The following is a 50,566-nucleotide window of genomic DNA, read 5'->3' as shown; positions in this document are numbered from 1 at the left end:
AAATGATCCAAACACATTACACTGAGGGACTGTGAATGAGGATCAGTTGGCAGGATGCTTGTCTTTCACACAAGAGGCCCTGGGCACAATCCATAACGTAACACAAAGTAAACTGGATAGAGTACACCTAGAGTCCGGAGGATCGAAAACTGAAGGTCATCCTGGGCTGCATAGTAAGTTCCAGGCTAGTCTGGGATACCTGGTTAAGTGCATTGGCTGTTCTTCCAGAGGGTCCAGGTCCCATTCCCAAAACCCACAGGAAAACGCAACAACTGTCTGTAACTTCAGTCCCAGGGGATCTGACACCCTCACACAGACATACATGCAGGCAAAAGACTAATAATGTACATAAAGTAAATAAAGTCATTTTTTTAAAATAAGTCAGTCAATGGTGGCATAGGCCTTTAAACCCAGCACTCAGGAGGCAGAGGCAGGTGGATCATATTATTCACAGCATACAGAAGGACATCCCACATCAAAAGTGTTACCGAGAATTCTCAACAGAGGAATTTCAAATGTCTGAGAGACACTTAAAGAAACGTTCAATATCCTTATCCATCAGTAATGCAGATAAAAACTACTTTGAGAGCCTATCTCACTTGTCAAAATGGCCAAGGTCAATAAAACAAGTGACGGTTCATACTGGCGAGGAGGCTAAGCAAGGAGAACACTCCTCCATTGCTGGTGGGTGCTGTGGGATAACCTTGTACACTGTGAAGATGTGTCGTTCTGATTGCTTTCATAAAAAAGATGAACATCCAATAGCTAGGCAGGGTTTTCAGGACACTGGGGAGAAGGGGAGATTCTCTAGCCAGACGTAAAGGAAACAGAATGGATAGTACAGAGTGAAGGTAATAAAGCCACAAGAAAAAAGTAGACTGATTTAAAAAAAAAAAAGGGGGGGGGGTAATTTTAAGTTGTAACAGCTGGCTAGTAACAAGCCTAAGCTCTAGGCCAGTCTTTTATAATCAATGTAGAGTGAAGGTAATAAAGCCACAAGACAAAAAGTAGACTGATTTAAAAAAAAAAGGGGGGGGCGGTGTGGGGTAATTTTAAGTTGTAACAGCTGGCTAGTAACAAGCCTAAGCTCTAGGCCAGTCTTCTTTTATAATTAATAATATAATCCCAGTGTCGTTATCGGGGAGCCGGTGGTCCTGACGAAAAGGTCAGATTACAAGTGGGAATGCAAACTTGTACAACCACTGTGGAAATCAATATGGCAGTTCCTCAGAAAACTAGAACTCAATCCACCTCAAGGCAGGAGGGCATGGCCCACATAATCAACGGAGCCACCTTCTCTGGTGAGCCCGCAGTGTCCTTTAGATATCGGCTGGTGTCCAGCAGTGGTGGCAGTTTCCGCAGAAGATGCCTGCCAGAAGGACATGAATTTTCTTCTTTCCAGTACTGGATGTTGAATCTGGAGCCTGTAAAGCACTCTACCACACGGCGCTGCACTAACAATCCAGGAGGACATGGATCTGTTCATCATTCAGCAACCATTAAGGGCCTGTGTAAGGAGTATGGTTTTTCCTCCCGCCGCATGGTCTTGTCCCACCGCCACGCCAGCCCCAAATAATACACTGAGACTATGTATTAGATATAATTCTGTTGGTCCGGTTACTTGTTTCTTATCTGCTAGCTCTGTCGTAATTATTAGCCCATTTCTATGTATTTCCACCTGGTGTTACCAGGGAGAGGCAGCTGGCGGTTCTTCTCCAGACTCTCCATCTTGGCTCTCCTTACCTTCCTCTTTCCTCCTTGTCTCCTAGTCCCTCCTATCTTCCTTTCCTATTGGCCAACAGTGCTTTATTCATTAACCAGTATGAGAAGCATATATACATAATGGCATCTCCCATCAGGCCTGCCTTAGAAAGATGAGTAGTATAAAGTGATAACAAAAGATACTTGATTTCTACTCATTGAATGTTTAGTTTATAGGGGGGTGGTTTTTCTTTTCCTCTATTTTTTTTTAAAGATTTATTTGTTATGTATATGGTGTTCTGCCTGCAAGCCAGAAAAAGGCACCAGATCTCATTACAGATGGTCGTGAGTCACCATGTGGTTGCTGGGAATTGAACTCGGGACCTCTGGAAGAGCAGCCAATGCTCTTAAACCCTGAATCAGCTCTCCAGCCCTATATTTAGTTTTTCAAGACAGGGTTTCTCTGTGTAACACTCCTGGTTGTCCTGGAACTCACTTTGTAGCCCAGGCTGGCCTCTAACTCACAGAGATCTTCCTGCCTCTGCCTCCTGAGAGTGGTATTAAAGGCATGTACCCAGTTTGGGAGAAATATTTTAAGTAAATGTACATACAAATTAAATGATATTAATATTATAAATATGTGGTAAATATTTTGAAGGAAAGTAAAGAGAAAACATAAGTGAGGCCTATTTTATTTTTATTTTTGAGTCTTGCTATGTAGCCCAGGTTGGCCTCAGACTTCCATCAATACTCCTGCCTAAGCCTCCTGAGACTCCAGGCACACACTGCCATAACGAGCTATAGTTTAGTTCTTTAAGGACCATTTCCAATTTTTTTAGTGATAATATACTGGGGAGAAGTCTCTTGCTTCAGCAGAACGACTGTATTCTGTAAACAATTGCTCAGGTGTGTTCCAACAACCTAGTAAAATTTATCTTCCCTCAAGTGTCATTTAATGAGAGCTAATAATAATTAACTTTAAGTATAGGAGTTATATTTAATGAGCACCTTAATGCCACAGGTATTATTACCTCATTTAATCTTCACAGTAATCCTGTGAAGTATGTTTTGTTATCTCTTTATTTAAATATGTGTTTGTACATATTCATAGGTATAAATAAATCTTTTTTTATTGAAAATCGATCCTCCTGTCATACAATACTTGTTGTTTCTGTATAGAAATGCAGAAGATGAGCTGGATGTTCAGAGTTTGTAAGGTCACGCGTCAGTGCAATGGCAGATTCTGGGTAACAGAAACCCAAATGTTGAGAAAGGCTCCTGGCGGATCTTTCCACATGGAGTCATGGCACTTGAAGCTGATGTTCTGAAGTAATCACAGGTGCTTTCACCACCCCTCAGCCGTGAGTCTCTAAAAAGAGAAGCTGGGAAAAAAGAAATGTAAAAATTTGCTGGGCTCCATGGAGCAGGTTTGTAGTCCCAGCTACTTCAGAGGTTGAGTCAGAAGAGAAAGTTCAAAGCCAGCCTAGATGCCTTCATAACACTGTGTGTCAAGGTGAAAGTCAAGAATGAGGACTGGATGTACTTCAGTGGTAAGAAAGGGGGGGGGGAAAGGGAGGGTTGGGAAGGGGAGAAGGGAGGAAGAAAAGAGAGACAGGGGTGCTCATTTGAGATGGGGGTCCCACTATGTTGCCCTACTTGTTCCAGAATCTGCCTGTGTATGTATATATCAGGCTAGCCTCTGATTTGTGACAACCCTGAATCTGCTTGCCGAGTGCTGGGATTGCAGGATAGCCCTGTTCAGCTTGGAAAGGTGATTGCCTGTGAGTGTCCTGGGCTTTTTCCCAGGTGAGCCTTGCTTCTTGTAATTCAGCCTCTGTCTTAGAAGTCACAGCATCAGGAGCCATTCTGGCTCCCTCCTCAGTTGCTCTGCATTCTTGTGTTTGCGGGCAGCAGTTACTTGGTATCCTTTCCCACCGTACAGTGGAGCTTTACCTACCTTTGTGTTCAGAGAGGTGCGTCTGACATTTGGGAAACATCATGGATATAAGAGAGCCGTGTGACCCCGTCTTTCTCACCACCGATGGGAGACTGAAAGAGGAGGTGCAGTGGTGCTCTGTGGAGGAGGAGCTCTGTGGAGGAGGAGCTCTGTGGAGGAGGAGCTCTGTGGAGGAGGAGCTATGTGGAGGAGCTCTGTGGAGGAGGAGCTATGTGGAGGAGCTCTGTGGTGGTGCTCTGTGGTGGCGCTCTGTGGTGCTGGTGCATGCCTGTAATTCCAGTAGTTGGCCACTGAGATAGGAGGGGTTTCTGTGAATTCAAGGACAGCCCTGCCAGTGTAGGGAATCACAGGCCAGACTGAGTTTGTGAGACTCTATTCTGTTCCCCCACCCTCTACCCCAACACCACCACAAAAGAGAAAAACAAAAGAAAAAAGACTTCTCCTTTGTGTCCTTCAGATGCCATTAGAACAGTTCAGAAGGCCAAGGCGACTCTGTCTCTTATCAAGGGAACCATGTTTGGGGGCGTGTCCACCACAGTGAGGTTATGCTGGCAGTCTCAGTGTGCTTAGTAGGTAAAGGCACTTGCTGTCAAGTCTGTCGATAGGAATTCCGTCACTGGGGACCACATAGTGGAAGGAGAGAACCAACTCCTGCAACTTGTTCTGTGATCCCTGTTTGTGCATGCACACGCGCGCACACACACACACACACACACACACACTTAAAAACAATTTAGAAGACCAGTGAACAAGACTGATTCCGTGCTCATTGGCCATGAGAGCCCATTTTGTGACGGGGTAAAATGCAATGAGCACACATTAGATGCTTAGCACCCAGGGAAGGTGTGCCCTAAAGAGATCAAGTTGCTAACTGGCCCTGTGTTTTGTTTGTCGGGGCCCCAAAGCAGCATCAATCTGTCTTTCCTGGGTCTGCCTCAGCTGTGGATCTGAGACACCTACAAGAAAGTATGAGAAAGTCAGAAGGGTTTGGTTTTTTTTTCTTTTTTCTTTTTCCCACTCCCTGCCTTCTTGCCTTTGTGTTTTCAGAGACCGGATTTCATGTAGCCAGGCCTGGCCTTGAGCTCCTAGCCTCTAGGTTCTAGGAACTGGGATAAAGGCACACACACACACACACACACACCAAGCCAGTTCCTGAGAGCTTCGGAGAGGGGTGATTCGGAAGTAGGAGTGCAAGGAGCTGTTTGAGACCGTTCCCGACACATTAGATGAAGTCCTTAGGTTCCAGGTTTTGATTCATCCTGGGTAGCATTTCACAGTGGGATCCTTGCTGGTCCTGTTCTTCCTGAGCTCATGTGTTCAGAACCTGTTTATCAAGCCCAAGATGCTGTTGGCTGGTCTGCAGAAAACAAAGCCATTAATGATAGTTAGCGTATTAATTGCAGAAAGTGTTTCTTTAAGTTTCTGTTGGCAACATGTTACGGGCTTCCTGAGTAAGTGAAGTATATCCAGACTCAATTTACAGCCCAGTCTTGTAGGGGTTTAATCTTCCTGCTGCAGGCTTTCATTATTGTAGTTGCCAAAGTGCCAAGCTTATCATTTACAAGCCATACCCACATGCCATTTATGAAAAAAAAAAAAAAACCCAAGCCTAAAAGTAGGAATGAAACTCAGGAAAAGACCGGCCCAGATAAATAAATCTTTAAATCTTTTTTTTTTTTTTTTTTTTTAAATACAGTGTTCTGCCTGCATGTATGTCTGCAGGCCAGCAGAGGGCACTAGATCTCATTACAGATGGTTGTGAGTCACCATGTAGTTGCTGGGAATTGAACTCAAGATCTCTGGCAGAGTAGACAGTGCTCTTAACCTCTGAGCCACCCCTCCAGCATCTTGTCCTGCCCATAAAGAAATCTTATGTCCAAAGGAGAAAACTTGTAAACCTGTGCTCTGGGTAACACTACTTCAGTTACTACTGTATCCACTGGCCAGCCTGCCCAAAGGAAGCTGGCAAGGCTCATGGTTCTGAGGATGTCCTCCCTCATTGCCTACTGTCTCCTTCAGCATGCTATTCATCTTCCGGTAGCATAGTGCTCTTCCTACAGCAGCCAGGAGCATGTCCATGGGGAAAGGGCTGCACCCGAAGCATGACACCCAGGGGCTGGACTCATCAACATGTGAACGTGTAGAGCTTTGTCACTCGGCCACCCACTGCATCCGTGAGCAGCCAGGTGTTAGACACACACACACAGTTTTCAAGGCCAAGACTGAGCAACAAAGAAAATGAATAGCTGGAAAACCATTGCTTCCAAGCTTCAAAACTTTGAACATTCTTTTTTTGTTTGTTTGTTTTTCTCTGCTTCTGGCATCAGAAGATGCCATTGGGACCGTGTAAATGCTGGGAACTGAGCACTGGTCCTCTGCGAGAAGGAGAAGTGCTTTTAACCACTGAGACATCTATCTAGTGACATTAAAACACTGTGTGTATGTGTGTGTGTGTGATGTTTTGGGAAAGGGTCATCTATCCTCTCTTTTCCTCAAACGGTAAGTTCATATATCAGTTTAGCTAGGCTTTAGTACCATTTTTTGTTTGTTTGCTTTTGTTTTTTGGAACTGAGTTTCTCTGTATTGTTTTGGAGCCTGTCCTGGAACTCACTCTGTAGACCAGGCTCTCTGCCTTCCCAGTGCTGGGATTAAAGGCACTCGCCACCAACACCAGTACCATTTTTTCATAGAAGAAGGTGTTCTTGGGGAGGTATTTTGTAGACTTGCTTAACATCCACAATCAATTGACTCTAAGTACATTGTGTGTGGGTAAACCTTACCCACCCAAGTGTTTGGGTATAGGAGAGAGAAACATTTCCTCATTCTTAGATTCATTAGCTGAGATCTGTGAATGAAATTTACACATACACAAAACAAATTAATGGGGATGGTGAAGCGCCAGTTTATTTAATATCCAACAGGCATACGAAATAAGCACCTAGTGGTGAGTTACTCCAAGGGGCAGTCAGGATTCCTTTTTTCTATTGTCTGTATGTAGTCTTACTATGCTAAGATGAATGAAAGGTAGGTTACTTGGAGGAAGATTAGTGTGTTTTCAGAACAACAGGGGTAAGAACTTTTGTGATAATTTGTCAAGGTCTGTCTCACAGATTTATCTCTTGTGGTCTATAGCTCCCCAAAGGAGCCACTCGGGCAAGTTTCAGTCCTGAAGAGGACTATAAGGCAATTTCATTTCCCTCAAGAAGGCTTTTTTTCCTACAATGGTTGAATCTCAAATGTCAGCACTTAAAAAATAATATTGATATCAGCTGTAGTTTTGGGGTGGATGTCCTTGAAAGACCTATTTGTAGATGAAATAGGGAAAAAAAAACAAAACAAAACCTCAAACCCAGACTTGGTTTCTCCTCTCACTATTTAGGTCACTTCTGATACCAGCTGTGTGGGGTTTCCTGAGACACAAAGCAAGCTGGTCTGCAGTTGATCCTTTGATCCTTGCTGGGTGAGCACTAATTTTTTTTTTTTTTTTTTTTTTTTTGGATTTTAGGTAACCCACACAAGAATAGGCAAGTGCCCTACTGCTGAGCTACAGCCTATTCTGTCCCCTAACTTTTATTTTGTTTGAACCAGGGTGTCACTTTGTAGCCCCGGGTTGCTCTCTGACTCAGTATGTAAACCAGGATGTCTTTAAAGTCTCACAGAAGCTGAGTATGACCCTGAACGTCGCTCTTCATCGTTACTGTGCTGTGGAGCAGACTGGCTTGGATCTTGTGATCCAGGCTCCTGCGTCAGCCACCTGAGTGCTGAGATTACAGACATGAACCATCATGTCCAACTCCTTTCCCTAAATTTATGCAGGGCTGCAACCATCTGTTGGAGATCGTGTCAATCCCGACGGAGAGTGTTCATCACTGTTGTAATCCGGGCAAACCTGGCCCCGCCTCTCAACCCTCAGCTCCGGGCAGGAGTACTTACCCTGGCCCTTTAAGAGGAAACTCCGCCCACCCTCTCTCTTTCCAGCCATCTCTCTGAGGAGGCACACAGATCCTTGTCTGTTCTGTCTCCCCCCTCCCTTTCTCTCTCTTTCCTTTCCCTCTCCCCCAACTCCTTTCCCAATAAAACTTCCTTCCCGTGTAACTTCTGCCTGATGGCGTGTTTGTCTGCCGCAATCCTACCTCGCACCGTATTATAACAATCACCTGCCCCAGATTGTTAGATTGTTTTAACAACTATTCCGCCAGTCAGTGTTTCCAGTTTAAACTCATTTGCTTGCATGGCTCCCAGACTTCAGAGAAACATGTTTGCCGTGTAAGATTGTGGGGGATGCACAAGATGAGTGCACAGGGCACGGTGTGTGACAGTGTTTAGAGCTTCCCTGCTCTTGCAGACAAGCCCCAGTCCCAACTGCCATGTGCTCAGCCAACATGAAGCTCTCTGAACCATGTCCATTGGTCTTTATGGAAATTTCACTGAGTAGGCGTGATCAAACCTTGCGCAGCAACAATGCAATGGGATTGGACCAAAAGAAGATAATCATAAGCAAGTACTAACGGACGACTGCCAGGTAGGAAACCCAGCAAGGCCTGTCTGTTGGGATCCTTCAGTATTTCTCCTCTGCTTGGGGCAGGGCCCTCTGTGAGGCTGGTCTCAGAATCCCTGTCGGTCAAAGGGCCAAAGGAGGAGATAAGCATTTCTAAGACAAGCCTTGCGGAGTGGGGTGGGGGTGAGGGGGTGAGAGGAGAAGGAGCACGTGGAAAGGAGGGCAGAAGGTCAGGGATTTTGCTTGCTGAGGTCAGCAACATCAACTTTAGTCTCTCTCTCTCTCTCTCTCTCTCTCTCTCTCTCTCTCTCTCTCTCTCTCTCTGTCTCTGTCTCTCAAACGGTAACAAGGGCTACGGGCTATGGTGGTGGTTGCTACTTTTGAGACAGGGCGTCGTGTACTACTAAGTTAGCTTCTTATTTAATATATAGCCAAGGCCAACCTTGAACTCCTGATCCTCCTTGCCTCCAGGTTTTTAGCGCTGGAATTAATAGGCATTGACACTACACCCCGTATTTGCAGAGTTGAGGACTGAACCAGTCAGGCTTCCTGCTTGTTAGGCAAACAGCCTTCCAACAGAGTTGCTTCTGCCAGCCAGTGATGTTTAATATACAAGGTTGTTTGAGGGAAAGCAGTGAGTCAGCTCCTCTTTCGCTCTCTGTCTCTCTCTCTGTTTCTCTCTGTCTCTGTCTCTGTCTGTCTGTCTGTCTCTCTCTCTCTCTCTCTCTCTCTCACACACACACACACACACACACACACACACACACACACACACACACACACACGGGTTTTTGTTGTTATAACAGTGAATTCCTCTAAAACCGTTCCTGAGGTAAGAAAGGCCTTTACAGTGCATGTATGATCAGTTCTCTGAATCACATTCCTGCCTTGTTTTCTTTAATCCCCTTCTCCAGCCTAGATCAACTATTGCTTTTCAAAGTACAGCCAGCATGATCTAGTATTTTTGCTATCCTACAAGTTTGGAAGAGTTTAGGGAGCTGCAGAAGTTGTATGTTCTTCCATGGTCATAAACATTTTCAAACAGATAAGAGCTGGGCAAAATAAGTATTCTTCAAAGGGGAAAAAAAAAAAAAAAGACTGTTATGAAAAAGAGGCTTCTAGACTAAGCATGGCCTGAGAGCCTGTTTTCATTCTTTGTGGTGGTTTTTATGCTAACATTTCAGGTGTATTTGTACACACCTTCATCACCCTTTTAACCTGTGGTTCAGCTTGCTGTTTGTAACTTTACCCACTCCATCCTCACAGTGGCCCCTCAACTATTTGGGCATACCTTTTAGGAAAGGCAGTTTTTATTCCACGTTTGGGTTTATGGATTTTTTTTTTTTTCAATTTAAAACTTAGATTAGCTTACAAAATGATGGGTTTTATTATGACATTTTACCCCTGGACCAATGCCCTGATCCAACTGGTCCCTTTCTTTGCCCCCAGATAATCTACCTTACTATCCTCTAATCAGGTATGCCCTATTACCTTATCTTTCCTCACAAAACATTTCTTCCTTTGCTCCCATGACCCCTTATCTAGTTCCATCACACACACACACACCACCACACCAATTAAAAACATTAAAAAATTTTTTTCTTACATGTATTTGTTTAACGGGTCACGTGTGATCCCTGGACCCCTCTTGAGAGAAGGAGAGAGTAACTCCCGAGTTACCCTCTTCCTTCCACAGGTACGCAGTGGCACACACAAGCTCACACACATACATAACACATACATAATTAAATGAACCTTTAAAAATTCCACTGTGCGTGCAGACCACAGTTTCTTTATGTGCTCATTTGCTGAGGAATAGCTAGGCTGGCTCCCTTTTCTCGCTGTTGAGAACACATCCAGAAATAGGAAAGTCACACAGTAATTTTATAACAGCTTTAAGTTTTTTCTCAAGCTGGGCGGTGGTGGCTCATGGCTTTAATCCCAGCACTCAAGAGGCAGGTGGATCTCTATGAGTTCCAGGACAGCCTCCAAAGCTACAGGGAAACTCTGTCTCGAGAAAACCAAAAAAAAAAAAAAAAAAAAAGTTTTTTTTTTTTTCTCAAATTACAATTGTCTATGGGGAACAGATAATAAAGAACCGTGGGATGCTTCTTTGCCCTTCCTACCAGATCGGCTGACCCGAGAGAAAGACCACACGTAAGAGAAGCCACGGCCTCAGGATTCCCAGTTTCTGCTTCTGTTGGCCTGAAACCACACCCAAAGGGTTCACAAGCAAGACACTGCTACACGGTAGAGGCACGTCAAGGTGTGTCTGTAGAGGTCAGAGGACAACTTGTACAAATCAGTTGTCTCCTTCCACCCTGTGGATTCTGGGGGTCAAACCCAGATTGTCAGGCTTGGCAGCAAGCGCCTTTGCTAAGCAATCTTGCCAACCTCTATTTTCAGCTTTACTTATTTCCATAGTGGCTGTATGAGCTTACATTCTTTTTTATTTTTTAAAAAATTTTTATGCTTATGACTGTTTTGCCCACATGTATGTTTGTGGACTGTCATGTCCAAAGGGAACCACCCTCCATCCCTGTCTTTGTTAGGGTTTCTATTGCTGTGATTAAAAAAACAAACAAACAAACAAAAAAAGACCATGATCAAAAGCATCATGGGGGAGGAATGGGTTTATTTAGCTCACCATTCCACATCACTCTTTATCACTGAAGAAAGTCAGGACAAGAACTCAAGCAGAGCAAGAACCTGGAGGCGTTATAGTTGGACCTTTTCCTCAGGACTGCTGGCTCCCCAGTAATGACATGGAGACTTATTATTAATCATAAGAGCTTGGCCATAACTCAGGCTTGTTACTAACTAGCTCTTACTCCTTAAATGAACCCATTTCTATTAATCTGTGTGTTGCCACATGGCTCATGGCTTTACCAGCCCTCCAGCGTGTCCTGCCCCCTCTGTCTCCTGGTGACTTCAGCCCTTTTCCTCTCTGCCCTGAAAATCCTGCCTAGCTATTGGCCATTCAACTTTTTATTAAACCAATCACAGTGATATATCTTTACACAGTGTAATCAGATATCTTGTAATATTTCCTTCTTTCATCTAAATAAAAACTACATTTGTATACAGTAAAACTACATACAATAAGAACAGTCATCATGTAAAAATTATATTCATAATGTCCAGTTCACTTGTATTTGGCAATTTCAAAGAAAATAGTCCATTATTTATTCTTAGTGAGTTCAGTGTTTTGTACCAAATTAACTTCTGTCATGACTAAGAAAAAATATAACTATCTAGTCTTCAACTCCATGAAAGACCTCAGAAGGATATAAGATTACCTGAATAAACAAAGTACATTGCAAGCAACTTCCAAAAATATAGAAATGACAGAGACATCTGGTTTCCTGGACAGTCACCCAAAGTTCTACTGTAATACTGGGACATCCATCTTCAGTCTATGGGTCTAAAGTATCTGACAGCCTTTTCTGTGAAGCAGGAATTTTTGAAGGACCATCCTATCCTGTCTTGGCAAAGTTAACCAGTGGATGTCTTTTGTGTTGCTGTCCAATTTGGACAGCATCCTGACAGCAGTCAAGGCAAGGACAGTTTCTTTCCCAAATGGCTAGCTTTTGCCACAAAGAAAGAAAACTCCATATGGAGGTTCTTCGATGTCCATCATCCTTAAAAAAAACTTCAGCAAATAACTTAGGCTTGTTTTTAACTACCTCTTATAACTTAAATTAACCCATATTTTTATTCATCTATATTCTACTGTGTGGCTTTTACCTCTACCCCATTTTGTGTATCCGACTCATTCTGTGTCTGTCTGGGTTCTCTGCCCTTATTCTTCCCAGAATTCTGTGCCCTAAAAATCCTGTCCAGCTATTGGCTGTTCAGCTTTTTATTAAACCAGTCACAGGAACACATCTTTACACAGTGTAATCAAATATCTCACAACATTTACCCTTTTGTCTAAATAAGAAGGAAAGGTTTTGAACTCTGACACTGCTTACTGGCTTGTTCCCCATGGCTTGCTCAGCCTGCTTTCTTATATAGACCTCCAGAACCACCAGCCCAGAGATGGCCCCACCCACAATGGGCTAGTTTTAAAAATGCCCTACAGGCTTGCCCACAGACCAGTATTGTGGAGACATTTTCTCAACTGAGGTTCCATCCTTGACATGACTCTAGCTCATGTCAAGTTGACATAAAACTTGTCACCGCACCCCCCCCAAAAAAAAAGGACACACCACTGACTCAGCCCAACATTGATTTCTAGTGGTTAGATAAAAGCCTGCATTCCTCAGGAACTTGTCAGACTGGTTCCCATCTCCCAAAAAGAATGGGCATAGGACTCTCCACTGAAGTGTATCTGTGGCTGCATATCAAGCCCATCCTGGCCTCCAGGGCCCCTCAGTCCCTCCATATATCTCGAAACTACTCCCCTGGCACCCTGTCCCTTCTCCTCCAGGCTTCTCTCCCTCCAGATGCCCTTCTGCGAGATTTCCCCTGTCCCTGCTATTGTCTCTTCTTTCACGGATAGCCTTGGCCATATCCAGTCTGCTGGCCATATCCAAACTGTTTCTGTCTCTCTTGATCTCTCGCTATTCCTTTCCATCTCTTTCCACCTGCAAAGTTCTCCTCCCGCTTCCCTAGCAATGGCCACGTCCAGTCTGCTTCCTTCTCTCTCTGCTCTGGGCTCTTCCAGATGCCTCTGGATGTTTCTCTCGTTTACCTATAACAAAAACCTTTCCCCTCACCGTATCATGGAGCAGTCATGTCTGAACTCTCTAGCAAAGCTTTAGCTACTCAGGTGCTGTGGCAACAGGAATGTGCCACCATGATTGTCTCCCAATCACTTTTTATATGCGCATATACAGGATACGTATACGCATGCATATGTAATCGATTTCCGGGAGTTTAATATTTTGTTAGTATCTTTTTATATAGCTTTATGTGAGACAGATTTATGTAGAGCTACACTTTGTGTATACTGCATTGTTTCTTTGGACCAGTTCCTATTGTCGGAGATTTGGGTTGTGTCCACTTTTTACTCCTCTTGAAAATTACCTGAGGTTTCTGTCATGTTCATAAATACCTATGCCTCTATGTAGTGTACTGCAGGGGATATTCTCACATGGGGAGCTAGTTTAAAATTTCCAAAATGTTAAATAACTGTCCTAAAGCAATAGTTCATACTCCCAGTAATAAAATGTGAAAGTTTCCCTTCTCCCATATGGCTATCAATCCTAGTTATTATGGAGTAAATTTATTAATGAGCACATCTATACAAAACATATTATAAGGAAAATAGCTTATAAACAATCTTATACAATTACTATGAACAAAACTAATCTTTTCATGTGCTTATTATCACTTATCTTCTTTTGTGAAAACTAGCATGTGTGTGGTTCTTTGTGTTGTGGAATATTATTTTAACTGGGCAAAGATGTGTTGCACTCGTTTATGCTGCAGAATCTTGCTGTAACTGTCTGTGTAAAAGTGTGTTACTTTTGTTTATGCTGCATTTGATTAAAAAAAAAAAACACCTACACATAAGATTTTTGCCTCTGCCCTTACCTCTTTTTGTTTGAGACAGGGTTTGTCTGTCTAGCCCTGGAACTTACTCTGTAGACCAGGCTTGGCTGTAACTCAGAGATTTGCCTCCTTAACCATAACCCTAACCCTGAGTGCTAGGGTTAAAGGTGTGTGCCACCACTGCCTGGCACAGGTTACTTCCAGATTCTTTTCAGTATCTAACTTTGAGCACAATTTTTCTCTTAAATAGAAATGTAATGACTGGGGCTGGAGAGATGGTTAAGAGCACTGGCTGCTCTTCTGGAAGTCCTAAATTCAATTCCCAGTAACCACATGGTGGCTCACAACCATCTATAATGAGATTTGATGCCTTCTTCTGGCCTGCAGGCAGAACACTGTATACATAATAAATAAATCTTAAAAAAAAAAAAAAGAAAGAAAGAAATGTATTGACTGTTGGGCTATCGTGGTGCATGCATTTAGTCCCAGTAATTGGGAGGCAGAGGCAGGTGGGTCTCTGTGAGTTTGTGGCCAGCATTGTCTATAAAGCTATTTCCAGGGTAGCCAGAACTGTTACACAGAGAAAACCTGTCTTGAAACAAACAAACAAAATGTATATGACTTTTGTTTATTTTTACTTTTTTTTTTTTTTAAAGATGTAAGCAGGTTGTGGTACATACCTTTAATCCCAGTGTTAAGGAGGCAGAGGCAGGTGAACCTCTGTGAAGTCAGGACCAAACAAACAAGCACACATTTTATTTTATGTGTATGAGTGCTTTGCTTACACGCATTTCTGTGTACCACATACATATAGAGCACTTGGAGGCCAAAAGAAAGTGTCAGAGTCCCTGGAACTGGAGTTATAGGTGGTTGTGAGGTGCCATGTGGGTTCTGGGAATTGATCCTGGGCTCTCTCTCTCTCTGCAACAGCTGCTGGTGCTCTTTCTTAACTTCAGGGCACCTCTCAGTGCATTTGTTTGTTGAGACAGGTTCTCACTACAGTGCTGTCTGGCCTGGAGCTTGCTGTGTAATCCAGTCTGTACCAGAACTTCCGAAGAAATGCCTGCCTGTGTATTGCAGTGCTGTGATTGAAGGTGTGTGCCTCCGTGCAGAAATGTGTGGCTTTCACTCAGTGACATGGTTTTTTTTTTTTTAACCTTGTTTTCTCTCTCTACCACTAAATGTTCTTGGTTGTTTCTAGGACTTTGCTCTTGCATTTTTGCATTTGGACTGACTCAGCACTTTTTCCCTCTTGCCAAGTCTCCACATAATTCTCTTCCTACTGAATCAACTTAATGTTTTTCTTAAACTTTGTTTGAGACACAATTTCACTTTGTATTCCAGGCTGGCCTTGAACTTTTGTTCATCCTAGCTCTGCTTCTCCAGTGCTGAGGTCACAGGCGGGCATCACCACGCCTGTTTCTGAGCTTCATATTTTGAAAAAGCCACGTTTCTGCTTCCCTTGCTGTCCATAGTTAGGTTCTTGGTACTTTTTTTTTTTTTTTTTTTTTTTTTTTTTTTATCATTCACACAGAACACTTATGTGTGAAGGGACCAGACCTCACCCAGCCCCCTGTTTTGTCAGCCATGACAGGCTGAAGAAAAGACCCTGTAAGATGTAGACCCCTGACTTAGCAACATGTGTGGAATTTCTGCCTTTGCCCGACCTTGCTCCAGTCACTAGGGAGCCAGATACTCTCCATGTGGCAAGGAACCACTCAGAAGTTAGCTGGGAGGCTCAGGATGTGCTTTAAGGTAACAGTGGAGTGCAGATAATAACAACCACCCTGGGACTGACGATTTAAGTTTGATCCCTGAAACTCACATGGTAGAAAGAGATAACAGATTTTATCTCAATAAGGCTCCCTAAATACACATGGTGAATAATTCAGTTTATTGGTGGAATTCCTGAAGAATGACCTTGGTTTTACTTGTTCAGAGAATATCATGATGGGTAACTGCCTTCTGAAGTATCTACATCTATCTTTGAAATATTTTTGTACTTAGACATTCTTTCTCACGTTTAGCAACATTCTTGTGATTTTGTTTCCAAGTATAAAACAAGTAGGTTTGCTCTTCAGGCCTGTGGGTAGCAGAGTTCCCTTGAATGCTTCCCATTGTTAATCTCTTTCCTTGAGGCACTCTCCTGTGAGTTTAAAAATACTTTAAGATATATAAAAGTTAAAATCTCAGCTTCCTGTGGTGTCTCCTGCCTGCATTTCCAGCACCTACTGACTAGCTGTGGCTGAGATGGATCTGAGTTCAGAAGTTCAAGACAAGCCTGGGCTGTAGGGAGAGGCCCAGTCTTAAGGCAAAACAGACCCTACAACAACAGACTTGAAAGTTCTCTAAATAAATTCATAGAAGTTCCTTTATATGGATTTTATATGGATGTGATTGTTATTTATTTATTTTTTTAAGGCAGGGTCTCTTACTTGCAGGGCTGTCCTTGATAACTCTGTGTTGCTAAGACTCTTTATTCTTTACTTCTGATCTTTTTGCCTCAGCCTCCCAAATCTTTACACTCAGACTACTAAGTCATATATACCTAATGCATAATTAAATATATCTATTTTTGTACATATTTTTGTCTTATTTTGAGACAGGATCTCACTATGTAGTTTTGGTTGGCTGTCCTAGGACTTGCTTTATAGACCAGATTATCTACCTGCTTCAACCTCCTGAGTGCCTGAGCCACAAATGTGTACCTTTATGCCAAGTAGTCCATGGCTTGAGGAGAACCCAGGCATTTCACATGATGTAACAAATGCTGTACCTCCTAGTGTAAAATTATTTGATTTGCTCTGGTCTATCCAAGGCACTTAAATAAGTAACAAAATACCATACTTGTTTTGTGTAAGGTTTAAAAACGTCTTATACTCACTGATGAGCAGTTTTAATTGATCCTGCTTTTTCTTTCTTTTTTTTCAGTAGGGGAGATTGCATTTATGCAGACTGTGCAAGCTCTCTTCTACTAATGCTCACCCTCACTCACCAAAACTCAGCTTCCCTCCCCCACTTTTTCCCCCCCTCCTTGGATTTTAGAGACAGGGTTTATCTGTGCAGCTTTGGAGCTTGTTCTGGGACACTCTGTAGACCAAACCAAGCTGGCCCTGAACTTACAGGCATCCACCTGCCTCTGCCACCTGAGTGCTGGGATTAAAAGTGTTCGACACCACCACCCAGCTCACTCAGCCCTTTTTAATTTTGAGACTGAGTCTTGCTAAATTGCCCAAAGTGGCCTCAAACTTGTTATCTTCTTGCCTCAAACTCCAGAGCAGCTAGGTCACAGATATGTATCACCACACCGGCTCCTTAGTCTGTTTTGTTACAATGACTTAATACTTGAGGCTTGATTACTAATTTATTCTTTCATTTACATATATTCATTTATTCAAATTTACTTTAAAATTCACTTATTCCATCATGTAAGTGTTGAATTAGTGTGTTGGGGAAGATGATTATTCAGCATTTAAGACCTGAGTTCAGATCCTAGTACTCACGTAAAAGTTGTACTAATCGGTGCACATCAGTTCCCCTATTGCAGAAGGGTTCAAATGGGAGGATCCTGGGGCCTCACTGGCTAGGCAAGTGAATGGTGGCAGTGAGGTTTAAGTTCAGTGATGGCCTTGTCTCTTAAATACACAAGGTGAAGGAGCAGCTGAGGTAAGACCTGCTGATGTTCATATGGACAAGGACACCTGTGCACACTCATGCACACAAGAATGTAACACACAACGAATTCAACTATCAATGGACAACATGGCAGATTTATTTATTTATTTGTTTGTTTATTTACTTTGGTTTTTTGAGACAGAGTTTTTCTGTGTAGCTTTGAAGCCTGTTGTGTAACTTACTCTGTAGACCAGGCTGGCCTCAAACTCACAGAGATCTGCCTGCCTCTGCCTCCCCAGTGCTGGGGCTAAAGGTGTGCACCACCACCTCCCAGCTTAAATGTCTTCTTTTATGTTGTATTGCTAGAGCCTCTTCCAAGTGTTTGCCTTCAAGCAGCAGGTGCTTTAAGAAACATTTGCTGGATAAATGAATGAAATTCAAATGAAAGCTATTAGGAAGCAATTATTGCTCTGTGAGTTCGAGGCCAGCCTGGTCTACAGAACCAGTTCCAGGACAGGCCCCAAAGCTACAGAGACACCCAGTCTCAAAAAAAAAAAAAAAAAAAAAAAAAAGAAGAAAGCAATAATTGATTTTTGTCATTATAGATATGTCATATAATTGTCATTATAGACACTATAGGTTGCAAATAATATCCTTCACATCCAGAAAAATATTGACCTTTTCAACTTTTTATATAACATTAACTTCAAGAATATTAAAAATTCAAAGTAATTGACAAATATAAATAAGAGAATAATTAAATTCAATAAAAGAAAAACCAACAGAACTATATAGAAACAGATTAAAAGGGTTGAAGGAGCCTGAGACATGTAGTTGTGAAATTATTTAATTATCTGGCATATATATAATTATGTTCATTAAATGTTGGCTAAATGAACACAAATACTTACATGTTTAAGGCTATTTCATAGCAAGAACAGTACATTATAATCAAAGTAACTGCTTTAAACATACTATCTAGTTAAGCAAAAAAAATTTTTTTGAGAACTCGTTAGTAGTTCAACATGGCACTATAGCCATTAAAAATACTTAGGCATTTCCCTGGCATTGCACAATTCAATCACTTATCCAAATTTATATATAATCATGAATCATTTCTTTCTTTCTTCATGATTAAAAATCCACTTAGGGTGTTTAGGTAATAGTTTTTTAAAGGAAGCTCATAAATGAACTATTAGCCTTGGATAGGGCCAGTTATAACACGTTCAGGCAAAAAATGAAGAAAGTACCTTTGGAATGTACCTGGATGTTCAGAAAACTAGCAGGTGGTCATTAAACTGTATCTAAGAACTGTTTTATAGCTGGGTGGTGGTGGCACAGGCCTTTAATCCAAGCACTTAGGAGGCAGAGGCATACAGACCTCTGAGTTGGAAGAGGCCAGCCTGGTCTACAGTGAGTTTCAGGAAAGCCAGAGCTATTTATTACACAGAGAAACCCTGTCTCAAAAACAACAAAAAAGGTATCTAAGGAGTTCTCTTAAGGATTTTGTTGCTACCCTTCCTGTGAAAACTATTCCAATTACATCTCGACCTCTACTTTGAGAGTAGAGGAAGTTCTGGGACTTCCAAGTTCGTTTTTCATTAATTTGCCTAGCCTGGGATTCAGAGATCCCCCTGAATTATGTGCTGATATTAAAGGCCTGCACCACCACACCAGGCAGTTGCTTTTCTCTTAAGTAACAGAAGTCTTAAAAACAAGATACTTGGAATTTTTAAAGATTTTTTTATTTTATTTTATGGAAGTGGAGTTACAGACAGTTGTGACTACCATGTGAGTGCTGGGAATTGAACTTGGATCCTCAGGAAGAGCAGCAAGTGTTCTTAACTACTAAGCCATCTCTAGCTCCTGACACTTGCAATTTTTTATACTTTCAAGGCATTTGATAATTTGAAACTAGTTTTGGACTCTCATTCATAAACTAAGTAAACATTTGACACAATTCATAATAAGTTCTAACATTTCTCCAAGACAAGTGAGTCAGTGCATAAAGGTGTCTATGGCCAAGTCTAGCAATCTGTGGTCAACCCTAGGACCACATGGTGTGCATGGTCAATGGAGAGAACTGAGCTGTTCTTTGACCTCCATATCCAAACATACACACAGACCCATGTGCACACACACACACACACACACACACAGATACATACCATGCACACAGACACACAAAACACAGACATATGCACACATAAACACACACACAGGCTCACACACACACACACACATAGACACACAGACATATGCACACACAGAGTGAAAGAAATGTAAAAGAAGAAAACAAATTTATACTTTGTGCTATTTGCCACCAATGGAAGACTAGAAACAGCTCTTTATTACCTAAGGACAAAGACAAACATGACAAGGTTTCCCTATAACCCTCCAAACTCATTTTAGGTCAAGTGCAAAAAGTGTAAGGTATTTTAAGTTGAAATAAACCTATAATAAACGTCTTTTTTTTTTTTTTTTTTTTTTTTTTTTTTTTTTGTACACAGGGTTTCTCAGTGCAGCTTTGGAGCCTGTCCTGGAACTTGCTCTGTAGACCAGGCTGGCCTGAACTCAGAAATTTGCCTGCCTCTGCCACTACCGCTGGGCTAAATTCAAGCATATTTTACAAGCAGTTATAAAAAATCCATTATATAGCCAGGCTGTGGTGGCACAGGGCTTCAATCCCAGCATTCAGGAGAAACTCAGAGTCTGACTCCAGGACTGCCAAGGCTACACAGAAAAAGAAACCCTGTCTCAACAACAACCACTACCAACCAACCAAACAAACAAACAAAAATGCATTGATTATGTGACAGGCATTGTTTTAGGCACCGGGATACACGCATAAGAGAAAACCTTTTCTTTAAGGAACTGTGTTTTAGTGAGAGGTGTCATTTCTCCCCTCCTTACAGGAAGAGGATTACAGAACTTTTTTTAAAAGCTGAGGTCTTCACCAGTAGGTTTCAACTGTGTCCTAGGACTTGGCTATCGAATTAAAGAAGCACTTCATAAGTATTTCTTTGGATCTGTATTGTTGGCCCTACAGCAAAAGCAGTGAAAGTCGCCAGCAATGATGACGTTTTACAGCGATTTTCACACTTTGCAGCAAGGGAGCAATATCAAGTTGCTGAAAAACAAAACAAAACATCCTTTTCTCCTTTCTCCCCATCATGCTCCCAGAATGATTCAACCAGGTGTTATGGTTGCTGGGCTAAAGGAATAGTACCCCTATCATTCCACCATTTAATACTTCAGGATCATTCTCTGGAACTTCATTCTCTGGAACCCCGTTTTTGTTTCCTCTAGATTTCGTCCTTCTAGGATTGTCTCCCTTTTCATTTTCTTCAGAAACATTTAGATCATCACATATATTCCACATGGAACCGCGTGTATTTTTGCTTCCACTTTCTGTCTTCCCAAGTGGCATTTCTGGGGAGACTTGTGTGTTTTCAGAAAGTGGCACCATTCCCACAGTAATTACCAGCATGCAGCTCGCAGAGGCTGGGAAACGTAGGTCCAGGCGAGCAAAGCAAAACAACCCAGCTGCGGGTTGGATCATGTTTGAGAAGGGCAATGGACAGGGTCAAGATGGGACTCTATTAAACGACTCACTAAAACTACAGGAAGGAAACCTTCGCTGGAGAACCTGACGTTTTATTTTGTGTGTGCGCGCATGTGGAAGTCAATTTGCCGAAGTCGGTTCTGGCCTCCAGGTGTTCTTCGAAGTCCTCGGTAGAGACAAAATGGAAAGAAAGGCCACCTTCGAACAGAATTTAGGGACGGCGAGGACAGGTATAAACGAGGTGGGTGCTCCCAAGACAACCTCTCCCGCACCTCCAGCTTGAAAACTGCATAGGTGCACGAATGCTGCAAAAGCACCTTCCAGAACTTTCTGCGCCCAGCGGGGTCCTAGGAGGAAGGGTGCGGCTGGCGGAGAAGAACCGCTCACCTTTACGCCTTTCGCGCCCTGCCACGCCCCCCGCGTCGCCTCCCTCCCCGGGGCGTTTGTTTACGTGACTTTGCGTAGTAGCCAGGCCCCGCCCCCGGCCCCGCGGGCCGCCGCGTTTCCCGCGCCGCGCCGCTTCTCCCCTTAAAAGGACAATAGAGGCCGCGGGGGCGCGCGCGGGCGCCCGGCCCTCTCCCCGCCCAGCCCGCCGCGCGCACGCGCCCGTATGCAAATCAGCTCGATTCAAGAGAATTTGGTCCCGGGAGCCGCGCGTGCGCAGAGGGAAAGCGGAATCTACACCTCGGTCCGCGGCAGCTACTGAAGAACTGCAGGAGACAATCTTTCTGGCGGAGGCAGTGCTTGCAAGGGGCTTGGCCTGGTGCAGTCCGCACCGTGGGGACGCTGCTGCGCGTGGACGGTGAGTGATTGCAGTGGGGACCCTGGCGCGAAAGTGTCTCCGAGGCTCCGCTTTCTGCGGCTTTTTTTTTTTTTCCTCCTTTCCTCCCCGTGCCTCCCCCGCCTCCTCCGTCCTTCCCATACACAAACACACAGGAAGTTTTGTCTTGGAGATGGCATTGCGGGGAGCGCTGTCCTCGTGCTCCGCGGGCTCCAGATTCCTTTGTACAGAGGTGCTGGGTGTGCGCTTCTTAATTGGGGAGGGTATTTGAGGTAAACCGAAAGTCAGGGCGTGGGGAAAGTGAGCGCAGCGTGGAAACGAACGGGCAGCGGCGGAGTTGCATCCACGCCGGAGGTGACAATGACTTTTCTCAGTCGTAGCGCTCCCCCACCGACCCAGGGAGCTGAGTCCCGGTCGCGGGGGCCCCTGTGGGCTCCGGCCGTGGTCTCGTGCGCCGCGAGCACACCCGCGTGTTGCACTTCCCGCGGCGCTCCCCGGTGGTTTGCACGCGGGTGCACAACAAAGCCGGAGCTCGCAAACTTCACTTGCTACTGCCTGGAGCCGGCGGGCGGCCACACGGGCTAACGACAGCCGGTGAGGGCCGGCGCCGGGGCTGCGCGGCGCACGCGGCGTGGCGGCGTTGTTGGCGAAGTCCTCCCGCAGGGACGCGTCTGCGACAATGAGCGCGCAGCACGCGGTCTCTGCGCTCGGCCGGCGCCGAGCGGTCTCCGCAGCCCGAAGTTCGCCGCGGGTCGGTCCGGTCACCTGTAGCGTGGGTGCGGGCGTCACGCGAGGGGTGGCCGTGGCCGGCGGAGCCAAGTGGCTCGTGCGGAGCGGAGGCGGCGGCGCAGTCCGCTGCAGGAGGCACCCAACTCTTTTATTTTTTTCTTCCCCTTCCCTGTTTTTTTTTTTTTTTCCTCGTCTTTTTGTGTGTGCTCCACCTGACAAGCCACGTGCTCAGGGCCGCGACCGATGCGCGTCCGAGTGTCCGGCTCCGAGTGAGGCGCGGGCTGCGGTCGCCGTCGGGGCTGTCGGGGAGCAGGACAATGTGATTTCCTGGTGATGGCGCCTTGCCAGTTTCCAAAGCACAGCCAAAGTCGCCAACTCGCAGCCTACGCGCGGCGGGGACCTCCGGGCGTTTCTGATCGGGGACTCGGCAAAAGTTCGGTTCCGGAGGGCCGGCGGCCGAGGACACCCGAGCTCTCCCGGGTCCCCCGCGCGCGGGTTGCCCGTCGCCCCGACGCCGCCGGACAACAAAGGGCCGCGTGTGCCCGAGCGGCGCGGGCCGGGCCGGGCGGGGCGCGGCGCGGGGCGGCTTTTGTCCCTCAGGTCCTCTCGGAAACTTCGGCAGCCGCGCGGCGGGGCCGGGCCCGCGGGTCACCCGTGCGGCGCGGCGGAGCGGAGCTGCGCCCGGCGGCGGCGGCGGCGGCGGGGGGGGGGGCGCGCGTGGCCCGAGCCCCGCGGCACGGAGGCCGCGTCTGGGAGGTCCGTGCATCCGCCTTTGAAGTGGAACTGTTGCCATGTTTGAATTACGTCAGGCCGGGCGTGCGGAGCGGAGCGGCCCGGGAGCGGAGGCGCGGCCTTCGGGCGGCGCCGGCGGGGCGCGGGGCCGTTGTTCGGCTCAGGTGAGGGCGGCGGGTGGCGTGTGGGGGCCCCGAGCCCCGAGCGCCGCGCTCCTCCGGGCAGTGCGTGCAGCTCCTCCGCGCCCCACCCTGGACCTCCGGCCCGACCACACGCGCGGAAGTTTCGGGGCTCCGGGAAGTGGAGACCGAGGAACCCGGGGGTGCGTGCGGGGCCGCCTTTGTGTGTTTACACGTGGGGCGAGCGGGGAAGCGCAGGGCAGGATTGGCGGGGCGGCTCTGGAGCTCGGTGACCAGCACCCCAGCCCGCCTCCCGTGTTTATTTTCTTCTCACCTTTCATTACTGCAGGTGAAGAATGACTACCACGACAGACGCTCATGACCCCCCACCCCCATGTTAGGAGTTCGTTCCTAGTAGGGTCTTCTAAAGAAGACTCGGGCAACTTTTTTCCTCCTTTTAGTAAGAGAGGATCGTGAAACTTGTTATTAGCAGTGTGCTGAAAGCACCTGCTTTTGAACTGAAGTTTGCCAGACTCGGAAATTAATTTTTAAGTGATCGGTACTGCAGAACGGAACAGGTTTTAAGCTGCCCACTCTAAATGAAGGTCTGGGGTTCGCTTTTGACTCGGGGAAAAGCCTAAAAGCCTGTAAATATTCAGAGGACGGTTTCGGAGATGCAGGGCACAGGTGAAATCTTAGGGATGACCTTGAGGATTCTTGAATTTGGAAGTAGGGCCTTCCAGAGATAGTAAAAGCACGCTGGGAGGAGAAGTTGCTAGAGTATGACGCTGCTGGGGGAGTCCTTGCTAGCTTCACAATTCATGGGAACTGGGTTGACCTTCGAGTTACCCTTCTTAGACTTTTTTCAAGCTAAGTGTTTTTTTCCTTTTTTTTTTTTTGGTATGTGGCTGGAGGCATAGCTCAAAAATTATGCTGGTTTGACACATGGTTGCTTCTTTGGTATTTGGGGTTTGTCTGCAGTCTAGACATATAACCAGCAACACGGTATCTGTTGCTTCTTTCCCGATTTCTCCTGTGTCAAGTTAGTTTGTTAGCATCTAGGTGCAGCATGGACTGGGAAATAATGCCAGATGCTTTGCCCTCATGCATCACATAAGTTGGAATCGGGTTTTTTTTTTCCCCCCTGTTTATTTTGTTATTAGAGAAACACATTCACAGTTTGGTTTACCAAATTAATAACACTGAAAGTTTGGGATGCATCTTTTTGAAGTGAGTAGAGAAAGAAAGCATGTTAAAATAAAAAACCTTGGATGTTATATAACCTTGGCCTTCCTTTGGAGGATTCCTAAGAGCATGGGGTACTTTGCAAACAGTGATTTTTTTTTTTTTAATGTTTCATAGACCACTTACTGTAACACTTGAATATCCCAGGAAAGTTCTACTCCATGTAGAACTGAATGTTTCTGTTCTTATAATCAAATGATGTTTGTAAAGGAGACTTTAATTAGTTAAGAGGAAAATGAAGGCAATGTCCTCACTTCTTTTTAAAAGAGCATTTGTGTATTTGCATCTGCATACATGAAGCCCTAGGACTACTTGGAGGAGTTGGGTATCTCTACCACATTAGTTCAGGTAGGTGGTAAGGCTTATTGGCTGAGTCATTTGCTAGCCTGTTTTAAAGACAGCCTTCCCCCTCCCCCAAACTTGCTCTGCCTGTGTTTTGAACCCCAGGTATAGGCACCTGTTAGGTTAGGTAAGTATTGTAGCACTGTGCTGCCTCCACAACTATAAAATAGCACCCCCCCCCCCCCGAGTTTCTCTGTGTAGCCCTTGCTGTTCTGGAAGTCTGTAGACTATTTTGGCCTTGAAGTCAGATCTGCCTGTCCCTGCCTCCTGAGTGCTAGGATTAAAGGCATGTACCACCACCACCCAACTAACATAAACTTTTAATGGAAATTAAAAAAAAACCAAAACCTTATTTTTATGTGCATTTATTTCTCCTATATGCCTGATCCTCTGGAGCTGGAATTGCAGACCACTGTGACCTTTGATGTGGGTGCTGGGAATTGAACCCTGGCCTTTCGTTAACTGCTGAGCCACCTGTCCAGCCCCTGGAAAAATCTTAAGCCAACTTCCTAAGGCTTCTTTGAGAACAATTAACTTGACATGCCAAGCCTGTAGCTGTTGCTTTGGAAATAAGTACTCTGGGCCTTAGTTGGTTTGCTTGCCTCTCTAACTGAAGGCCTTGCCTGAATTGGGATCCCAGCACCCATGCCAGGTGGACTGGCGCAGTCACCGGTGTAACTCAAGCTTCTCTGCTGGCAGCCTCTCTGGGCACCCTCACACTAGTGCACACACCCCATTTTGACATATACACATAATTAATAACAAATCTTATAAAGGTTTAAGCCAGTTCCCCAAAACAATTCTTTAAAAAGTTATCATCGCCCCCTAACCACCCCCACCCCCCCAGATGGTAAGACTAATTAACTGGGAAGAAAGGTAGCACATTTGCCTTAGTGTGGGGCCAAATGCTGTGGCACCTTTAGGTCTTCAATCCCAGCACCTAGGCAGAGGCAAGCAGGCATGATATCTGAGCTTGAGGCCAGCCTGGTCTATCTATCCAGTTCCAGAGAGAGCCTGTCTCAAACAAACAAAAAAGAGGAATGCCTACAATGGAAGGCTGCAGTCCTTGGATAAGGTTTGTCCAGTTTTTTTCCTCTGTGATAAAATGGCAGTCACATCTACTTCACAGGGTTGAAAATGACCTAAGTGTGGGCAGTATGTATAGTGGCTTCTGTTGTCCTCAGGGTTGGGTAGTAGATGTCTCACAGATGATAACACTGAGGCTTAGGTCAGTTGCTTTGCCCAGAGAAATAGCAGTAAATGCTGAATGGAAAGAGGGGGTAAAAGTTTGGGTCCCTTCCCCCACCATCAGAAACCAGTTCTGGGAAGACACTGCCCTCAACTTCTGTTTGTCATTCCAGATCTGATTCAACCATTTTACACCAAAAAAAGTCCGGTGATTACCTAGTAAATGTCACAACTTTGTTCCTGATTTCTCTACAGTGTGACTCTTTACAGATTTAAATTGGAAATACTTACTTTTGATTTTCAAATTTCTTTTAAATTGTTCCTGTAACTAAGAATTCTGGTGTTGTAGGAATAATCTAAAAATCTAGTTAAAAAGAAAGGCATTCGCTTTCAAGATGAGAAGGCTTTCTTCACCAAGGAATACAAAGGTCACAGATACTTGCTATTACAGATGTTTTGTATAAAAGCTGAAACCTGAGCTAAAATAATTCATTTTCTAGTTGTGTATTTTGTTTCAGTCTATTACAAATTTGATTGATTGAAGCAGTTCTAGTTGTAAGACTCATTTCTCCTAGTTGCTCGACTCTTGATACAGTAATGAAATATTTTTCTGCCATTTGTTATGAAAATTGTTTACCATTACCCTTAGCAATTCATTTGGTTTACATTTTCTAGAAATCTTTAAAAGATTTAAATATTCAGGAAAAGCTGCTTTTGAAAATTAAAGAAAAATTGTTCACTTACATGTCTGAATGGTTTGCATGCATATATGTGCCTGGTGTCCGCAGAGGCCAGAAGAGTGTCAGAGTTCCTAGACCTGGAGTTAATAGATGGTTGTGAGCTTGCATGTGGGTGTTAGGATTTGAACCAGGGTCCTGGAGGAGCAGCCAGTGCTCAGAAGCACTGAGCCGTGTCTGCAGTATTATTATTATTATTATTATTATTATTATATTATTTTTATTATTATTTATTTTATATAGTGGCCATTTTTCAGTGTCTGCCTTTTATGTTCATCTTTGCTATCCTACTTTTTTTGGTAGTAAGCAGATGCCCAAGTGTAGAGTTACTTCTTGGGTATAATGCACAACTTCCTTGTCCTGAGAGCTGGATATTGTGGCTCAGGCCAGTAATCTCAGCACCTGGGAGATATAAGCAGGAGAATCAAGAGTTTGAAGTCATCTTCAGTTATACATTGAGTTCATCCTAGGCACTTAACTACTTCAAAACAGTGGTAGCACACACCTTTAATCCCAGCACTCAGGAGGCAGGTGCAGGTGCAGGTGAATCTCCTGAGTTCAAGGCCAGCCAGGACTCCACAGAGAAACCCTGTCTTAAAACCAAAGCAGTATTGAAGTGAGGGCCTGGAGAGGTGGCTCAAAAGTTAAGTGCATTTGAGATTTCAGAGGACCTGAGTTCAGATCCCAGTGTACATGCTACATCTGCCTGTAACTCCAGCTTCTCCAAGGGGATCCCATCTGGCCTCCACTGGTCCCCATACATGAATAATGTGTGCATACATGTAGATACGTATAAATATAAATAAAATAAACTTTAAAAGAATAAAGACATGGGAAAGTTTTGTAAATAAAATAACCTGAATGAGGAATGGAAAGGATACCATCTCAGACATTAACACCAGCCTGAGCCTTGGAGTGGCTCGGTTATCAAAGCTTGATTTGGCCCTCCTGGAATACCAGTATTACAAGTTGTCGGCAGCTGGTAGGCAGGGCTAGATCCCGAAAAGCTTTGAATTCCTTGCCAAGGAGTTCAGAGCTTAGCCTGCAGCCAGAGCTGGTACCCTGGAAGGATGATTAATATTTGAGCTGTAGGGAGATAACCGTGTTTGAGAAGTTAGTCCCAACGAAGTCTGGGACAGAGAGGTAAGGAAAGCATCATAAGGGCCTTTATGAAGTTAGATGGGAAGACCATGGAGAGGAAGAGATCAGCTGATTTTCAGATTTTTGTCTGGCTGTGGGTCACAACCATGGAAGCTGACACTGGCCAGCAGATTTGGAGGGGCAATATTATCTTCATTGTGGGGCATTAAAGGTCAGAATGGTTTGGTAGTCACTGGCAAAAGGAAGAAATTGGATCAGGTTGGGATGTTGGGGAATTTCTAGAGTGCACTAATCCAAAACTAATGTTGATGCTTGGAAGAAGAGAGAAGAGCTGGTATTTAAACCACAACTGTCAGGGATGTCACTTACTGGATGCAGTCCTGGTTCCATCCTGAGTACCACAAAAAGCAGTGCCAAATTCGGGTCCTACATGTTGGTGTGTAATATTCAAGAGTTGGCGTTTAGCCTCGTTTTAAGATGACATCAAAGTTTAGTCATGTTTGTAAAGTCTGAGTCAGGTAGGTGTGTTTGTCATCCCTACTTAACATTTTGTGAGAGTGGATTACTTAACGATTTTCCTTCTGACACCCTCCACTCCCCAAGTTTAAGTTTCACGTTTCCTGCAGAAAACACTCAGTTGGACCCCTTGGATGTATTCTGGGGCTGGAAAAGTTTGTTTCAGTAATGCGCAGATCTTACCAAAGTCAAGAAAAGAAAATGTACCCTGGTATTTTCATATATGTAGCAAGAAGTGAGTTTTCTACTTTCCAAATGGCCAGTAGAATTAGAAACATTTCTTTCTTTCTTTTCTTTTTTTTTTTGAGGCGGGGTTTCTCTGTGTAGCCCAGGCTGGCCTTAAACGAACTCAGATCTGCTTGCCTCTGCCTTCCCAGTGTTGAGATTAAAGCTGTGCACCGCCATGCTCAGCTAGAAGCAAGTTTTTCCTTCCAAGAAGACTTATGTCTAAGTATGTTTATGCATTTGGATACCTGCCCATGAGTGCAAATACCTGAGGACGTCTTCCCCTGGGAGAGCAGCAAGTACTCCTGACAACTGAGACATTTCTCCAGCTCCCCTAAAAGCAGTTTCTTAATGGTGAAAAAGTAGGAGATACCTTTTCACCATTTACTGTGTGGTTACATTCTGTAACTAATAATTGCCTCTTAAAAGCTTACAAATTCTCCAACCCTTCCCACATCGCTCTTAATCTAGAATTGGCAGGGACAGTTATATTTCCCTTTATGTCGAGCAAATGGGCAGACCTACTTTTTTTTTTTTTTTAATACCATCTAAATTCCAGAGGCCCAGGTTGTGACTTAATTTTTAACCTGTGCTGTCCTAGTGGAAGACTTGTTTATGAGTTTGGACCCCATTCTTTTAAAGTGAGTTTTAGGCTCTGCCAAATGCAACCACAGTTAAAAATGCTTAGGCATATGGCTTCTCAGAGATAAGAGTATACGTGTTTGGAGCTCTTTGCAAACAAGTGGGGGTCTACAGCCTTATACTCAGCTTCTGGGGAAATTAAAATCCATCACTTTGAAAGTGTTGAGGTAAATCTGGGAGCTAATGCAGGTATCTAGAAGGGGGGAGGGAATACTCTTGCTCTCCTGCTTTTCCTAGGTTCTGATGCAGTGTTCCATTGTTGGAGAGTTCTGCATGCAGCCAAGTGGCCAGCAGTGGAGGAAACGAAACGCTTCTTCTGTTGACCCTTTGTGAAGAGTGTTGCTCCAGTTACACTGTTTGCTAGGTTCTTTGTGAGCACAGTTGATTAAAATGGCAGCGTTACCAATTGCAGCAACTTGGGGATCCCCATGCCCTGTGGTCACCAGTGGATTTCCACGTTGACCTTCCCATCTTCGGGTTTTTCTTGGTTTCGTTTGTTTTGTCCATAGCTGTTTCCTTCGCTGCTTTACAAGGGTTAGTCTGTTGTGGGTTCTGTAGTATCTGCAGTGGAGTGGATTGTCTAACAGGTCAGTGCCTTTACATCTGTGTTTGCTTTTTTTTTTTTTTTCTCAATTTTTCAAGACAGGGTTTCTCTGCTCGGCTCTGGCTGTCCTGGAACTCTTGGAGAGAGGCTGGCTGGCTTTGAAACTGAGGATCCTTCTGCATCTGCCTTCCCAGTGCTGAGGTTAAAGTCATTTGCCACCAGTCTGACTCCATCTGTTTTGCTTTTAAGAAATTTACTTGAGGTCTTTGCTTTTTTGGGTTGTTGTTTGTCTTGTTTTTTGTTCTTTTTTTGTTTTGTTCTGTTTTTGTTTTTCGAGACAGGGTTTTGGAGCCTGTCCTAGAACTCGCTCTGTAGACTAGGCTGGCCTCGGTGAACTCACAGAGATCAGCCTGCCTCTGCCTCAACAGTGCTGGGATTAAAGGCGTGTGCCACCGCTGCCATAATTTATTATTTACTTATTTTTACGACATTCAAAAACATAGGGTAAAAACCTTGTTTAAAAACAGGGGTATTGATGTACAACAGGCTCCAGCATAACACTTTATTGGAGCTATAGACAGATAATCCATATATTTAAATACTGGTTTGCCATGTCAGGTGCAAGGAACAGCTTACTTTTTGCCGTGTTTCTTAATTTTACCCCTATGGCTGGAGGGGCTGCGGGTTACTAGCCTGAGGCCTTGACCTTAGCTCTTCCTTCTTTGTTTCTGCTTGAGAGCTTTGCCTGGTTCAGGGGCTGCTTCTTGCCATCTTTGTGATTGGACGTGATGCCTGTATCCCTCTCCCTAGACCATGATCCTCTGCTTTACTATTTGAGACAACAATGAAGGAGAACATAAAAGATGTGTTTTCTTGTTTTTGTTATGTTTTATGTGTGTAGGTGTCTATACTCGTGTACATGCTGCCTTCATGTGTGTCTGTGCACTACATATGTGCCTGGTGCCTAAAGAGGCCAAGAGAAGGGTGTTTGATTGCCTGGAACTGGAGTTAAATGTGAGCCACCACGTATGTGCCAGGAATTGAACCTGGGTCTCCTAGAAGAGCAGCAAATGTGCTTAACTGCTCAGCCATCTCTAGTCCCTTGTTTCGAGCAGTTTTCCCATCAGCCCGGTCCAATTGCTGCACCTGCCCCAAATAAGACAGAGATGTGGTACGAAGCTATTGGCCTGTTACTAGCATTGGCATGTTACAGCTCTGCTGTAAATATTAACCCATTTGTTTTTTTTCCCCCCATTTCTATTAATCTAAGTTTTCCACATGGTCTTATCTTACCGGAGAGAAGGGCTGGAGTTCTGCTCGCTCCGTCCTACATGTTGAGTCTCTTCTTACGCCTTCCCGAAACTCCCTTGTCTCCTCGTCCCGCTTATCTTGCTTTCCAATAAGAGAAACATTTACAGAATGGCATCTCCCTCTTTTCTTATTTCGTATGGGATCTCATGTAGCCCAGGCTATCCTGAAACTTCCTGTGTACGGTAACACCGATCTTGAGCTACAGCCACCATTATGCCTCCCATTCTAAATGCTGGGTTACAGGGGTGTTCCACTTGGCCTTAAATTATGTATGTGTGGATGTGCTGTGCACATGACTAGTGGAGGCCAGAAGAGTTTTGGATCCCCTGGAGCAAAAGTTACCAGTTGTGAGCCCACCCTCTTGAGTGCCGAGAGCAAGAGATCCTGAACCATCACTCCCGTTCAGCCCTTATCTTTCATAGGGGAGATTAACTCACTTTTTTTTTTTGTTGTTGTTTGATTTTTTAATTTATTGAGCATAATATTTATAGCCACTCATCTTATAATTTTACCAGCTGTTTACTTTGCAACAAATGTGTTAAGAGGATATTTATACAAGAAGGTTGTAGGAAGGAGCGTATACTGGATGGATACATTATTACATATTAACTGTTTATTGTGGAATTAGTTGAGAAATTATAGCTTGTGGTTTCTGGCCTGTATGCATTTATGACTTTCGGATATAATTTGTATGTCATAACATTTATTGTTATGCCTATAGTTCTGTGGGTTTTATAGATACCCAGTTTGTCACCACTCCCAGTGTATAACTTTTTCTAAGTTTAATTTTCTCCTGTCCCTCAGACACACACTTAGAGGTGAGATCATGGGTTGTTTGTTCTGCTGTGTGCTGCAGCAGACCTGCCTCAGTCAGGAAGCAGGTGACTGCCAGTGATGCAGAATGGTGTGGTGAGGATGCTCGCCAGGACAGACAGACGGACAGACAGACAGACAAGATGCCAAGCTGTCTGAGCAAGTGAGATAGTTCCCAGATGAACCACTTACTGCTTCACAAATGGGGGACTTGGAAAGAAGTAAAGAACAGTCACCAGGTTGTTTGAAATACCAGAAATCTCAAAAATCACAACTAAACTATGCCAGACCCACCTACCACCATTTCAGATATTAGCGGATTTGGGGGCTGGGTCTCGACTTCACTACAGAGACTGGGGGGATGTTTTTGGTTTTGAACATTAAGTGACTCAATATAGGTTTTATGAAAATAATTTCAGTTAATTCTCAGGGCTCCCCAAACCTCAGAGTGGTTAAATACAAACCACCACTTAAAGGGGCTGCTGTGAACAAAGCTTGGAATGAATACCCCCGTGTATTTGCTGCAGATTCCCAGGTGCCCCGTAAGGACATAGAAGAGCTCAGAAGGGACTTTAGTAGAGTTAGTTAAGTGATCATGCAGTCAGAGGTGACCTGGGTGCCCTTTGAGGGTTAGGATCCTGTTTCATTTCTCACAGCAATGTCTAGAAGAGTATGGACCCTGGGTTTCTGTTCCCACCCCACCCTTGTTCAAGTAAAAGCTAGTCCACAGGAATGTAGTGGACTGTTACAGAGTCATGTTTGTGTCTATCTTCACTGTTGAGCATTTCACCACAGCTTGCAAGTGTGTTAAATGGGCCAAACTGACTTCTGACGCAGTCAGCCTCACAGCTAGAGACAGTCTGGGTGCCCTATAGTTGTGGCATGGTGTTTTCCTGGGGGGGGGGAGGGCACTGTGAGGGTAGTGTTTATAGACAGACAGCTGGCATGGAGCATTGTTGCGTATACTTCCTTTGTCCTTGTTCATGAAGAGGCTGAAGTTTCCCAGTGCTATTGATGATTGTAAGAGGAACTGTGTCCTTTTGACCTTGATGGCCAGGGTGCTTTAAGAGAAGAAACAGGAATATACATGTCTGCTATCTTGAGTCTGTCATTTGATACTGTTTAAGCTAAAATGACATGACCATTTGCTTGGGAGGGCATTTTCTTTAAATTTTCCTCTGAGTTCAGGTTAAAAAGAAAAGTGAGTTCCAGGACAACCAGGGCTACACAGAGAAACCCTGCCCCCCAGAAATAATTACAATTAAAATTAAAGATACACATGCCTCTGAATATTTTTGGTTATATGTGAACCTTTTTTGGTCTTTGCTGTGGTCCACTGAACCGAAATGGGCTCAGGCAAAAGATGACAAGTGGCATATAGGAAGTTTCTTTGCATATATTTACTTCTAAAATAACATAAGGACGGTTCTATGACTATAATTCCAGTACTATATGTGCAAAGGGAATTGTACTTTTTTCTTTCTTTGTCTGATATTTTTCTGGTAATTGGTAGTTTGTTGGCTGTACGAATCCTGTGATTGGTCCATTGGGGTTTAGGTTTCCATGTTTATCTTCCCTCTGTTTCCAGACCAGACTGACCTTGAACTCACAGCAGTCCTGCCTCAGTTTCCCTAGTGCTGGGATTACATACAAGTGTCACCATAATCAGCATTCATTGTCTTTTATGTCCCCTAATCCAGATCTAGTGAAGTTGACCTTAGATGTGTAGTCTCAGTGGCCTCCAACCTAAAGGTAGTTTTTACCTTCCTTAGTATTGGGATTTTGACCAGAGGAGTTAGTACATGGACATCATTCCTAAACTCTAAGGTTAGATATCTGATTTTCATACCTTCCCTTCAGCTAATGGTGCTGTATAGAGCACATCCCCCACTTCGTAGAGCATGGTTGATGTGTGGCGCTTCTTAGACATGTCTGGGGAACAGGGTGGTCATGGTGAATGTACACTACTTTGCTAGCAGGGAGTTCATTGATAATAGAGAGGCACACAATACCAAGGTCGTTAGTTATAAGTTTTAGGCACATTCTTACTGGCATGTGTGTATGCAGGGGCCACAGTAAAGAAAGTGTCCACATGACTGACTGCCCCATGATGGGATTAGGGCTTTTATTGTGGATACGAGAACAGCCAGAATCATCTGGAAGAGTCCAGAGCAGAGGGAGAAAGCAGATTAACAATGGCTATCAAACTGGGCATACATGGTCAGGGTTCTGTAAGGGTTCTGTTCCTAGAGGAGTGTGGTACAGTTAATTCATATAGGGTGTAATGTAAGAAAAGTTCAGGGAGAAGCAGGAGTTATGGATGCCTCCTAGCTCCAGACACTTGTGCATGTTCTATATATACTGGCCTATGGAGTAGTAGATGAGGGGAACTCTTCTAGTTTGTTTGACTTGGCTATAAAATTATGCGTGCTGGAGGTAGGGCGGAGCAGAGAAAAGTCCTTGCGTGGTTTCTTAACAAAGTTGTGTCAATCCCTTTGTCTTTACAGCTATTGCCCAGAAGAAAAGATGTTTGGTTTTCACAAGCCAAAGATGTACCGGAGTATAGAGGGCTGCTGTATCTGCAGAGCCAAGTCCTCCAGCTCTCGGTTCACAGACAGTAAACGCTACGAAAAAGACTTCCAGAGCTGTTTTGGGTAAGATTGGTTATGTTCCACTCACACCCACCAAGACAGGGTTTCTCTGTAGCTTTGAAGCCTGTCCTGTAACTCACTCTGTAGACCAGGTTGGCCTCAAATGCACAGAGATCCACCTGTCTCTGCCTCCTGAGTGCCGTGTACCACCGCTACCCACCTGTGTTCCATTCTTAGAGGGAAAGATAGTCAAGATTATGTGGAAATGTTTCCATGCAAATCAAAGGGAATGTGCTAACATTTAAAATCACTAGTTTTCTAGTATCTGGGTTAGTGAAGATTCGTGTTCTTAAAATGAGTCAGTACTGACAGCTTACTCTGCTTAATTAGTTGTGAAGCCCTTTATGGTTCCAGTTTGGGCAACTCACTTTGTTCTTAACTGTAAGATGTATAAGTGGATTTTCAAAATGTATCCTATTCTCTTACCTGTAGTGGTCCTCCAGTGTTGTCTCTGAATTGTGTTTGTAAATAATAGAGTTACATTTTAACTTGCGGAGGATCTACCCTGGAACTTACCAGGGTGTGTTAACTTTTCAGCAGACACCTGGAAATAAAATATTTAATGTTGAACCGTTTCCTATAGTATGAGAGAGCATGCATGCATTTTTGTGATGTTGATTTTGAATGAATGTGCACTTTGTTTTTTGAGACAGGGTTTTTCTATGTAGCCCTGACTGTCCTGGAACTTGCTTTGTAGACCACGCTGACCTCAACTCATAGTCTGCCTCCTGAGTGCTGGGATTAGAGGTGTGTGCCACCACTGACTGGCATGTCAACATTGAGTGCTTGTATGTGCTGTGTCGTTCATGCTGGGGTCAGGCAACCTTAGGTGTTGGTCCTGGCCTTAGAGGTAGTCATTCTGTTTATTTCCTCCTTCTTGGGCCGGGCTAGCTGGCCTGTGAACCCCTAGAGATTTTCCTGTTTCCACCTCAACTTTTATAGATGAGAACTGGAATTACAGATGCCCATGACCATATTTGCTTTTGCATTGCACACCTGCATACCTGGTTTTGTGTAAGTTCTGCGTGTTTGAACTCAGATGCTTCTGGTGTTTGTTCAGCAAATGCTTTACCCCCTGAGCCATCACCCCAAACCACACACTACTTCTGCTTAAAGCATTTTTTGATTGCTCATTGTTAATTCTAGACTTTCTCTTACTCTTTTTGGTTGGTGGTTTTTTTTTTGGGTGGGGGGACAGAGTAGCCCTATGTATCCCCGGATGGCCTGGAAATTGCCATGTAGGTAGACCAGACTTGCTTCTTGACTTAAAGGTGTGTGTGTTATCATGCCTGGGCTACTCTGCTTTTAAGGAATATCGTTTTAGCCCATAGTGGCCCTCCTGCCTCTACCCCCTGAATGGTAAGATTGTAGGAATGCATCGCCACAGCTCTTACTTTGTACATTGGGGCTGGAGAAATGGCTCAGCAGTTAAGAAAACTTGCTGTTCTTCTAGGGCACCCTGGTTCAGTTTTTAGCATCCACATGGTGACTCAACTTGTCTGTAATTCCAGGTTGAGAAGATTTCCTTCTGATCTCTAGCACCAGACACACAAACACAGACACACATACGTGATTTTTTTTTTTTTTTTTTTTTTTAAGGTGGGTTCTCACTGTGTAGCTTTGCTTGTCCTGGATGGAACTCACTACGTCTACATACCAGGCGGGCTTTGAACTCAAAGAGATCCACCTGCCCTGGCATCACAGGTGCTGGGCTTAAAGGCGTGAACCACTACATGTGGCTTTAAAAAAGACTTTTAAATGGAATGTATTCGCATGATTGATGGGTCTCTAGAACTAATAATTTTTTTAGTTGAAAGCTTTGTGTGTATGTGTGTTCTGATCAGATCTACCCTTCTCATTCCTCCCTAACATTCCCCTATCATCCAATCATTTCTCTTCCAACTTCAACTGCATAGGCTTTTTTTTTTTTTTTAAGAACCCACTGAGGGGCCAGGCATGGTGGTAGTACATACCTTTAATCCTAACACTTTAGAGGCAGAGATAGACAGGTCTCTGTGAGTTTGAGGTCAAACTAATCTACAAATTGAGTTCTAGGATGGCCAGGGGAGAAGAGTGAGACCCTGTCTAAAACCAATAAAAATGTAAACAAAAGAATTTCTTCTAAAATACCACTTAGCTTTGCCTGTGTATTTGTGGACGCAGGACCACCTACTGGCCCGTTACTTTCATATCTGAAATGCACTAAAGAAACAGTGGAACAGATCGGAAGTCACATCGACGAATCATAAATGGATGTATTTCCCCAAGAGAAGTATCCACGCAGGGATCCTCATGAGTGAAAAGCATGGCACCTAACATTCTGTTTTCCTGTCAGGTTGCATGAGACTCGCTCAGGAGACATCTGCAATGCCTGTGTGCTGCTTGTGAAAAGATGGAAGAAGTTGCCAGCAGGATCAAAAAAAAACTGGAATCATGTAAGTTCATCTTTCTATCTCTGTTAAAATAACACTAACATCAGCAAACCCCAATTTAGAAAATTGTATATCACTAGATTAGCAAAAAACACTAGCCTAGTGTAGTATTTCCTAGGCATAGGTTTTGTTTGTGTTTTGTGTTCACTAGTTACTTATAGACTCCTGACAGGCTGCAAAGCTGTCAGTTGCCCATAGAGCTACTGTGGGACCTGAACGAGATGACCATGAAATAAAATGCTAGATGGATGCTGTTCTGTATAAGCTGTGATTAGGTCAGCAGTGTTAACATCACCAGAATTATGTAATGTGTATTTAGCTCTATTTGTGAGCATACCAGAGGCGGGGGCTGTTGGATCCTTTGGAGCTGAAGTTGCAGGCAGCTGTGAGCTGTGCTGGTGTGGGTTCTGGAAAAGCAGCTCCTTCATTTAATCTGTGTTTTGTCTGCATTTATGTATGTGTGCCTCCTGGTGCCTGCAGAGGCCAAAAAGAGAACATTAGATCCCCTGGTACTGGAGTTACAGAGTGCTGTGACCTAAACCCACTTTCTGTGCGAGTAGCAAGTGCTTTTAACTGCTGTGCCATTTCTCCAGCCCCCACTTGCTAGATTAAATGTGCTACTCAGTATCCCCTAGGGTAGAGTTTTGTTAAATTCCTCAATAATATTAACTAACTTTTCAGATGTATTGGGGTTTTTTGGTTTTTTTTTGTTTTTTTTTTTTTTTTTTTTTTTTTTTTTTGCTTTGTTAAGACTAGAGGAATGGCTTAGTGGTTAAGAGTACTGACTGCTCTTCCAGAGGACCTGGGTTCAGTTCCACATGGCAGCTCACTACTGTCTATAACCCCAGTTCCAGGGGACTGGGCACCCGTGAGAAAACACCAATGTACATAAAATAGAAACACAGATAAACAAACAAAAAATGATTTGTTTCAGGCTGGACGTTGGTGGTGCACACATTTAATCCCAGCATTTGGGAGGTTGAGGCAGCCTGGTCTACAGAATGAGTTCTAGGACAGGCTCCAAAACAATACAGAGAAACCCTGTTTTGTTTGGGGGGGGGTACAGTAGAAGTACAGTAGAAGTACAGTAGAAGACATCTTTGACCTTCTGATTGGATTACCCTGCCTCTCAGGTACCAGGGTTGCAGGTGTGAGCCACCATCTCTGGCCAAGATTTATGAAATCTACATTACATAAAATATTTTGATTAAATGGGCATTTTTTTCTTTACACAACACAGTGCCGTCCTTTGACGGTGTTAATTTATTGCAGTAGGTTTCTTATGGACCTATTACCTTAATATGTAAGTACGCTTTTCTTTAATAGCTTGTCTGAGGAAATCACTCATGATTGTGATATTTGAAGGTGATGGCAACCATTCCTGTTGAAGGCCTAGGAAGCAGAACCGTGCCGTGCTAGACAAGGGAGAGGAAATGCCGCTGTGGTGGTATTCAGGGATTAGCATGCAGACCTGTCATAAGTAGTGCTTATCCTTCTGTGTGTCATGCAACAGTTAAAGGCACACAAGAACCCTCAGACGCTCCTTAAGTGAGCATGGGCCTAAATGGTATTAAATATTCAGTATTTTCTTCCAGGTGGTAGATGCAAGGGCAGGACCTAGTCTAAAGACAACCCTGAAACCAAAGAAAGTGAAAACTCTGTCTGGAAACAGGATGAAAAGCAACCAGATCAGCAAACTGCAGAAGGAATTTAAACGCCACAGTGAGTTTGCTTTTGAGCACTATTGCTGAGTTTTAGTGTTTTATTTTTGACTGGGGCTGGTTTACAGTGTGTTGAGTCCATTTCTTGCTTACTGTCTCCTGAGTACTGAGGTGGTCCCCTTCCTGTTCTGGGATCTTAGCCTTTGGGAGGCACTATTTATTGACTTTGTGAATATATTCTTATTTCTGTGGAATATGACTCTGATTTTGATATCTCAAAGTGACTAAAGGGGCTCGGGAGATCCTGGAGTGGGTAAATAGCTTGCTGCATAAACATGAGGACTTGAGTTAGACCCTAGCAGCACATATAAAAGCTGAGTGGAGCATGCAAGGGAGCTAGATCATCTGGAAAGGTGGGGTTGCTGCCCAGGCCTGACTCCAGGACCAATGAGTTAGGAGAGAACCAGGTGCCAAAAGTTGTCCTCTGACTTCTACGTGTGCTCTGTGACATGTGTATGCCTGTAACATACAAACAAATGTTTCAACACAAAGCTGGGCAGACATGTTTGCCTGTGATCATAGCATTCAAGATGCAGTGATAAGGGATCCCTGGGACAAGGTGTCTGACAGTGAGTAAACACTGGGTTCATAGAGAGACTTTGCCTCAGTAAAGACACCAGTCTGGCTTTGTGAGTATGTACACAGACAAAAGCAACAATCTCTCTCTCTCTCTCTCATGAATATGTACACAGATAAAAAACAACATTCTATCACACACACAAACAACTTAAAATAGGTAGTTACTTTTTCAAAGTATGCCAATACAATGTGTCTTTATTGGCGTTTTAGTTTTCTAGACTGTGCTGCTATCTTGTTTACTTGGGTTTTATACATAAACAGATTAAGTCCTGGAGATGTGCAGAAAAATAGCAGATTAGTTTAGACAGCATTCAACCAAAGCCCAGATTTATGGAAACTTTGTGGTGATATTTTGTTTTTTAATCTAACAAATAAAGCTTGCTTGAACATCAGAGTGTCACACCAGTTAGCCATAGAGGCCAGGCAGTGGTGACACACGCTTTAATTCTGAAACTTGGGAGATGGAGGCAGATGGGTCTCTGTTAGTTCAAGGCTAACCTGAGCTACACAAAATTGATTTCAGTCTAAAAGAGAAACAGCTCACATAAAGGTGATCCCAGCACTTGGAGTGACATTCCTTTAATCCTAGCACTTGGGAGATAGAGGCTGGCAGATCTCTATATAAGTTAGAGACCAACCTGGTCTACAGAGTGAGTTCCAGGACAACCAGGCCTGTTACACAGAGAAACACTTGTCTTGAAAAACCAGAAAAAAACAACAATTAGAATTCATGCTATAAAAGTTTAGAAATCATCACTCACATGGAGCCAAGATAGCGTCTGACCTTGCAGTGTAAGACATGTGTGTTATCTTGAGTGGAGCGTGAGTGTTAAATTCATACTGGCTTCATAGACTGTTAGTGTGGGTTGTGGTTATCTAGAATATATATTCAGCTTAGACATCAGACTTTGAAAGGGAAGCCCCCTCTTGTTACTGTATAATACCTGTCTGTTTAACCCTCAGGACCTGAGGCAAAAACTGCTAGATTAAACACACTAGTATTTCATAATAAGAATTTAGATAGAATGGCAAGTGTTTGGAGGTTCTGATTCAGAGAGCTTTGCTTATTGTTCATCTGCCTTGTGCTCTCTTGTTCATGCCTAACTCATCCTTACCGATTAAGGCTAACAATTTCAGTTTTTCACTGCATGCAGTTGTTATGTATCTTGGTGTCCCAAAGTCTTAGACTAAAGCTAAGGATACTGCAGCTTTTAAATGTAAAAAAAATGGTACACACTGAAATTTCAAATAGTTCAAAAAACCTGAGCATTTACAGTGAGCCTCCCTCACATAGAAATTGTCTGTTGATGTAATTGTGAGGTTTAAATATCCTGCTAGATTACTCCTTTCAGGTATGATTCTCTTGAAATTTTTTTCTTTTTAGGAAGTTGAATACCATTCATTTTAAGGTGAATTAGCATACTAATACCACATGATACTTTGTAACTCATACTTTATATGTTTAATTTTATATTATCTATGTAAGCATGTTTTAAGAGGAACTTGTGAGGACCTTGTATGTATGTGCTTATTTTCCTTGTAATGGCAGAGCTCAAACACAAGGCTTTGTGCCAGGAACGCACTTCACTACTCAGCTGCACCCCCTGCCCTTGTAAGCACTCCAGAAAAAATGTTTTAGTGAGGTTGGAGTGATGGCTCAGCATGTTACTGCTCTTGCAAAAGAGCTTGGTGCCCATCAAGCACCCTTATCTGGTAGCTCATAGCTACTGACTCCAGCTCCAGGGCATTAGATAACCTCTGGTCTCTGAGGTTGTACACACACACACACACACACACACACACACACACACACACACACACACACACACACACACACACGCTTTATTTAGACTGAAGCTTTTGGTGTTTAATAAATCTCTAATAATTGTTTCTCTGACTTAGAGGACTGTTCTCTCCATTTCCTGGGTAGATGGGAACTTTAAATGGTGGTTGTGATCTTCTCAGTACACAATGACCATCAACCAAAAAGGTTTATTTTTCTGGCTTTTATTTCTTTCTCATTCTCTCTGGCCATCCTGGAAATCAGTGTTGACCAGGCTATCCCCTGACTCAGAGACACTGAACCCACAGAGATATGCTGTACTCCACTTTATTTCCTGGTTTCTCAATGCACATCGTGGAAATACGCCGGTGTAGCTCTAGGCTAGTTAGTAAATTACCTCAATTCCCCGAGTTATTTCCCCTTGTAGAGAAGTGGAGCAGCTCCTGGGCTTAGCACGTGATGAAACTGGAAATGTCTTCTGTGTTTGTTTAATGCAGACTCGGATGCTCACAGCACCACCTCAAGTGCCTCTCCAGCCCAGTCTCCCTGCTACAGTAACCAGTCAGATGATGGCTCAGATACAGAGATGGCTTCCAGTTCTAATAGAACTCCAGTTTTTTCCTTCTTAGATCTTACCTACTGGAAAAGGTAAAAATAGAAGTCAAAACTGTTTAGACTCACCCATCCATCTCACCCACTGGCTGCAGCTTTCTGTCTGAATAGCGGCTGAAATTATTTGACAGATAAGTGGTGACGCAAATAGGGAGTTGGGATTAGTGGGAATCAGACTGAATGTAAGACATACATCAAGGAACTTAAATTTATGTTGGAGTAAGACTAGCTATTCTGACAGTTACCTCTAAAAAGAGGCAAATGGTTCAAGTTTTCTTGTGCCATTAGCAGGTGTCTTGGTTTAGTTTCCGCTTGCTATGATAAAGCACATCGGTTAAACGGTTTGTTTTAAGCTCACAGCCCCAGGTTACAGTGACTGTCACTGTGGGGGCAGTCACAGTATTTGAAGCTTGAGGACTGGCTACACCACATCACTGTGTCGTGCTCAGCCAGCATTCTCCACTCTTACACAGCCTAGGATCAGTGACACCCAAGATTTCTCAGTTCAATTCTACAGTGAGCCAGTTAAAACTGTCATGGGGATAGGGTACACTCAGGCCAGGTAAAATGTACATATGTGGCTAGAAACCCAAAAGACAATAATTAGAAAAGAGAAAATATTTTCAAAGAAAAAGTAGTATCCCTAGGACATAGAAAACAGATAAGATATTTTACTTTGTAGACATATCTAGAGCTATAAAATAGGAAGGACAGTATCTGACTAACTGTACAGAGAAAATACTGCTTTCACAGGAATAACCAAAATGCAAAGATGAATTCTTTGAAACATGCATAAAACAAGCCAGAAACCAGTATATTGATGTCTTCAGTTGGCTAGGAGGTACTAACTCTGATCCTGGTTTGGGTCCCTTTAACCCCAGCCCTTGTGCTACAGAGGCAGGAGAATTTCTGAGGTCAACATAAGAGACAGGAAGATAATAGAAACCAACCCATATAAATGGAAATGAAAGTATAATAGAATCTGCAACATACAAAGGAATGTAACTCCGTGAGCTTGAGGTTGATCTTTGGTTTCAGCATTAGGGAGTCAGAGACAGGATCCCAGGGCTAGTCAGCTATTCTGGCCTCAAAGATAAGGTGAGAAGCATCTGAGGAAGATATCCCATGTTGAGTTCTAGTTTCCACAAAAATAACACATGAATGTATGTGTACACACACACACACAATGTATGGGTGAGTGATTGCTGCTTTTAGGATACAGAGATAGATTAAGCAGGGTTACTTTATAAATAATCTGAGTAAGACCAATAAAGTGTGTAATCATAAAGGTAAGCATACAAATGAAGGGAATCAAAAAGAAATAGGCAGAGAATCAGAGAAGAGTAGGATTTGCTTGAAGATCTGACCAAAAAGTGTCAAGAAAATAGAAGCTGTTGGGCTGGAAAGATGGTTCCATGGATAAAGGTGGCTCCTGCCAAACTTGACAACTTCCAAAAGTTCGTGCTTTTAATATATCTTCTCCTCTTTTATTTTAGACAGAAAATATGTTGTGGGATCATCTACAAGGGCCGCTTTGGGGAAGTCCTCATCGACACGCATCTCTTCAAGCCTTGCTGCAGCAGTAAGAAAGCTGCTGCGGAGAAGCCCGAGGAGCAGGGACCGGCGCCTCTGCCCATCTCTACTCAGGAGTGGTGACTGAGGTCTATGTAGAAGGGAACAAAGAGCGATTTAAACTTTGGAAAAAACCACAAAGCAACAGACTGACCCTCCTATTTTTAACTTGGATACCTGCTATTCTGCCAAAAGACATTTTTTAGGATAGTTTTTAATGGGTTACCCATCCCCACATCCAACAAACTCTGAAGCCAGTTCTAGCATACTGCAAGAAAAGAGTGTACATACTATTTAATATGCTGAGTATTTCATAGGAAGGCTGAATGCTGCTGTAAAGTGCTCTTTAAGTCTTTTTTTTTTTTTTTAATCCCCTCTAATGAATGAGATTAGGGGGGGTTTCAGGGGACAGAGATGGGATTTGTTGTGTGATAAACCATATGTAGTTTAGTCTTTCTGTGGAGAAGCAGTGGTTGGGGCATTTTAAGATGACTGGCTACACTTGTTTTCCCTCATGATAATATGTCATAACTCAGTAGCATGACCTGCCCCTAGAGGTAGTTAAAATTTTTTAAATGCTAAGGCGTTGCCAAGGTTCTGATGATTCAGACCTGTACTACTGATTATTAAGCAGGACAGACCGAGAATTCTGCAAATAGCTTGAAGGAGGAGGCAATTTCTGAACACACAAGAGCTGTGTTGCTTCCCTTCATGGTAATATTTGATAAACGTCATTATGTGAATCTTATAAAAACAGGACTGGGGCTCCTTCTGGGGAAGGCAAGCCTGTAGGATGGGCAAGGTCCTATAGAGATAGTACCAAAGCATCACCGTACGGCAGAGAAATGCGCGCGTGGTTGTAAACTACTTAACAGAATGTGTGAGTCCTGGGGATGCATGGGGCACAGTTGATGCTGCTTGGGGCACATTTCTTAGAGGGCTTGCAGTGTGTAAATAATTGACATTGGTGTTACACAGCTGTCTGGGATTCACTGAAATCCATACGATTCAGTTCTAGCTCTGGATTACCTCAGTTGACCTTTGTGGAGGTTTTATCTATAGAGTAGCTCTTTCTTTGCCTTGTCATAACTTTATTAGGGTTTGGGGTTTTGTTGTCTTATTGTTTTTCTCCCACTATTTAAAGCTGATTAGAAGAAAAGAGTTATGTGTTGAGGCTGAGTTGTTTGGTTGGGTTGGCTTTTTGGAGTTGGGCTTCTGAACATCAAGATGGCTGAATGGAGCACCTCATGCCGAGATCTCAGTGAGGGCTTCTCAGTAGAGCCCTGTGGAAGTTGTCTGATGGCCTCTTCTCAAAGTTCAGGAAAAACAATAGTGCCATTTCAGACCTCGTAGAGGGAGGGGTTATGTGGCTGCCTTAGTATTCTTCACTCATGATTATTTTGAAAACTGGATTTTTAAAGTCTGTTAGTGTTTCACAACAGGGAGGGCCATAGTTTGTGGCATCCTATAGTTGTGAAGTTTTACATTGTGTGTCTCTTCCTTTTGGGGAAAACCTACCTAGTACAAGCCACCACATGCACAGACTGCCCAATGAGTGGGTTTTGTTCTTCACAGCCTTGGTGTAGTACAGAGTCCAGCCATTACCATTCTGCGTTGCTTTTGACATGGGATTTATTTTGTACATTTTGGCTGCAGTATTGGTGGTAGAATATACTTTTGATGGATCATCTCTACTTCTGTATTTATTTATTTATTACTAGACCTCAACCACAGTCTTCTCCCCCCCTCCACTCTCTGCCTGTAGGATGTACTGTATGTAGTCATGCACTTTGTATTAATATATTAGAAATCTACAGATCTGTTTTGTACTTTTATACTGTTGGATACTTATAATCAAAACTTTTACTCTAGGGTATTGAATAAATTTAGTCTTATTAGAAAATAAAAGGCGCTGTTTTGTGATTTTTGTTTTTTAAGGTCTCTGGTGGGAATGTTTTTTTCTGGACCTGGAGGGATCTCAGTCGTTAAGAGCACCAACTGCTCTTGCAGAAGACCCATGTTGGGTTCCTAGCACCTGTGTGACAGCTGGAAAACATCTGTAGGTGTAGTTCCAGGGGCTCTGATGCAGTCTGGCACACGGTGCACAGTGAGAGGCAGACAGGAACACCTAACTCCCACAAATTTCCTCTGGCTTGTGCATACGTGCTCTGTCACACTCAGATCCTTTCTCTCTGCCCTTAGTGTGTCAAGGGTCAGAGTGTCTTTATGTACAGAATGTGCTTCTTGGACTATGCTACATCCTAAGAAACTGCACATTCCCGTCCCCTTAAGCTGGAAAGCTTGCGTAGACCGTTCACTTCTTAGTGTGTTAGGGGACAGAATATCAGCATAGAAACCCGAAGAAGGCAGGAATAAGGCTCCATGGAGGGAGACTATTTACTGTTTGCTTTTCGTGGTTTGCTGTACAACCTGGTACCACCTGCTCAGGAGTGGCACTGTCCTCAGGCTGCACCCTCCAACAGCAATCACTAATCAGTGAAATGTCCCCCTGACTTGTCTACTAGGCACTCTTAAGGCTGCCTTAGGTACTGTCTGTTGCTGTGAAGAGACAAGGCAGCTGTGCCAAAAGAAAACTTGCTTATAGCTTGTCAACGGTGCCACAGAAGCAGGTGGGGGCTTCCTAAGTAGCTGAGAGACAGTGGGCAGAAAGAGACACAGCCTAGCCAGCCTGGGGTTTTGAAACTTCAAGACCCACCATCTCCAATCAAGCTACCACATCTGCTGACCCTTCCCAACAGTTAGCCAAACTGGGAACCAAGCATTCAAATGTAAGAACCTATGGGACCATTTTTATTTAAACTACCACAGAGGCAATATGGTTTGTTTCCCAGATAGTTGTAGGTCTGTGAAATTGACAAACCAACTAGGAGAAATTGGGATCTACCATACCTAAATCATCCTATCATTATTATTGTTTTGTTCTTTCCAGACAGGGTTTCTCTGTTATGGAAACACTATGAGCCCAGTGGTTTTAACATTGGTAAAACATCCTGCGAAGTTGTCTTAGTTACCTTTCTGTTGTGAAGTGATACGTGACCAGGGCAACTGGAAAGCATTTAGTTGGGGCCTTGTTTACAGTTTGGGAAGGTTGAGTCCATGCCCATTGTGGTGGGGAGCATGCCAGCAGGTAGCTGAGATCTTACGTGTTGAGACAACCATGAAGTGGAATAAAGAGACTTAACTGAGAGGAGGAGAAAGGATGTGGTGTTTCTGAAGCCTCAAAGCCCAGCTTGAGTGACACCTCCAACCAAGACCACACCTAATCCCACACTCCCATCTGCTGCAGCACAAGCATTCAAATACATGAGCCTGTGGGGACCATTCTTCAAGTCACCACAAAAATTAACTTAAAACAACACAGGGCTGGGCCGGTGTTGGTGGCGCACACCTTGCAGCTGAGTGTAAAGAAAAGTGTACCCTGTTTTTCTGATTGTATTTGCTTCTTTTTTTTTCCTTAAATGGTTTCTTTGTAGCTCTGGTAGTTAAGTTACTCCTGGAACTCTGTAGATCAGGCTGGCTCGTTTCAAACTCAGACCTACCCAGCTCTGCCTCCCCAGTGCTTGGATTAAACCCTGCCCAGCAGCATTTGCTCTCTCTTTTTAAATGATTTATGTATAACTAGAAACCCCAGGGTCCCTCCTGCCTCCACTTCCCAGCACTGGGATTATAGCTGTGCCCCGCTGTGACTGGGGACTGTATGTGGATATTAGAGATCTAAACCCTAGGCCTCATGTGACTGACAATCTGCCGGCTGAGCCAGAACCCTAGATTCTTCCGGGGTTTTTTGTTTTCATTTTTTTTTTTTTTTTTCTTTTTCTTTTTTGAAACAGGATTTCTTTTTGTAGCTTTGGACCCTGTCCTGGTGCTCTGTAGACCAGGCTGGCCTCAGACTCACAGAAATCTACCTCTGCTGGGATTAAAGGTATATGCCGCCACAGCCTGGCCCTTGTTTCGTTTTTTTAAATGCTGGTCTTGAAAAATGTATTTGTAAAGCTTCCCTGGTGGTACACACCTGTAATCACAGCACTTGGAGGTGGAGAAAGGCAGATCACAATTAATTCACGACCACCTGAGATACATGAAGCTCACAGTGGCCAGCCTCATGATGTAGAGCTCTCCAGGTACCCTCTTAGTACAGTGACCCAGAAAGGTTTCTTAGTGTTGCAGAGCCTGCATCCTGGTGTCTGGCAGTAGGTTTTTGTGGTGTTGGATGAACTGAGGCTGGAAAGGGGAGGAGACAGCCGAGTTGGATCAAAGGTAGGTAATGTCACAGGCTCATTTGTAAAAGAAAAGTTCCAGAGGGTCCTGTTAGTCAGTTTTCTAGCTCTGGAGTTTTGTTACTTATAGTTGATATCATGTTCCCTACACCCCGTGTAAAGGCTACTTATTATTGTAGTATGTTGAGTCTGGGGGTCTTGGACAAGACCATTCATTGGTGTAGAGTGACTAAAATGGGAGCTGTCGTTTTGTTCCCAAGTCTGAAAAGGGGGAGATGATGCTTCTGTTTTTGAATGTCTGGACTCACATAGCTTACTGGAACTTAAGTGCAGGCGTGGGACGGTTCAGCTAGAAGAGATGGGGTGTATGCTTGTGTTTATGTTTCAGTCTCGATGGCTCAGCCGTCTCAAGTTGTTTAACAGGTGTGTTAGAAAAGGGATCGTGGTGCTGTTGTTTAAGTAAGGAGTATTTTCTTGGTGCTGAGCTGCTTCCACAAACTCCCTGTTGACTGTCCCCCACCACTCAAGGTCCCTGCTGACTTTTGCTATGGGAAATGGCAAATCCCTTACAATTGCGCAGCCTCTCTGCAGGTGACCTCTTAGGGCCCCTGGGCTTTAACACCAAGTTACAAACTCAGCTTTAATTAGAGCAGAGTTCACCTGGCATCACACTCACAAACGTGGCTCGGGGCACCCCCAAGTTCAGTACCAAACCATGTCATAGACTGCAAGAGGGCTGAATTACTTACTGAAAAGCTTTTGGGGAACCGCCTGCCAGAAGAGCCTGCTGCTGCTGTCCATAAACTCAGCGGATTTTCTTCTCGTGCCGTACGATACGAATGCCCACCAGGTGGCGCTAGTCGAAAACCAAAACCAAAAAACCCCGATGAGGACGTAGGCATCCTTTTTAAAATCAGGTCTCTGTCCCCAGAATGTGAAACTTGGAAGATGAGGGAACCTTTAGGAGGCAGAACCAATCAGGAGGAAGGTCGGTCACTGGAGGAGCTGCCTAGAAGGAGATACTGGGGTCCCGAAAAATCATCTTCCCATTTTTCCTTCTCCCTAGCTCCTGTGTTGAAGAGCCTCAAGCCCCCTGCAATTCTGCCACAATGCCTGGGCTTCTCGCCTTTTGATAAATTGACACTTTTCAAGGTATTTTGCCACAGAATGCTTACATACCTTTAAGAAATAAATAATGCCTACCTTCAAGACTCCTTTTTGATAAGGACAAATGACATTTCAGGCCAATATAACGTTTTGATAATAAATCATTTTTATTTTAATCGGCATATAATTACATCATTTCCCCCTTCCTTCCCTCCAACACCCCCCCCCCAAAAAAAGGACAGGGTGTCAGCCAGGTTAGTGGTGCATGCTTTTAATCCCAGCGTTCAGGAGGTAGAGGCAGGCAGTCAAGTTCTAGGACAGCCAGAGATTTTACACAGAGAAACCCTGTCTGGAAAAACCAGAGAGAGAGAGGAGGGGGTGGGGGCAATTAAGAAGACATTTTCTTAACACCCTCATTTTAGATAAACTCACTGAATGGTTACCCTCATAGTTTATGACAAAAATGAGGCAATCTGTTGTTATTTCAGCTCAAATGTAAGCTTTAAAAATGAATTTGTTTCCTTTTTATTTTGTTTTTATATATGGGTGTTTCTCCTGCATGCATGTATGTCTTGGACCCCCTGGAGCTGGAGTTACAGTTGTCAGCTGCCATGTGGGTCCTGAGAGTAGAATCTGGGTCCCTTGGAAGAAGAGGCCGCTTTCCTAAACTGCTGAATGAACTCTCCAGCCCCACCCTCCCCTCTAGCCTTAATAGGACCTCACTCTATAGGCCAGGCTGGCCCCAAACTTAAGGCAAACTCAGGGAATCCTGCATGTCCTAGCCGCTTGACTGTTAAGATTGCAGCGTAAACCACCACACTCAGCTTACAATGTGTTTACATTTGTTTGGCCAGGGTAATTGAGGTTTTTACTATGAACTAAGACAGTGACAGTTATGGCTAATGCCTATAATCCCTGAACTTGAGAAGCAGAGGCTGTGTGATCATAGTAAACTCAGAACCTCAACCATTACCTCTTTAATTATTTTTAATTTATTTGAATGTGTACGAGTGTTTTGCCTGTATGTTTGTGTACTGCATGCATTCCTGGTACCTTTAGAAGCTGGAAGAGGGTATTAGACCCCCCTGGAACTGTAGCTACAAAGGATTGTTAGCTGCCATGTGGGTGCTGGGAACTGAACTCAGGTCCTCTGGAAGAACAGCCAATGTTCCTAACTACTGAGCCATCTCTCCAGCCCCCCTTTTCTTAAAACATTGTTATACTTATTTATTTATAAGGTAGGCATGTTCGCTTGGTGCAATCTGCAATCACAGTGATATACTTCAAATTATTTTTAAAGAGATTTTTAATTTTTGTGTTTAATTACATATCTGTAAAAAATTATTTTTAAACAGTTATTTTCTGTTTGTGTGGTCACACACATGTGGGGGTCAAAAAACTGCCAGGGAGTCAGGTTTTGTTTTTTGTTTTTGTTTTGAGACAGGGCTTTCTCTGTAACAGCTCTGGCTGTTCTTGAACTAGCTTTGTAGACCAGGCTGGCCCTGAACTCACAGAGAGCCATCTCCCTCTGCCTCCTGAGTGCTGGGATTGAAGGCATGCCCCACCACTGCCTGGAAGGAGTCAGGTTTTTGCTTGTTTTTCTTTTTTATCTTGTTTTTTGGAGGTGGTTTCTCTATGTAGCCCTGGCTTAGGATCCATCATCAAATGCAGAGGCATGCGGTCTGCTTTGGAGGGAGAGAAAGCCTGTACCCTGAAGTAGTTGTAGGCCTTGGCTAATCTGTATCCTCAGGAACTGGGGTTTATTGTAGGACTGGATCCCAGGGAAAGGGATGGTGCCCTGGCTAGGTGTCCAGGAGATGGCGCTAATACACTGTTAAGTTGTGTCTTACAAGTACTGATCCTATGGAAGCTCTGCTGTAGCAAATAGTGAAAGAAACGTGGAATGCCCAGGGAACGACTATGACAAAATGCATGTGTTAGGGTTGTGCTTGGCCCACAGTTACTGGAGAGGTTGAGGTGGGAGGACCATGAGTTGAAGACCTATTTGGGT

At 43.9% G+C, this 50,566-nt stretch overlaps 1 protein-coding gene across 6 annotated transcripts; it reads left to right on the top strand.

Annotated features, from left to right (window-relative positions):
• The first annotated feature begins 21,499 nt into the window (after positions 1-21,499).
• Positions 21,500-45,133, top strand: Sinhcaf (SIN3-HDAC complex associated factor). Of its 6 annotated transcripts, none has more exons than XM_051173332.1 (6): positions 21,500-21,637; positions 34,368-34,514; positions 36,847-36,946; positions 38,539-38,665; positions 41,524-41,674; positions 43,135-45,133. In XM_051173332.1, the coding sequence occupies exons 2-6, from the start codon at positions 34,387-34,389 to the stop codon at positions 43,292-43,294; spliced, it is 666 nt and encodes a 221-aa protein (XP_051029289.1). In that variant the 5' UTR covers positions 21,500-21,637; positions 34,368-34,386; the 3' UTR covers positions 43,295-45,133. The 6 variants fall into 6 exon arrangements, with proteins under 6 accessions (XP_051029289.1, XP_051029290.1, XP_051029285.1 ...); XM_051173333.1 differs by lacking the exon at positions 21,500-21,637 and adding an exon at positions 21,827-21,848; XM_051173328.1 differs by lacking the exon at positions 21,500-21,637 and adding an exon at positions 21,868-21,888.
• The last annotated feature ends 5,433 nt before the right edge of the window (positions 45,134-50,566 follow it).

This window comes from Phodopus roborovskii, unplaced genomic scaffold (assembly GCF_943737965.1).
Source record: "Phodopus roborovskii unplaced genomic scaffold, PHOROB, whole genome shotgun sequence".
In the NCBI taxonomy this organism is placed as follows: domain Eukaryota; kingdom Metazoa; phylum Chordata; class Mammalia; order Rodentia; family Cricetidae; genus Phodopus; species Phodopus roborovskii.
The sequence above is the reverse complement of the archived record's forward strand: the minus strand, read 5'-3'. Positions and strand labels throughout refer to the sequence as shown.

Coding starts and splice junctions, on each gene's coding strand:
- Sinhcaf (XM_051173332.1), top strand. CDS start 34,387: ATGTTTGGTTTTCACAAGCCAAAGATGTACCGGAGTATAGAGGGCTGC. Junction 34,515..36,846: donor GACTTCCAGAGCTGTTTTGG/GTAAGATTGGTT, acceptor TTTTCCTGTCAG/GTTGCATGAGACTCGCTCAG. Junction 38,666..41,523: donor GAAGGAATTTAAACGCCACA/GTGAGTTTGCTT, acceptor TGTTTAATGCAG/ACTCGGATGCTCACAGCACC.